The following is a 72,089-nucleotide window of genomic DNA, read 5'->3' on the forward strand; positions in this document are numbered from 1 at the left end:
GAAGGCAGAGGCTTTAACCCACTGAGCCACCAAGGTGCCCCTCTACGAAACATTTAAAGAAGAATTAATCCCTATTCTCCTTAAACTGTTCCAAGGAATAGAAATGGAAGTAAATCTTCCAAACTCATTTTATGAGGCCAGCATCACTTTGATCCCAAAACCAGATAAGGATCCCATCAAAAAAGAGAATTATAGACCAATATCCTTGATGCACACAGATGCGAAAATTTTCACCAAAATACTAGCCAATGGGATTCAACAGTACATTAAAAGGATGATTCACCATGATCAAGTGGGATTTATTCCAGGGCTGCAAGGTTGGTTCAACATTTGCAAATAAATCAATGTGATACAATACATTAATAAAAGAAAGAACAAGAACCACATGATACTCTTTTTTTATTTTTTATTTTTTATTTTTTATTTTTTTATTTTTTTTTTAAAGATTTTATTTATTTATTTGACAGAGAGAGATCACAAGTAGACAGAGAGGCAGGCAGAGAGAGAGAGAGGGAAGCAGGCTCCCTGCTGAGCAGAGATCCCGATGCGGGGCTCGATCCCAGGAACCTGGGATCATGACCTGAGCCGAAGGCAGCGGCTTAACCCACTGAGCCACCCAGGCGCCCCGATACTCTTTTTTTAAATTTATTTTTATTTGTTTATTTATAGCATAACAGTGTTCATTGTTTTGGCATCACACCCAGTGCTCCATGCAGTACGTGCCCTCCCTATTACCCACCACCTGGTTCCTCAACCTCCCACCCCACCCCACCCCCCCACCACCCCTTCATAACCCTCTGGTTGTTTTTCAGAGTCCATAGTATCTCATGGTACTCTTAATATGAAAAAGCATTTGACAAAGTACAGCATTCTTTCTTGATCAAAACTCTTCAAATTGTAGGGATAGAGTGTACATACCTCAATATCATCAAAGCCATTTATGAAAATCCCATAGCAAATATCATTCTCAATGGATAAAAACTGAGAGCTTCTCCACTAAGGTCAGGAACACAGCAGGAATGTACATTATCACCACTGCTATTCAACATAGTACTAGAAGTCCTCCAGCAATCAAACAACAAAAAGAAATTGAAGGCATCCGACTTGGCAAAGAAGAAGTCAAACTATCACTCTTTGCAGATGATATGATACTTTATGTGGAAAACCCAAAAGACTCCACTCCAAATCTGCTAGAACTTGTACAGGAATTCAGTAAAGTGTGAGGATATGAAATCAATGCACAGAAATCAGTTGCATTTCTCTACACCAACAACAAGACAGAAGAAAGAGAAATTAAGGAGTCAATCCCATTTATAATTGCACCCAAAACCATAAGATATCTAGGAATAAACCTAACCAAAGAGGCTAAGAATCTGTACTCAGAAAACTATAAAGTACTCATGAAAGAAATTGAGGAAGACACAAAGAAATGGAAAAATGTTCCCTGCTCCTGGATTGGAAGAATACATATTGTGAAAATGTCTATGTTACCTAAAGCAATCTACACATTCAATGCAATCCCTATCAAAATCTCATCCATTCTTTTCAAATAAATGGAATGAATAATCCTAAAATTTATATGGAACCAGAAAAGACCTCGAATAGCCAAAGGAATATTGAAAAAGGAAGTCAAAGTTGTGGCATCATAATTCTGAACTTCAAGCTCTATTTCAAAGCTGTCATCATCAAGACAGTATGGTACTGGCACAAAAACAGACACATAGCTCAATGGAACACAATAGAAATCCAGGAAAGAGACCCTCAAATCTTTGGTCAACTAATCTTCAACAAAGCAGGAAAGAATGTTCAATGGAAAAAAAGACAGTCTTTTCAATAAATGTAGTTGGGAATATTGGACAGCCACATGCAGACAAATGAAACTGTATCATTTCCTTGCACTACACACAAGGACAGACTCAAAATGGATGAAGGACCTCAATGTGAGAAAGGAATCCATCAAAATCCTTGAGAAGAACACAAATGGCAACCTGTTGGACCTCAGTCACAGAATTTCTTCCTAGGAACATTGCCAAAGGCAAGGGAAGCAAGGGCAAAATGAGCTATTGGGACTTCATCAAGATCAAAAGCTTTTGCACAGCAAAAGAAACAGTTCACAAAACTAAGACATCTGACAGAATGGGAGAAAATATTTGCAAATGACATATCAGATAAAGGGCTAGTATCCAAAATCTGTAAAGAACGTATGAAACTCAACACCCAAAGAACAAATAATCCAACCAAGAAATGGGCAGAGAATATGAACAGATGCTTCTGCAAAGAAGACATCCAGATGGTCAACAGACACATGAAAAAGTGCTCCACATCACTCAGCATCAGGGAAATGCAAATCAAAACCACAATGAGATACCACCTCACACCAATCAGAATGGCTACAATTAACAAGTCAGGGAATGACAGATGCTGTCAAGGCTGGGGAGAAAGGGGAACCCTCCTACACTGTTGGTGGGAATGCAAGCTGGTGCAACCACTCTAGAAAACAGCATGGAGGTTCCTCAAAAAGTTGAAAATAGAGCTACCCTATGGCCCAGCACTCCCATTACTGGGTATTTACCCTAAAGATACAAACATAGTGGTCTGAAGGGGCACATGTACCCGAATGTTTATAGCATCAGTGTCCACAATAGCCAAACTATGGAAAGAACTTACTTGTCCATCAACAGATGAATGGATAAAGAATATGCAGTATATATATACAATGGAACACAATGTAGCCATCAAAAATGAAATCTGGCTCTTTGCTAGAATGTGGATGGAACTAGAGGGTATTATGCTTAGAAAAATAAGTCAATCAGAGAAAGACAATTATTATATGATCTCCCTGATATGAGGAAGTGGAGAGGCAACCTGGGGGGTTTAGGGGGTAGGAAAGGAATAAATGAAACAACAGGGGATCAGGTGAGAGCAAACCATAAAAGACTCTTAATCTCACAATACAAACTGAGGGTGGCGGGGGGAGGGGCGTAGGGAGAGGGTGGTTGGGTTATGGACATTGGGGAATATATGTGCTATGGTAAGTGCTATGAAGTGTAAACCTTGCAATTCACAGACATGTATCCCTGGGGCTAATAATTCATTATATGTTAATAAAAAAATTAAAATGGGAAGGAAAACGAAAACATTGCTAAAACCAATATATTAAAGATTTCCTCCAGTATTGTATGAGTTTTAATGTTTCAGCTCTTACATTCAGACCTTTGATTCACTTTGAGTTAAAATGAAAAGTGTATGTTCTTCAACTTTGATTTTAATTTTCAAGATTATTTAGTCTGTTTGGGTTCCCATGAGATTACAAATGAATTTTAAAGTACTTGGAATATCAGTGCTAGAAGAGTCTATGAGTCATTATTCCAGTTATCATATATGCAAAATACAAATGGAGTTAGTTTATGGTAAAAATGCCTTCCTTTTGAAAATTTGCAAAGGAAGAAAGTCATATGTTAAACAAATGGCACTTGAACACATTTCCAGGGTTCCTGATAGTGGTCTGTAAGTGATAACTACAGATAATTTTCCAGAACTGGTTAAAGACAGCAATATGAAAGACCTACTAACTCCTTGGCAGAAAAACAAAACAAAACAAAACAAAAAACAAAACAAAACAAAAAACCAGAAGTAGATCTCACAGTGAAATTGCAGAAGAGTAAAGATAAACAAAAAATTACAAAATGAGCTACAGAGAAAGAGGTTACTTGAAGTAATGGCAGCTAAATTAACAGCTGGCTTCTCAACAGCAAACAAGGACATTGAAAGTAGAGAAAAGCTACTTTTAGTATGAAGTCCTGATATTTGTGGTGTTGTATATGACAGTGCTTAGTGTAAGCAGTGGTGTACTATTCTTACTGTTTATGGAAGCATAACAATATATTGAGGACTAGAATACAAAAACATTGTTAATTTTCCTTGAGATACTTAAACATAATATGAATTGAATTAAAAATAAAATTGGTTAATTGAGACATTGATTAGATATAGATAAAGAGATTGATAGAGTTAGATACATAGAAGTAGAGGAAGAAATAAAGACAGAAATAAAAGTATAGATTAATTTCAGTCTCAATAAATATTAAATATATTTTTAAGTTGAAAAACTATTCTTTTAAAAATTAAAGGATCAACAACAGCCAAGACAATGTTAAATAAGAACTCTGTCTTACCAGACATTGTCATACCAGAAATCCAGATTTATTTTAAAACTATATGATCAAAACAGTGTGAAATGGATATGTTGTGAGACAAATAGATCACAGAGAAAGAAGAAACAATTCAGAAACAGGTCCAGGGAGGCCTGACTGACTCAGTGTTTAGGCATCTGCCTTCAACTCATGTCATGATTCCAGCATCATGGGATCGAGCCCAATATTGAGCCCCATATCAGGTTCCCTCTTCAGCAGGGAATCTGCTTCTTCCTCTCCATCTCCCCCATGCTTTGCTCCCTCTCTCTCTCTCTGTCATAAATAATTAAAATCTTAAAAAAAAAGAAATGGATCCATACATATGTGGCCATTTTGTGAGGCATTAATTTATATGATAAATATTTACTGAATTTCTACTGTGCACAGTAATTTCTGGAGGTTATTGAGATATATTAGTGTGCAAAAGAGGCAAAGGACTCTGTTCCAGAAAGGCAAACATTAGAATTGACTAGCATAGCAAAGTTGACCAGATAATCCTGTAAACACAGTCAAATTTTAAAGAAAAAGAGGAAAAGAGAGTAGAGTAAAGATAGGAATTGATTTGGATGAGGTAGTGTTTGTTACTTTTTGCAGTATCATTAATATCACAGATCATTTGGGAAGGATAATGTGAGCAAATTCTTAAAGAGATAAAGAAGTTAGCATGAAGATAGCTGGGAAAAGGGAATCCCAAGAAGGAAAAAAAAAATCCAGTGTAGTTGTTGTTAGGTGTGTAAGTTTTAAAACTTCCAGTTCCTTTACCAGGAAAAAACAGGTTTATTTGTGAATAACAGAGAATTGCTATTTGGGATGTGTGAGCCAAGAGAAAACCATGGCATGAGTAGAGAACAAGAGAGAAAAGCTAACTTTTATAGGAAAATGAAGAGTTGGCAGAAGCTTTTATAAACAAAAAGCCATGGTGCCTGGGTGGCTCAGTCAGTTAAGCATCTACCTTTGTCTCAGTTCATGATCTCAGGGTCCTGAGATCAGCCCTGCATTGGGCCCTGTGCTCCATAGGGAACCTTCTTCACCTTCTCTTTCTGCCTGCAACTACCCCTGCTGTTTTTTTTTTTTTCTCTCTCTCAAATAGATAAATAAAATCTTTTTAAAAAGTCTGGTGGTGGGTATTATGGAGGGCATGTATTGCATGGAACACTGGGTGTGGTACATAAACAATGAATTCTGGTACACTGAAATGAAATTTAAAAAAATGAATATATACGTAAAAAAAAGTCTATTGGAATAAACTAGAAATGTGAAGTATAGTGGGTTTTCATTGACTGAGTTGTAAATGTTTTTCATGGGCTGGGCTGTTGCAAGGGGACAAGAAAAGTTTTCCACCTTGTGCTAGAGTACTAAAGTAGTATTTACTTGCAAGTTGGGTCTGCAATTGAAAACAAATTGTAGAGCATAAGAGGTCCTGCTTTTGTCTTCTCAGCCCATTTTAATTTTAATTTTTAATCCATTTTAATTTTAAAAAAATTTATGGAAGTGAATTTATCAGTGTTATGTTATATATAATGGTGTACAATATAATGCTTCAACAAATCTATATATTTCTCAGTGTTTATTGAATAAAGGTACTCTTAATCCACTTTATTTTTTTTTTACCTGGTCTTCCACCTGTATTCCACCAGCAACCACCAGTTTGTTTTCTGTATTTAAGATTCTTTCCTTTTTTTTAAAATTGTTGTTCATGACTCTTCTTTCCTTTGATTATTTGTTTGTTTCTGAATACCACATAAGTGAAATCATATAGTATTTGTCTTTTTTGGACATTTAAATTAGCATTATCCTCTCTCTCTCTCTCTCTCTCTCTCTCTCTATATATATATATATATATATATATATATATAGTAAATGCAAGTTTACATTCATTTATGGCTGAATAATATTCCATACTATATATGTACCACATCTTCTTTTCCACTTATCTATGGATGGACACTTGGATTGTTCCTTATTTGGATGTTGTAAATAATGCTTCAGTGAACGGGGTGGATATATATTTTTGAATTACTGTTTTTATTTTCTTTTGGTTAATACCCTGTAGTGTAACAACTAGATCATATAGTGACTGTATTTTTAATTTTTTAAGGTTATCCAGGCTGTGAATAACGTGTGTCCACAGTCGCTGCACAAATTTGCATTCCCACCAGCAGTGCACAAGGGTTTCTTTTTCATCACATGTTCACCAAGAGTTGTTATTTCCTTTGTGTTTTTTATTTAGCCATAGTGACAAGTGTAAAGTGATATCTCACTATGGTCTTAACTTACATTTCTCTGATTCTAAGTGATGTGAAGTATCTTTCAATGTGTTTATAAAACATCTGTATGTTCTCTGTCAATTTTTAAATCAGATTATTTGTGTGTTTGATATTGCCTTGTATAAGTTCTCTATATATTTTGATACGTTTTCTTCTAGGAATTTGTTTCAGATATTGCACTTAGGTCTTTAATCTAATGTAAGTTTATTTTTATGTGTGGCTTAAGTAAGTGGCCTAGTTTCATTCTTTTGCATGTAGTTATTCAGTTTTCCCATCATTATTTGTTGAAGAGATTGTCTTTTCTTCCACTGTAAACTTTTGGTTCTTTTGTCATAGATTAATTGACCATAAAAGTGTGGATTTAATTCTGGACCACGAATTCTTTTCCATTGATCTATGTGTTTCTTTTTTACTTTGTACCATACTGTTTTATTACAGCTTTGTAGTCTATCTTGAAATCTAAGGTTGTAACACCTTCAGATTTGTTCTTCCTCTTCAAGATCACCTTGGCTCTTCAGGGCATTTTGTAGTTCCAATAAAATTCTAAGACTATTTGTTCTAGTTATGTGGAAAATATTGGAATTTTGAGAGGGATTTTATTAAATATGTAGACTGCTTGGAAAGTAAAGGCATCTTAACAATGTTAGTTCTTCCGATCTATAAGCATAAAATATCTTTCCATTTGTTTATGTCTTCTTCAATTATTTCATCAATGTTTTATAGTTTTTGGAGTGTAGATCTTTTAGCTTTTTTTTAAGTTTATTCTTAGGTAATTTATTATTATTATTATTTGGTACAACTGTAAAAGTGATTTTCTTAACTCTTTTTTTGCTACTTTATTATTAGTGTATAGAAATGCAATAGATTTCTATATATTAGTTTGTATCGTCTGACTTTACCAAATTCATTTATCAAGCTTGGTAATGTTTGATGGAGTATTTAGGGTTTTCTAAAGTTAATATAATGTGTAAAACATGTGACTGTTTTACTTCTTGCTTATGAATTTGGATGCCTTTTATATCTTTTTCTTCTTTGACTGGTGTGGCCAGGACTTCCAAAACTATGTTGAATAAAAGTGGTGAGTGGACATTCTCATTAGCATTTTTCTTCCATTGCCATTCTTTGGAACACTTTGAGAAGAGTGGGTATTAATTTTTCTTTAAATGTTTGGTATAATTCCCCTGGGAAGCCATCTGACCCAGAAATTATTTTTGTTGAGAGATTGATCAGTGACTCAATTTCTTTGCTCTTTATGGGTGTGTTCAAATTTTCTATATCTTCCTGTTTGGTTTTGTTACTTTGTATGTTTCTAGGAATTTTTCCATTTCTTTGACACTGTGCTGTTGGTTGGCATATAATTTTTCATAGTATTGTTATAATTATTTTTATTCTGTGGTGTCGGTTGTGATATTTCCTCTTTAATTCAATGGTTGTTTTTTTTTGTGTGTTTTGTTTTGTTTTGTTTTTTTGTTTTTGTTTTTCATATCCAGGTCCTTACTCCTTTCTTTTTGATACATCTGGATAGGGGGTTATCAATTTTATTAATTCCATGGAAGAATCAGCTCTTAGTTTTATTAATTTGTTCTATTGTTTCATTTCTATATCATTCATTTCTTCTCTAACCTTTATTATTTCCATTCTCCTGTGACTTTAGGCTTTATGGTATGTTTCTTTTCTAGACCTTTTAGGTGTAAATTTAGTTTATATATTTGAGACTTTCCTTGCCTCTTGAGATAAGCTTTATTTTTATTGTATTTTATTTATTTTATTCCAAGATAAATTCCAAGATTCCAGCAGTATTCCAAGATTCATTGTTTATGCACCACACTCGTTGCTCCATGCAATACATTCCATCTTTAATACCTGACACCAGGTTCATCTAAATCCCCATCCCGTCCCCTCCAAAACCCTCAGTTTGTTACTCAGATTCCACAGTCTCTCATGGTTCATCTCTCCCTATGATTTCCCCCAATTCCCTTTTCCTTTCCTTCTCCTAATGTCCTCTATGCTATTCCCCATGCTCCACAAGTAAGTGAAACCGTATGATAACTGGCTTTCTCTGCTTGACTTCTTTCACTCAGCATAATCCCCTCCAGTCCAGTCCATGCTAATACAAAAGTTGGATATTCACCTTTTCAGATGGAAGCATAATATTCCATTGTTTATATGGACCATATCTTCTTTATCCATTTGGCTGTTGAAGGGTATCTTGGCTCCCTCCATCGGTACCCCAATGTTCATAGCAGCAATGGCCACAGTTGCCAAACTGCGGAAAGAGATAAGCCTTATTGCAATATACTTCCAAAGGACTGCCTTTGTACATCTGAAATTCTGTCGTGTTTTCATTTTCATTTGCTTCCATGTATCCTTTTTAATTTTATTTTTATTTCTTTTTCATTTTTTTAATTTATCTTCAGTGTAACAGTATTCACTGCTTTTGCACCACACACAGTGCTCCATGCAATATGTGCCCTCCCCAATACCCACCAACTGGTCCCCCATCCTCCCACCCCCCACCCCTTCAAAACACTCAGGTTGTTTTTCAGTTTCCATAGTCTCTCATGGTTCACCTCCCCTTCAAATTTCCCTCAATTCCCTTCTCCTATCCTTCTCCCTATGTCCTCCATGCTATTTGTTATGCTCCACAAATAAGTGAAGCCATATGATAATTGGCCTCTCTGCTTCACTTATTTCACTCAGCATAATCTCTTCCAGTCATGTTCACGTTGCTACAAAAGTTGGGTATTCATCCTTCTAGTGGAGGCATAGTACTCCATAGTGTATATGGAACACATCTTCCTTATCTATTCATCCCTTGAAGGGCATCTATGTTCTTCCACAGTTTGGTGACCGTGTCCATTGATGCTATGAACATTGGGGTACAGGTGGCTCTTCTTTTCACTACATCTGTATCTTTGGGTTAAATACCCAGTAGTGCAATTGCAAAGTCATAGGGAAGCTCTATTCTTAATTTCTTGAGGAATCTCCACACTGTTCTCCAAAGTGACTGCACCAACTTGCATTCCCACCAACAGTGGAAGAGGGTTCCCCTTTCTCCACAACCTCTTCAACACACGTTGTTTCCTGTCTTGCTAATTTTGGCCATTCTAACTGGTGTCAGGTGGTATCTCAAGGTGGTTTTAATTTGAATCGCCCTGATGGCTAGTGATGATGAACATTTTTTCATGTGTCTGATAGCCATTTATATGTCTTCATTGGAGAAGTGTCTGTTCATATCTTCTGCCCATTTTTGATATGATTATCTGTTTTGTGTGTGTTGAGTTTGAGGAGATCTTTCTAGATCCTGGATATCAACCTTTTGTCTGTACTGTCATTTGCAAATATCTTCTCCCATTCCGTGGGTTGCCTTTTTGTTTTGTTGACTGTTTCCTTTGCTGTGCAGAAGCTTTTGATCTTGACAAAGTCCCAAAAGTTCATGCTCACTTTTGTTTCCTTTGCCTTTGGAGACATATCTTGAAAGAAGTTGCTGAGGCAGATATCGAAGAGGTTACTGCCTATGTTCTCCTCTAGGATTCTGATGGATTCCTGTCTCATGTTGAGGTCTTTTATCCATTTAGAATTTATCTTTGTGTACCGTGTAAGAGAATGTTTGAGCTCCATTCTTCTACATATAGCTTTCCCAGCACCATGTATTGAAGAGACTGTATATTTTTTCCTGCTTTGTCAAAGATTATTTGACCGTAGAGTTGACGGTCCATATCTGGGCTGTCTACTCTATTCCGCTGGTGTATGTGTCAGTTTTTATGACAATACCATGCTGTCTTGGTGATCACAGCTTTTTAGTAAAACTTGAAATCAGGTAATGTGATGCTGTCAGTTTTATTTTTGTTTTTCAACATTTCCTTAGCAATTTGGGGTCTATTCTGATTCCATACAAATTTTAGAATTATTTGCTCCAGCTCTTTGTAAAATACCCTATGACCCTACAATTGCACTACTGGGTGTTTACCCCCAAAGACACAGATGTAGTGAAAAGAAGGGCCATCTGTTCCCCAATGATTATAGCAGCAATGTCTACAGTATACAAACTGTGGAAAGAACCAAGATGCCTTTCAGCGAATGAATGGATAAGGAAGATGTGGTCCATATACATGATGGAATATTATGCCTCCATCAGAAAGGATGAATACCCAACTTTTGGAGCAACATGGACGGGACTGGAAGAGATTATGCTCAGTGAAATAAGTCAAGCAGAGAGAGTCAAGTATCATATGGTTTCACTTATTTGTGGAGCATAACAAATAACATAGAAGACATAGGGATATGAAGAGGAGATGGGAGTTAGGGAAATTGGAAGAGGAACTGATCCATGAGAGACTATGGACCCTGAAAAACAATCTGAGGGTTGGGAAAGGGTGGGGTGTGGGAGGTTGGGGGAGCCAGGTGGTAGGTACTAAAGAGGGCACATATTGCATGGAGCACTGGGTGTGGTGCAAAAACAATGAATTCTGTTATGCTGAAAAGAAATTTTTAAAAAAGAACCCCAAGTATAAGATTTATATACTATCAGGACAAACAGAAATACACAGAAGCACTGGTGGAAGAGAAAAATGGAGAGTGGTTATAAATTCTCAGTGTGGACAACGAAGGTTATTTTGATTCTTCCTAGACATATCTTGATATCTTTGTTAAAGGACTCAAATTTCCTAAGATAAAGGGGGATTAAAAATTGGTTTACCTATAGGGGTAGCCTTGATTGGGGAAAGGGGATTACCTTGAAGTTTAACTCTATATGAATATTAAAAAAATACGAATAAAAAAGAATAAACTAAACTAAAATTAAAAAAATAAAAATAGAAAAGCAAATGAAACACATGGGTGCATGTATCCAGAAGTTCAGGTTAGAAGGTTATTATGGAATTTGATGTACTGGACATCTCACTGTGATGGCAAATAGGTTAAAAAATTATCTATATATAATAAAAAAATGAACCATAATAGTGGGAATGAATTAAAAATAAAGTATCTATGAAGTAGTGGTGGTTGTTCTTTTGTTGTCTTTTTTTTCCCACCTGTTTGGTTTTCTGGGGGAAGGGCCTGCCACCTGTGTTTTCATGCAATGTTCCCTGAGTTATCTCCTCCCACCCCCCTCAAGCAGGTGGGCTCTGAGGAAACCGGTTTTACAGGCTTTTGTTCTCTGGAGGTTTTTATGTTTGTTTGTTCTTTTTTTTTTTTTGTCTTTTTTTTTCTCTAGCCTTGACAGCTTTTGATGGTTTTTGGAGGTTTAGAGGAATGCAAATTGCACCCCTACCTCCCTCTCAGAGAGAAGTCTCAGTATGTTCCCCTCTGGGTCTCCAGAGCACATAAGTTCCCCCTTGGCCACTGGCAGAGCACGTTCTGAGTCACGGTCCCTGGGGACATAGGAACTCCTGCTTGTACCCAAAACCATGACAGCGGTAGCTCTCTGGGCAGCTCTGGACCGACAGAGAGGTTCCAAGCAGTGATTGCACACTGAGATTTTCCCACTGGCCTAGGCTGGGAGTGTCTGGTCTTTCTGGGTCTGAGCACACTGGGCTGGCGTCTGCATGCACCTCTCTCAGGGGAGGGTGTGGGCACACATGTCTCAGGCTCTGATAGAACAGCATGGCACTTGCATGGAGAGTGCAAAAAGGCTGTGCTTCTGCAGGCTGGTGAGGTTCCTAGCCCCTCATGGGTCCGCATGTGCTCTCAGGCTTGCTGGCAGCTCAGGGACCAAGACCTGGTTTTTCCGCTGCACTCTGGCTCAGCACCAGGCATGGCTGTCCTGGGTCTGGAGACTTAAGCCCCTGTCCCTAACCATCCCAATTCCCACAATTTCCCCTGCAATCCTTTTTTTTTTTTTTTTTTTTTTTGAGTGCTTTCAACCAGACTCCAAGTTAATTCTGGTCCCAAGATACAGTGCACTCTCATATTGGTGTATTATTTTTCAATGGGTCACCTCTAGTGGTTCCCTCCCCCTTTTGTTTATCTTCCCATATCAGTCTGATGTGCCCACTCCACTTTACCTGCCCACAGGCATCTTCTGCCCCCATAGAGATTCAGACGTGTATAATTCTGATCTCAGGCTGATTTCATGGGTGATCAGAATTCTTTAGTAGGTAATCAGTTCACTTTAGGGTACAGGTTGAAATGGCCCCTTCTCCTACTTCACCGCCATCTTCCCCATTCATTCTTTAATAGGATGTTATTTAACATTGATGTATTTGTGGTCCTTCCAAATTTTTTCTTGTGTTTGACTTCAAGTTTTTAGTGTTGTGGTCTGGAAATATGCATGGTATGATCTAGTTATTTTAGTACTTGTTGAGGTATAATTTGTCACCTAGTATGTTATCTATTCTAGATACTGTTCCATATGCACTCATAAAGAATATATTTTTTTCTGCTTTAGGTTGGAATGTTCTGAATATATCTCTTCATAATATATCTCAGTCCATCTGGACCAGTGCCATTATTTCTTTATTGATTTTCTGCTTATATGATATGTCCATTGATGGTATGTGGGTATTAAAGTCCCCTACTATTTTGGTATTGTTATCACTGAGTTACATTATGTTTGTTATTGATTTATATATTTGAGTTCTCCTAAGTTGGGGGCATAAATATTTACAATTGTTAGATCTTCTTGATGGATAGACTCCTTAATTCTGATGCAATGCCCTTTTTCATCTCTTGTTACAGTCCTTGATTTAAAATCTAGTTTGTCTGATATACATATGTATATCTACCCCAATTTTATTTTAACATCCATGAACATGACAGATGGTTCTCCATTCCCTCACTTTCAATCTGCAAGTGAATTTAGGTCTAAAATATTTTATGCAGCCTATGGATAGATCTTTCCTTTTTTCCATTCTGATACCCTGTTTTGTTTTGTTTTTTAATTGGGGCATTTTATCCATTTATATTCATTTTTTCCATTTATTTATCCATTTATATTCAGAAGTGATTATTGAAAGGTATGAATTTAGTACCATTTCATTATCTGTAGAGTTGGTGTTTCTGCTGATGCTCTCTGGTCCTTTCTGATCTTTGTTGCTCTTGGTCATTTTTTCTCCAAGAAGTCCCCCTTAAAATTTATCTCTGGGCTGGCTTGAACTCTTTTAGTTTCCTTTAGTAGTCACGAACTCTTTTAGTTTCTGTTTATCTGGGAAATTCTTTATCTTACCTTCTATTCTAAATGGTATCCTTACTCAATAGAGTGTTCTTGGCTTTGGCTGTGGATTTTTCCCATTCATCATTCTGAAAGTATCCTGTCGCCCCTTCTGACTTACCAATATTCTGTTGAGATACCTCCAGCTAGTCTTATGGGTTTTTTTCCATGAACGTTAAGATATCCTTTATTTTAGTATTTTTAAGATTTTTTTTCTTTATCACTATATATTGCACATTTAATTATAAAATGTTTTGGTGTTACATGCTTTTTGATTTTGATGGAAGTTCTCTGTGACTCATGGATCTGGATTTTTTTTTTCATTTTCCAAATTAGGGTCATTTTAGCTATTAATTATTTTTAAAAATTATGCAGCTTTTCTCTTATCTTTCTGGGATATCTATGTTATGATATTTTTAAGTTTGATGAAAATATTGAATTTCCTAAGTCTATTTTCCTGTTTCATGGTTCTTTCTCTTTTGTTCCTCTTCTTTGCTTCTATTACTTTGTCTTTCAGATCATTCATTCTTCTGCTTCTTCCAGCAGAAGAATTACATCACATGTGTTTCTGCTCTTGTTTCCTCTGCTGTTTATCTTTGAATCTTCTTTTAAAAAATTTATCTTTGTGGTAATGGTAAGACTGATGGCTTCCATTCTTTCCATACTTTTCTCAAGCCCAGTAAATACCCTTATCGTTGTTGTTCTATATTTTCCATCAGGCATGTTAACCAAATCTGTTTTTGCTTAGATCTCTGGCAGTGGTCTTATCTTTCATCTGGGATAAATACTGTCTTCTCATTTTGTCTATTCTCTGCCTTCTTCTTCTGCCTGATAGAAAATCCAGTTATGTTTTTTGCTCATGAAAGTAGTCACTTTATGAAGAAGACATCATGTCATGCCCAGGGCCCAGAGCTTAAGAGAGTGCTTCCATTGTGTTGTATGTGCTCTGTTGTTGTGTTCTGCCTACACTATTCTCAAGTCAGTCATACTCAAAGGTTCCCCTTACATGAAGTGGTCAGTGTTTTATCTCTGGCTTGAATGTGACAACTTTTGCCCAGGGTGTTCTTTTGTATTCTTGTGAAATGTGTCGTGTCACCACCTCCACCACTACTGAGGCCCTGAAAAAGTAGGAGATATTTTGTGGGTAGGCGTATTTTCTGGTCTTTTGGATGAGTGTTCTGCCTCACAGGGACTGTGGCAAGATTGAGTGAGGTGTGATGTTTGGTGTAAGCAAGTTAAGCATCCAGGATATCCACTTCACTGTTTCCCACAGGTAGCTCTGTGTTTATGCTGAGGGTGTTGAGGGTTGGGAGTGGAAAATTGTGCTAACCAGCTCCTCTTTCCCCAGAAAGACACCACTGTCTCTCAGGCAGGTATTTCAAGAAGAGTAAATAATCTCCCTCCTGTATGTCCCAGATTTGTTTGTTTGTTTGCTTTTCAGATTTCTCTTTCCGCAATGTCAGCCTCCAGGTTGTTTGCCTATCTTCTTACCAGGAGCAGCACAGAGTCCTCTGGACTTTATCCTAACCAAGCCTACTAAGTTTTAAAACTCCAGGCTTTAGGATCATGGTGTGGGCAGGGGCCTGCTCTAGTTTTCTGTGAAGGGGGCTCACTGTGCAGGGAATGAGATGAGTTTCACCGAAAAGGCAGTCATGTCAGAAATCAATGTTTTGGGACATGGTATCATTGGTTTAGGCAGCCAGTGTTGGAAATGAGCTGATTTATGTGGGTTTCCCTGTGTATATGATGAGAGATTAGGGGGTGGGACTGGTGTCTGCTGGTTCTTCCTTTGTCCCCTTAGATGTTTCTCCCTGAATCTTGCCTCTCAATGACATGTTGTAAGAAGAGCAAATAAACTCTGCCCTGTTGCCCTAAATATTCTTCAGATCACTGTTTCTACACTGTTTTCACAGGATTGTTTGCCTGCCTTCCCTACCAGAGTGAGGCAACCCCCTCAGGGCTCTATCCCAGCCAAGCCAGGGAACTCTTAAAACTCCAGTCTTTAAGACCCACTGTTTTCTAGAAATGAAAATCAGTCCCTATTATTTCCCACCAATGGCTTTGGGGAAATATTCTTTTTTTTTTTTTTAGATTTTTAAAAAATTTTTTTGACAGAGATCACAAGTAGGCAGAGAGGCAGGCAGAGAGTGGGGGTGCGGGGGGGAGCAGGATCCCTGCTGAGCAGAGAGCCCGATGTGAGGCTCAATCCCAGGACCTGAGACCATTACCTGAGCCAAAGGCAGAGGCTTAACCCACTGAGCCACCCAGGCGCCCCAGGGAAATATTCTTGTGTGTTTTCCTGTATGCTCTTCTGTCTTGCCTTCTTCTGCAACTATGGCTTCCTCCCCTCCACAGCAACTGTGATCTGCTTCTCCCCCAAACCCTGTCTCTGTACTCCCTACCTTCTTCAATGTGTTTTTTTTTTCCTTCTCTCCCTTAAGTTGTGGAGTTTGTTATGTCATATTCAGGTTGATTTCTAGGGTATTAAGGATGACTTGATAATTATCTAGTTATGTTCCGGGAATGACACAATCCTAAGTCCTTCTACTTAGCCACCATCTTAGTTCATTGAAATCTCTCTGTCAAGGATATAAAAAGATAATTAGTTTCCTTACTTAGATGATCAAATTTTTGTTTCAAATTTACTCAAGTTATATCTAATATTTCTCATTGTAGACTCCTCCTTTCTATTAGAAAGACATCTTTTCTATGTTTCTGTCATACCACACTGCCTGGGTATTTGCCATCTTTTCTATCTCTTTATTGTCAATTACTTCTTTCATGGCTTGGCATTTATACATTGAAATATTTTGACCTATTCTTCAGTTTTTTCTTCTTTATATATGCAGCCCCTCAACTACAGTTGATCTAATGTAATCTCCTGTAGTTACATACAATATGTTTATCAAAGACTCCTAAAATCTCTCTGCACACTTAACAATTCAAATGATATATGAACTGAAATATCTAACTTCTTATCTGACATTTCAACATATATTCAATATACATGTCAAATTTAACATTTCAATGTCCCTGTCCCATTTCAGAACATTGACACTTGCTATTCTTTCTAACTGGAAACCTCTCTACCTGGATTTTCCCATGCATGGCTCCTTTATTGCCCAACTAGGGCCTCTTCAGAAAATCTTTCTTTGAACATGGTAGCTTGAGTAACCCTTCACTGATCTCCATTATTTCACTGTGTTAATGTATTTCTTGTATACACCTCATTATATCACAAGTTATATTTTCCCAGTTTTAAGATAAAATTGACATACAACATTGCATTAGGTTTTTTTTTAATTTTAATTTTTAAAAATTTCTTTTCAGTGTTCCAGAATTCATTGTATATGCACTATATCCAGTGCTCCATGCAATATGTGCCCACCACAATACCCACCACCAGCATTAGTTTAAAGTGATTCCTCAAAATATTAAAAATAGAGCTACCCTATGACCCTTCAATTATACTACTGGGTATTTACCCCAAAGATAACTAAAAAGATTTAGTGAAAAGAAGGGTCATCTGTACCCCAATGTTCATAGCAGCAATGGCCAGAGTCACCAAGTTGTGGAAAGATACAAGATGCCCTTCTACAGAGGAATGGATAAAGATATGTTTAATATATCCAATGAAATATTACACAGCCATTAGAAAGGATGAATACCCAACTTTTGTATCAACATGGATGGGACTAGAAGAGATTATGCTGAGTGAAAGAAGTCAAGCAGAGAAAGTCAATTATCATGTGGTTTCACTTACTTGTGGAATATAAGGAATAATATGGAGGACATTAGGATAAGGAAAGGAAAAGTGAATTGGGGGAAATCAGCAGGGCAGATGAACCATGAAAGACTGTGGACTCTGAGAAACAAACTGAGGGTTTTGGGGGGATGAGGGGTTAGGTGAGCCTAGTGTGGTTAAGGAGGGCATGAATTGCATGGAGCACTGGGTGTGGTGCATAAACAATGAATCTTGGAACACTGAAAAAAATAAAATAAAATTAAGATGTTAAAAAAATGAAACAAAGTAATAATGTACTAGAAAGAAAAAAATGTGTACAATACAATGAAGCAGAAATTTACACCTGTTAGAATGACTTTCATCAAAAATATAGGAAAAAACAAGTGTTGTCAAGGGAACACTTGTGCACTGTTTGTGATAATGTAAATTAGAGCAGCCATTGTGGACACAGTATGAAAGTTCCTCCAAAAATAAAAACAATAGTCCTACCATAAAATTTAGCAACTCTACTTCTGGAAATATATCTGAAGGAAACAAAATCACTATGAAGAGGGATACCCGTGTACTCGTTTTATTGCAAAATTGGTCACAATAGCCAAGACATGGAAGCATTTTAAACAACCACTGAGGGATGAATGGATAAATAAAATGTGATATATAACTAATATGAGTTATATTTTAACTTTTTATTGAAGCAAAATAAACATACAAAAATATTAAACATAAAAAAGTTGGAACTTTAGGGGCAACAGGGTGGCTCAGTGGGTTAATCCTCTGTCTTCAGCAGAGATGATCACCAGGCTCTCTGCTCCGCAGAAAGTCTGCTTCCCCCTCTCACTCTGCCTTCCTACTTGTGATCTCTCTCTTTCTCTCTCTCTTTCAAATAAATAAATAAAATATTATAAAACAAGTATGAACTTGGTAAATTTTCTTAAAATGAACACTGGGTGTGTAATCAGCATCTACACAAAGAAACAGGAAACCACTAACACCCCAGAACCTACCCACAAAACCTTTCAACCACTAATCTTCCAAGCATAGGGTAGTTTTGATGAATCTGTACTTTATATAAATGTAATCTTTTCTAAATTTCTTCTTCAGTTCATCATGTTTCTGAGATTAATGTATAGCATTGAAAGTAATGTTAGTAGAATGTTTATTCTTCTTCTTTTTTATTATTAATTTTTTATTTTTTTATAAACAAATAATGTATTTTTATCCCCAGGGGTACAGGTCTGTGAATCACTAGGTTTACACACTTCACAGCACTTACCATAGCACTTACCCTCCCCAATGTCCATAACCCCACTCCCCCTCTCTCAACCCCCCTTCCACCCAGCAACCCTCAGTTTATTTTGTGAGATTAAGAGTCACTCATGGTTTGTCTCCCTCCCAATCCCATCTCATTTCATTTATTCTTCTCCTACCTCTCTAACCCCCCACGTTGCATCTCCACTTCTTCATATCAGGGAGATCATATGATAGTTGTCTTTCTCCGATTGACTTATTTCACTAAACATGATACCCTCAAGTTCAATCCATGACATTACAAATGGCAAGATTTCATTTCTTTTGATGGCTGCATAGTTTTCCATTGTGTATATATACCACCTCTTCTTTATCCATTCATCTCTTGATGAACATTTAGGTTCTTTCCATAGTTTGGCTATTGTAGACATTGCTGCTATAAACATTCAGGTACACATGCCCCTTCAGATCACTATGTTTGTATCTTTAGGGTAAATACCCAGTAGTGCAATTGCTGGGTCATAGGGTAGTTCTATTTTCAACATTTTGAGGAACCTCCATGCAGGTTTCAAGAGTGGTTACACCAGCTTGCAATCCCAACAAAAGTATAGGAGGATTCCCCTTTCTCTGCATCCCTGCCAGCATGTGTCATTTCCTGACTTATTAATTTTAGCCATTTTGACTGGTGTGAGGTGATATGTCATTTTAGTTTTGATCTGTATTTCCCTGATGGCGAGTGATGTGGAGCACAGTTTCATGTGTCTGTTGGCCATCTGGATGTCTTCTTTTCAACAATGTTCATGTCTTCTGCCCATTTTTTGATTGGATTATATGTTCTATGGGTGTTCAGTTTGCTAAGTTCCTTATAGATTTTGGACACTAGCCCTTTATCTGATATGTCGTTTGCAAATATCTTCTCCCATTCTGTCAGTGGTCTTTTGGTTTTGTTAACTGTTTCCTTTGCTGTGCAAACGCTTTTGATCTTGATGAAATCCCAATAGTTCACTTTTGCACTTGCTTCCCTTGACTTTGGTGATGTTCCTAAGAAGATGTTACTGTGGCTGAGGTCTAAGAGATTGCTGCCTGTGTTCTCCTCAAGGATTTGGATGGATTCCATTCTCACATTGAGGATTGAGGTCTTTCATCCATTTTGAGTCTATTTTCGTGTGTGGTGTAATGAAGTGGTTCAATTTCATTTTTCTGCATGTGGCTGTCCAATTTTCCCATCACCATTTATTGAAGAGGCTGTCTTTTTTCCATTGGACATTCTTTCCTGCTTTGTCACAGATTAGTTGACCATAGAGTTGAGGGTCTATTTCTGGGCTCTCTATTCTGTTCCATTGATCTATGTGTCTGTTTTTGTGCCAGTACCATGCTGTCTTGATGATGACAGCTTTGTAATAGAGCTTGAAGTCCGGAATTGTGATGCCACCAACTTTGGCTTTCTTTTCCAATATTCCTTTGGCTATTCGAGGTCCTTTCTGGTTCCATATAAATTTGAGGATTATTTGTTCCATTTCTCTGAAAAAAATGGATGGTATTTTGATAGGGATTGCATTAAATGTGTAGATTGCTTTAGGTAGCATAGACATTTTCACAATATTTATTCTTCCAATCCAGGAGCATGGTACATTTTTCCATTTCTTTGTGTCTTCCTCAATTTCTTTCATGAGTACTTTGTAGTTTTCTGCATATAGATTCTTAGTATCTTTGGTTAGGTTTATTCTAGATATCTTAGAATTTTGGGTGCAATTGTAAATGGGATTGACTCCTTAATGTCTTATTTCCATCTTGTTGTTGGTGTAGAGAAATGCAACTGATTTCTGTCCATTGATTCTATATCCTGACACTTTACTGAATTCCTGTACAAGTTCTAGCAGTTTTGGAGTGGAGTCTTTTGGGTTTTCCACATATAGTATCATATCATCTGCGAAGAGTGATAGTTTGACTTCTTCTTTGCCGATTTCGATGCCTTTAATTTCCTTTTGTTGTCAGATTTCTGAGGCTAGGACTTCTAGTACTATGTTGAATAGCAGTGGTGATAATAGACATCGCTGCCATGTTCCTGACCTTAGCGGAAAATCTTTCGGTTTTTCTCCATTGAGAATGATATTTGCGGTGGGGTTTTCATAGATGGGTTTGATAATATTGAGGTATGTGCCCTCTATCCCTACATTTTGAAGAGTTTTGATCAGGAAGGGAGGCTGTATTTTGTCAAATGCTTTTTTAGAAACTATTGAGAGTACCATATGGTTCTTGTTCTTTCTTTTATTAATGTGTTATATCACATTAATTGTGGATGTTGAACCAACCTTGCAGCCCTGGAATAAATCTCACTTGGTCGTGGTGAATAATCCTTTTAATGTACTGTTGAATCCTATTGGCTAGTATTTGGTAAGAATTTTTGCATCTGTGTTCATCAAGGTTATTGGTGTATAGTTCTCTTTTTTGATGGGATCCTTGTCTGGTTTTGGGATCAAGGTGATGCTGGCCTCATAAAATGAGTTTGGAAGTTTTCCTTCCATTTCTATTTTTTGGAACAGTTTCAGGAGAATAGGAATTAGTTCTTCTTCAAATGTTTGGTAGAATTCCCCTGGGAAGCCGTCTGGCCCTGGGCTTTCGTTTGTTTGGAGATTTTTGATGACTGTTTCAATCTCCTTACTGGTTATGGGCCTGTTCAGGTTTTCTATTTCTTCCTGGTTCAGTTGTGGTAGTTTATATGTCTCTAGGAATGCACCCATTTCCTCGAGATTGTCAAATTTGTTGGCGTAGAGTCGCTCACAGTATGTTCTTATAATTGTCTGTATTTCTTCAGTGTTAGTTGTGATCTCTCCTCTTTCCTTCATGATTTTATCTATGTGGGTCCTTTTTCTTTTCTTTTGATAAGTCTGGAAGGGTCTTCTCAATCTTATTAATTATATCAAGAACCAGCTCCTAGTTTCATTGATTGTTTCTATTGCTTTTTATTTTGGTTTCTATTTCATTGATTTCCTCTCTGATATTTATGATTTCTCTTCTCCTGCTGGGTTTAGGGTTCTTTCTTGTTCTTTCTCCAGCTCCTTTAGATGTAGGGTTAGGTTGTGTACTTGAGACCTTTCTCGTGTCTTCAGAAAGACTTGTACCACTATATATTTTCCTCTCAGTACAGCCTTTGCTGTGTTCCACAGATTTTGAACCGTTGTGTTTTCATTATCATTTGTTTCCATGAATTTTTTCAATTCTTCTTTGATTTCCTGGTTAACCCATTCATTCTTTCGAAGAATGCTGTTTAGTCTCCATGTATTTGGGTTCGTTCCACATTTCCTCTTGTGATTGAGTTCTAGCTTCAGAGCATTGTGGTCTGAAAAAATGCAGGGAATGATCCCAATCTTTTGATACTGGTTGAGACCTGATTTAGTACCCAGGATGTGATCTATTCTGGAGAATGTTCCATGTGCACTAGAGAAGAATGTGTATTTTGTTGCTTTGTGATGAAATGTTCTGAATATATCTGTGATGTCCATCTGGTCCAGTGTGTCATTTAAGGCCTTTATTTCCTTGTTGATCTTTTGCTTGGATGATCTGTCCATTTCAGTGAGAGAAGTGTTAAATTCCCTACTATTATTGTATTATTATCGATTTGTTTCTTTGATTTTGTTATTAATTCATTTATATACTTGGATGCTCCTGCATTAGGGGCATAGATATTTATGATTGTTAGATCTTTTTGTTGGACAGACTCTTTGAATATGATATAGTGTCCTTCATCATCTCTTATTATAATATTTGGTTTAAATTTAATTGATCTGATATAAGGATTGCCACCCCAGCTTTCTTCTGATGTCCATTAGCATGGTAAATTATTTTCCTCCCCCTCACGTTAAATCTAGAGGTATCCTTGGGTGTGAGTTATTTGTAGGCAACATCTAGATGGGTTTTGGTTTTTTATCCATTCTGATAACCTTTGTCTTTTGATTGGGGCATTTAGCCATTAACATTCAGGTTTACTATGAGAGATATGAATTTAGTGCCATTGTATTGCCTGTAAGGTGACTATTACTGACTATTGTCTCTGTTCCTTTCTGATCTGCTACTTTTAGGCTCTCTCTTTGCTTAGAGGACCCCTTTCAATATTTCCTGTAGAGCTGGTTTGGTGTTTGCAAATTATTTCAGTTTTTATTTGTCCTGGAAGGTTTTATCTCTCCTTCTATTTTCAATGATAACCTAGCTGGATAGAGTATTCTTGGCTGCATGCTTTTCTCGTTGAGTGCTCTGAATATATCATGCCAGCTCTTTCTGGCCTGCCAGGTCTCTGTGGATAAGTCTGCTGCCAATCTAATATTTTTACCATTATATGTCACAGACTTCTTTCTCGGGTTGCTTTCAGGATTTTCTCTTTGTCACTAAGACTTGTAAATTTTACTATTAGGTGACGGGGTGTGGACCTATTCTTGTTGACTTTGAGGGGGGTTCTCTGCACCTCCTGGATTTTGATGCTTGTTCCCTTTGCCATATTAGGGAAATTCTCACCAATAATTCTCTCCAATAGACCTTCTGCTCCCCTCTCTCTTTCTTCTTCTTCTGGAATCCCAATTATTCTAATGTTGTTTTGTCTTATGGTGTCGCTTATCTCTCAAATTCTCCCCTCGTGGTCCAGTAGCTGTTTGTCCCTTGTTTGCTCAGCTTCTTTATTCTCTGTCATTTGGTCTTCTATATCACTAATTCTTTCTTCTGCCTCATTGATCCTAGCAGTGAGAGCCTCCATTTTTTATTGCACCTCATTAATAGCTTTTTTGATTTCAACTTGATTGGATTTTAGTTCTTTAATTCCTCCAGAAAGGGCTTTTATATCTCCAGAGAGGGTTTCTCTAATATCTTCCATGCCTTTTTTGAGCCCGGCTAGAACCTTTAAAATCGTCATTCTGAACTCTTGATCTGACATATTACCAATGTCTGTATTGACTATGTGCCTAGCCTTCGGTACTGTCTCTTGTTCTTTTTTTTGTGTTGAATTTTTCCACCTTGTCATTTTGTCCAGATAAGAGTATATGAAGGAGCAAATAAACTACTAAGAGGCTGGCAAAGACCCCAGAAAAATGAGCTTTAACCAAATCAGAAGAGACCCCAAATCATGGCGGGGGGGAAAGGGGATAAAAGGAATTTCAGAAAAAAAAAGAAAATATTTAAAAAAGGAAACAAATAAAGAAAAATTATAAAAAGGTAAGAAAATATATATATATATATATATATATATATATATATATATTAGATAAATTACTTAAAAAACGTTAAAAATGAAAAGGATAAATGTTTAAATAATTTAGCAGGAGAAGCAAAAAAATTGAAAAAAATAATTAACCCCTAGACTAAAGAATCAAGGGGAGAAAGCCATGAGTTCCGTGGTTTTCTTTTTCCTCCTCTGGAATTCCGCTGCTGTCCTTGTTATTGAACCTGCTTTCCTTGGTAGATGAACTTCATCCTGGTTGCACTTTTTGTTAATCTTCTGGGGTAGGGGCCTGTTGTAGTGACTCTCAAGTGTCTTTGCCCGAGGTGGAATTGCTCCACCCTTACCAGACTAAGTCATCCTCTGGGGTTAGCTTTCGGGATCTTTTGTTCCCTGAACGCTTTCCGTAGAGTTCTGGAGGACGGGAATGAAAATGGCTGCCTTCCAGTCTGCGGCCCAGAGGATCTGAGAGCCCAGGGCCCCACTCCGCAGTTTGCCCCCAGAGAACAGCGCCCAATCACTCCCGTATCTCTGGCCTCTGGCTGTGCTCCAACCTCACCCACCCTGTGTCCAGTTCAAGGTAACCCAGAGCTGAGAGCTCAGTCCTCAGCTCTGTCTCTGTAGCCAGCTTCCTTGTTTTAATACCTGCGAGCTCTGTGACATTCCGACAGCCCCGAAACTTCTGTGACCCTGCGGGTCCTGGGGCCACACTGACCCCACATGGGCTTCACCCCGGTTTAGCCTCTGGAGCAATGTCCCTCAGTGGAACAGACTTTTAAAGGTCCTGATTTTGTGCTCCATTGCTCCGCAAATTGCCAGGAGCCATCCCCTCCTCCTGCAGCCTATCTTCCCATCGCTTTGGATTCACTTCCTCCGCCAGTCCTACCTTTCAGAAAGTGGTTGATTTCCTGTTTCTAGAATTGCTGTTCTTCTTCTCTTCGATCTCCCTTTGGATTTGTAAGTGTTTGCAATGTTTAGATAAACTATCTAGCTGATCTCATGCTACCTGAGGTAGTCTCAGCCTGCTACTTCTCCGCCATCTTGAATCCTCCTCCAGAATGTCTATTCTTATTGTTTGACAATATCACAATTGATTTATCATGTCACCACCAGTGAGCTTTTGGGCAGCTTCTCTCTCTCTCTCTCTCTCTTTCTCATCTGCTACTACATATCTTTTGGTGAAGATTATGCATATATATTTGTTAGAAATTCACCTGAGTGTGTTTCTTCTGGGCCACAGAGGACATATATGTTCAACTTTGGTCACTGTTGCTACATACAATGTTTTGGGATCATAAATTGTTTTCTTGACAGCTATTTTTTTTTTTCCTTTTCATTTCCTTTTCCCCATTAGAATGTAAACTTTTAAACTGTAGGTGTTTTTCTTATCTTGCTCAAAGCTATGAATATTAAATGAATACATGGATGTATGATTGAGGAAGCTGTATCTGAAAGATACAGTCTTCAATCAACCACATTCCTTGAAATTTTGCAGCTTAATATACTAATTTAAAATATTACCCTACAGAAGTCCCTTACTTCCTTGATCCCCACTGTTTTCATTTGAAATTAAAGCTATTAATATGTAGCTTATTTGTTATGAAATTGTAGGAGGGTGACGAAACTTACAGAGTATGTGTATTATTAAGTTTTAGACAGATGGCTAATATGATTGATTATGAGTATTAATAATTTAATAAAGTGACCCCTATGATACCTGAGTAAACTCCTTATATAATCAAATGGAACATTGAACATGATTTTCCACATTCTATTGTCCTCCATTTCTGGATCAGTGGGGAATATGAATATGGAATATGAGCAAATTGCTATTATCTGACTGGCTTATGATTAATCCTGATGACCCTGTGACATATTTGAAAAATCATTTTAGAATCCTCTCAGCCCATATCCCTGTGTGTTTCTCTGACATTTAGTAAACCTTTAAGTATATGATACCCTCACATTGTCTTTTCTGGAAAATATTCTTTGTTCTCATCCATTAATTGTAACTTACCTGAAAAATAATTTTCACTTATGTGTTACAAACAGAAGGTAAATACTACATTGCTACTTAAAGTTAAACACACTTAATTATTGTGGGGATCACAATGACTATTTAAGAAAATTATTCTGCCTCTTCTGACAAACTGACAAATTGGAACATACAGGTAGCTACAGAACTGTCTTCCTAAAGGGCTGGGTCAGGTATCAGTCCCCAAAATAGAGAAGATAATATTTTTATTATTTTTAGAGGGTACATATACTCATACAGTAGTATCATATATACCAAAAGTGTCACCTTCCCTGTTGCACTCCTCAACATAGTTCATGCCATTTAAGATTGCATGCAATTTATGTTGTTTCCAAAAGGTGAATCTGAAGAGCAAGAAATTTTATTTTCAATTCTTGAAAAATACTAGACATTTATTTTGAATTCATGTGAACAGGATTAAAATAAAGGGAAGATACAAGAAAGAAGTCTAGATAAAAAAATGAAGATCAAGAGGATGCATTTTTATATTTATCCTTTTCCCTTTTTTCCTGCACAATTGAGCCTACGTTCCAGTTTAATCCCTCATTGAGAACATGGTCACAGTGTCCACAAAGGCTCCCATTTACTATTGATATGAGAAGAAGCCACTATCAAAACATTTCTCCTGACACTCTTTGTGTACCCTTGAATCTGCCTAGTGCCCTCTTCAGAGCTCCAGTCACATCCTTGTTGCTCAGACTGTAAATGAGCGGATTTAACATTGGTGTAAGGATTATGTAGAACACAGAAAAGACTTTGTCCTGGGATGGACTGTGGTAAGAGTGTGGAATCATGTAAGTGTACATGGCAGCCCCATAGAACAAGGTCACCACTGTCATATGAGATGAGCAGGTGGCAAATGCCTTCTTCCTCCCCTCCACTGAACTCATGTGGTGGACTGTGGTTAAGATTCGGGCATAAGAAGCAATTACCACAGAGAAAGGAATCAGCAGCATAAGAACACAGCACACATACATTACTGTCTCATAGAGGGCTGTGTCTGCACATGCCAAATGCAGGACTGCAGGTGCCTCACAAAAGAAATGGTTAATTTCCCGGGAGTTGCAGAAAGGAAAGTTCATGGTGATGGGAGTTAGAAGGAAGCCATCCAAAGAGCCCCCAAACCAGGAACCTGCTATGATCATCCAACAGACCGGGCGACTCATAAGGACAGGATAGCAAAGGGGTTTGCAGATGGCCACATAGCGGTCATAGGCCATGAGACACAAAAGGAAAAACTCAGCTCCCACAAGGGTGAGGTAGAGGAAATGCTGAGTTGTGCACCCCGTAAAGGAGATGGTTCTTTAACCAAGCAGGTAATCAACCAACATCTTGGGGACAATGGTGGAGATGTACACCATATCAATGAAGGACAGGTGACTAAGCAGGAAGTACATGGGAGTGTGAAGTCGTGAATCTGTGGATTAAGAAGATCATGACTCAGGGAGTCAAGGTGGCGGGGAAGTAGGAGGAGGCACCATTTCAACCTGTACCCTAAAGTGAGCTGATTACCTACCAAAGAACTCCGACCACCCATGAAATCAGCCTGAGATCAGAATTATACACGTCTGGAACTCTACAGGAGCAGAAGAGGCCAGTGGCAGGTAAAGCAGACTGGGAGCGGCGGACTGATATCAGAAGATAAACAAAAGGGGGAGGGAGCCACCAGAGGTGACCGATCAGAAAGTAATACCCCAACACGAGAGTGCTCTGCATCTGGGGACCAGCATTAACTTGGAGTCTGGTTGAAAACACTCAAAAACAAAGAGCAAAGGATCGCGATGAGTAATAGTGGGAACCTGGGCGATTAGGGTCAGGGACCTAAGTCCCCAGACCCAGGACACCTACCTTGGTGCTGAGCCAGAGAGAGCGTGGCAGAGAAATCAGGTCTCCGTCTCTGAGCCGCCAGTACGCCTGAACACCAGCGTGCCTGAGAACTAGTGGGGTCTGGCTCCTGTGAGGGGCTGGGAGCCTGGCCAGATGGCAATCCTGAAACGCGTGCGTCCCACACCCTCCCATGGGATAGGTGCTCACAGGCGCTAGCTTGGAGCTCTGGCATCCGGAAAAACCAGACATTCCCAGACCAGGACAGCGGGAAAATCTCAGTGTGCGATCTCTGCTCAGAGCCTCTCTGGCGGTCTGGAGATGCCTAGAGAGCCACCGCTGTCCTGGTTTTGGGTACAACGAAGAGCTCCTGCATCCCCAGGGACAGTGACTCAGAACCTACTCTGCCAGCAGGTTTGAAAAACATTCTGAAGCTTCTCTCTGAATGGGAGGTCGAGGTGCAGTTTGCTCTCCTCTAAACCTCCCCAAACCATCAAAAGCTGTCAAGGCGAGAGAAAGCAGATGAAAGAACATAAAAACCCCCAGAGAACAAAAGCCTGAAAAAAACAGTTTCCTCAGAGCCCACCCCCTTGAGGGGAGCGGGAGGACCTAACACAGGGAACATCATTGTCTAAAAACCCACGTGGCTGGCCCCTCCCCCAGAAAACCAACCAGGAAGGAAGAAAAAAAAAAAAGACTACAAGAGAACAACCACCACTACTTCATAAATACAACTTTTATTTTTAAGTCTTTACCAATATTCTGTGTTTTTTTTAAGATTTTATTTATTTATTTGACAGAGAGAGATCACAAGTAGATAGAGAGGCAGGCAGAGAGAGAGAGGGAAGCAGGCTCCCTGCTGATCAGAGAGCCCGATGTGGGACTCGATCCCAGGACCCTGAGATCAAGACCTGAGCCAAAGGCAGCGGCTTAACCCACTGAGCCACCCAGGTGCCCTGGTTCTTTTTTTATGTACATACAGATAATTTTTTAACCTATTTACCATCACACTGAGATGTCCAGTATATCAAATTCTTTAATAACCTTCTAACCTGAACTTTTTGATACATACACCCATGTTTTTCTTTTGCTTTTCTATTTTTTAATTCTTTTTAAATTTTAACTTAGTTTAGTCTAGTTTATTCTTTTTTAATTTTTATTTACTGCTATACATATAGCGTTAAACTTCAAGTTAATCCCCTTTCCCCAATCAATGCTACCCCTATAGGCAAACCAGTTTCTAATCCCCCTGTAACTTAGGAAAGTTGACTCCCTTAACAAAAACATCACGATACCTTCAGGAAGAATCAAAATAAACTTCCTCACCCACACTGAGAATTTATAACGACTCTCCCAATTTTTCCTTCTGTCAGTGTTTCTGTGAATTTGTGTTTGCCCTGATAATATATAAATCTTATACTTGGGGTTCTTTCTGATGAGGTTCTTCCCTTTTTTTTTTTTTGCTTATATATACATATTTTTTCTCTTGTAATATACTTTTATCAGTCTTTCAGTTTGTCTGTTTTTGTTTGTATACTTCACAAATCTTACCTTGTGGCCCATTTGGGCTGAGCCTTTTCTTTTATCTTCCCTTTTTTTCCGATCTCTCTCTCTCTCTTTTTTTTTTCCTATTTTCTTTCCCCCTTTTTCTTTCTTCTTCTCTATTTCTTTTTCTTTTCTTTTTTCTCTCATTTGGGTGGGGAATCCTGATTGCATGGAAGCGTTCCAGGGTGCACATTGACTGCACCACAATCGATAAGTCCAGCTGCATCTGTTCAGTCATCTCTTACCAAAATGACTAGGAGGAGGAATACCCAACAGAAGAAAAATACAGAGGATGGGCCTTCTGCAACTGAGCTAATGCCTATCGACATAGACAATATGTCAGAAAAGGAATTCAGACTAACAATTATCCAGGCAATAGCTAGGTTGGAGAAAGCCATGGATGACCAAACAGAATTGATTAGGGCAGAACTTAAAGCCACCAGGGATGATGTTCACAATGTTAGGGCAGAACTGAAAGCCACCAGGGATGATGTTCAAAATGCTCTCAATGAGTTCCAATCTAATCTAAATTCTCTAAAAGCTAGGGTAACTGAGACAGAAGATAGAATTAGTGATCTGGAGGACAAACAGATAGAGAGAAAGGTTCAGGAGGAAGCCGGGAACAAACAGCTCAGAAGCCACGAAAACAGAATCAGGGAAATAAATGATGCCATGAAAGGTTCCAACGTCAGAATTATTGGAATCCCTGAAGGGGAGGAAAAAGAAAGAAGTCTAGAAGATATAGTCGTAGAAGTTGTCTATGAAAATTTTCCCAATCTCACGAATGGAAACAACGTTCATGTACTAGAGGCAGAGAGATCTCCAACCAAGATTTTAAATTCTTGAAAGTCCTCAGGACACCTAATAGTTAGAATGAGGAATTATGTTTCAAGAGAGGCCCTCTTAAAAGCAGCTAGGACAAAGAGGCTCCTTACATACAGAGGAAAACCCATTAGAATAACGTCAGACATTTCCACAGAGACCTGGCAAGCCAGGAAGGGCTGGCAAAACATATTCAGAGTACTAAATGAGAAGAACATACAACCAAAATACTCTATCCAGCAAGACTGACATTTAAAATGGATGGAGAGATAAAGAGTTTCCAAGACCGGCAAGGCTTAAAAGACTATGCAACCACCAAGCCGACACTGCAGGAAATATTAAGGGGGGGTCCTATAAAAGAGAAAAAATCTTAAGAATATCATTGAACAGAAATATAGAAACAATCTACAGACAGAAAGACTTCAAAGGCAACATGATGTCAATAAAAACCTATCTCTGAATAATCACTCTCAATGTGAATGGCCTAAATGCGCCCATAAAATGACACAGGGTTGCAGATTGGATAAAACGACAGGACCCATCCATATGTTGTCTACAAGAGACCCATTTTGAACCTAAGGATACACCCAGACTGAAAGGGAAGGGATGGAGAAGCATCTTTCATGCCAATGGGCCTCAGAAGAAGGTCAGGGTAGCGATTCTCATATCAGATAAATTAGATTTTAAACTAAAGACTGTAGTCATAGATACAGAAGGATACTACATAACTCTTAAAGGACTATCCGCCAAGATGATCTAACAATTGTGAATATCTATGCCCCCAATATGGGAGCACCAAATTACATAAGAAAACTATTAATCAAGATAAGGAGTCATATTGATATGAATACAATAATAGTAGGAGATCTTAATACGCCTCTCTCAGAAATAGACAGATCATCGAAGCAGAAAATTAATAAAGAAATAAGAGCATTGAATGAAACTTTGGACCAGATGGACCTCATCGATGTATACAGAACATTCCACCCTAAAACAACAGAATACGCATTCTTCTCAAGTGCACATGGAACCTTCTCCAGAATAGACGACATACTGGGTCACATAGAAGGACTCAACCGATACCAAAAGACTGACATTATTCCCTGCATATTCTCCGATCACAATGCTTTGAAACTGGAGCTCAATCACAAGGAAAAGTTCCGAAGGAACTCAAACACCTGGAAGCTAAAGACCACCTTGCTTCAGAATGCTTGGATCAACCAGGAGATCAAAGATGAACTTAAACAATTCATGGAAACCAATGAGAATGAAGACACTTCGGTCCAAAACCTATGGGATACAGCAAAGGCGGTTCTAAGGGGGAAATACATAGCCATCCAAGCCTCCCTCAAAAACATTGAAAAATCCAGAATACACCAGCTGTCTCTACACCTTAAAGAACTGGAGAATCAACAACAAATCAAACCAACTCCACACGCAAGAAGGGAAATAATCAAGATTAGAGGAGAGATCAATGAGGTAGAAACCAGAGATACAGTAGAATGTATCAATGAAACTAGAAGCTGGTTTTTTGAAAGAATCAATAAGATAGATAAACCATTGGCCACACTAATCCAAAAGAAAAGAGAGAAAGCCCAAATTAATAACATTATGAATGAAAAGGGAGAGATCACAACGAACACCAAGGAAATAGAAACAATCATCAGAAATTATTACAACAGTTATATGCCAATAAGCTAAGCAACCTAGATGAAATGGATGCATTCCTGGAAAGCTACAAACTCCCAAAATTGAACCAGGAAGAAATGGACAACCTGAATAGACCGATATCTTGTAATGAGATTGAAGCAGTGATCAAATACCTCCAAAAAACAAGAGCCCAGGACCTGATGGATTCCCTGGGGAATTCTACCAAACTTTCAAAGAAGAAATAACACCAATTTTCCTGACGTTGTTCCAAAAAATTGAAGCAGAAGGAAAACTTCCAGACTCTTTTTAGGAAGCCAGCATTACCCTGATCCCCAAACCAGGCAAAGACCCTATCAAAAAGGAGAATTATAGACCAATAACACTGATGAATATGGATGCAAAGATTCTCAACAAGATCCTAGCAAACAAGATCCAACAGCACATTAAAATGATTATCCACCATGACCAGGTGGGATTCAACCCCAGGTTGCTAGGTTGGTTCAACATTCGCAAATCAATCAATGTGATAGAACACATCAATAAGAGAAGAGAGAAGAACCCCAAGGTCCTCTCAATTGATGCAGAAAAAGCATTTGACAAAATCCAGCATCCGTTCCTGATGAAAACGCTTCAAAGTATAGGGATAGAGGGAACATTCCTGAACTTCATAAAATCTATCTATGACAGACCCACAGCAAATATTATCCTCAATGGGAAAAAGCTTGCAGCCTTCCCATTGAGATCAGGAACACGACAAGGATGCCCACTCTCACCACTCTTGTTCAACATAGTATTAGAAGTTCTAGCAACGGCAATCAGACAACAACGAGGAATAAAACGTATCCAAATTGGCAAGGAAGAAGTCAAACTCTCTCTCTTCGCAGATGACATGATTCTTTTATATGGAAAACCCCAAAGACTCCACCCCCAAACTACTAGAACTCATACAGCAATTCAGTAACGTGGCAGGATAAAAAGTCAATGTACAGAAATCAGTGGCTTTCTTATACACTAACAATGAAAATACAGAAATGGATATTAGAGAATCGATTCCATTTACTATAGCACCAAGAACCATAAGATACCTGGGAATAAACCTAACCAAAGAGGTAAAGGACCTGTACTCGAGGAACTACAGAACACTCATGAAAGAAATTGAAGAAGACAGAAAAAGATGGAAGACTGTTCCATGCTCTTGGATTGGAAGAATAAACATTGTTAAAATGTCTATACTGCCTAGAGCAATCTATACTTTTAAGGCCATTCCGATCAAAATTCCACCGGTATTTTTCAAAGAGTTGGAGCAAATAATCCTGAAATTTGAGTGGAATCAGAAGAGACCCCGAATTGCTAAGGAAATTTTGAAAAACAAAAACAAAACTGGCGGCATCATGTTACCCGATTTCAAGCTTTACTACAAAGCTGTGATCACCAAGACAGCGTGGTACTGGCATAAAAACAGACACATAGACCAGTGGAATAGAGGGGAGAGCCCAGATATGGACCCTCAACTCTATGGTGAAATTATCTTCGACAAAACAGGAAAAAAATTTTCAATGGAAAAAAGACAGTCATACCCAAATTTTTTAGCAACATGGACGGGACTGGAAGAAATTATGCTGAGCGAAATAAGTCAAGCAGAGAGAGTCAAGTATCATAGGGTCTCACTTATTTGTGGAGCATAACATATAACATGGAGGACATGGGGAGTTGGAGAGGAGAGGGAGTTGAGGGAAACCGGAAGGGGAGATGAACCATGAGAGACTATGGACTCTGAAAAACAACCAGAGTGTTTTGAAGGGGTGGGGGGTGGGGTGGGAGGTTGAGGAACCAGGTGGTGGGTAATAGGGAGGGCATGTACTGCATGGAGCACTGGGTGTGATGCCAAAACAATGAACACTGTTATGCTGTAAATAAACAAATAAATGAATAATAAAAAAAAATCACTATGTTTGCATCCTTCAGGTAAATACTTAGCAGTGCCAAAATATGGAAAAAGCCGACATGTCCATCGATAAATTAGTGGATAAATAAGTGGTTATATATATATATATATATATATATGAAATGATGAAATTATATGGGAGAAAATATATATGTGGAATTTAAGAAAGAAAACAGATAAACATTAAGTGAAGGGAAGAAAAAATAATAAGATGAAAATTGAGAGGGAGGCAAACCATAAGAGACTCTTAACTCTAGGAAACAAACTGAAGGTTGCTGGAAAGGAATGAGGAGGTAGGGGATAATTGGGTTATGACATTAAAGAGGGCACCTTATGTATTGAGGACCGGATGTTATTTTCAACTGATGAATCACTGAAGTCTACGTCTGAATCTAAAACAAGAAAACAACAATAACAACAGCAACAACAACAGCAAATATCTAAAATATCTACTTGGTCAAAAGACAAGTCCCATTTGGTTAAATTTATCATCTGCTATCTTACTATGAGAAAGAATAATGAGAAGGATCTGTATTTTTTGAATATATATATATATGAATATATATATATGAATAATATATATATATGAATATATATATGAATATATATATACATATATATGAAAATATATACATGAAAATACATGTATATATATATATTTTCATATGTATTGTATCACATGCAATATAATTATACAATAATTTTACCATACAATTTTATATATATGTGTGTGTTATACACATATATAATATATTATATATATTCATATATATATATATAGTTGAATTTCTGTTGAGCAGAGATTGTTTTGTTTTGTTATGGTTAGCACAAATAAAAATGATCAGAAAATATCACAAAAAGTTATTGTGTAACTTTATATAAGTATTTGCTTCTGAAATGATGTAGTAGACGTAGAGTAAAGCAAAATTTAAAATAAGATGAAGTGAGTTCTTTCCCTGACATTAATGAATTCTGTTGATTTGGCTTCTCTTCCCAAACTCTGAGCTTCAGTTTCCATTTATATTAAATTTAGATAATATAATAGGCATGGTTGCTCTATGGATTAAATGAGAAATTCTTAGGTGAATATATTTTATAAAATGCAAAGCAAAATGCCAATGTTTTACCCATATATGTTAGTTCAAAACTATTGGTAAGTATGTAAGAATCTCCAATTTATTATTTAAGCAATCCATATATTGAACTAAAATGCATGAATTTGAATTGTAAAACACTCCTGAACTTCAATTCAATGGACTCTGGTAACCCTGGCAAAACTAGTTCAGCTGTTAAATTCTATATTTTTTTTCTTTAATTTTCTCTTCTATTATAGGAAGTGGCCATTAGCATAACTTCTCAGAAATATATGCATCACTTTTAAGCCTGAAGAGAATCCAAATATCTATGAGAAGAATATATATGCTTGAACTGGAAATTATAAGAACACAAAAAACTTATTGGATAAAATTTGCATGACTTTATTGGATGAAATTATCTTCAAAATTTACTTAAATTATTAATTTTTAAACTATATCACAAATTGAAAGAAAAGCAATGCGTTCATTCTATCATGACATTTACAAATAAATATTCTCTCTTATTTTGTAAGGGGTACATATTTAGTTGATTACAGATATTTGAAGTTACTTCTCCCACCTAACTGAAGTCAGGATATGATTCATGCTCAGGCCTGGGACGATCACTGGGAGCATCTTTTGAATCAAGTTACAATAGAAACTCTAAGTTGTAAGGTGCAGCATTTTCCTAATTCTGTATGGCCACTTGTAAACTTCCTGCCAAATGAAAGAGCATACTCTATGTTTTGTTTTTTTTGTTTTTGTTTTTTTCCAGTGGAACGGCACCATTGCTAGGAAGCTCTGTGCTCACTTGGATTAAAAATTGCCCCATGGAACCTCCTTATTGCCCTCTAGATCTGCTCAGAAGCAGCTTCTTCCTTTTTTAACTTTAAGCCTTTCATAATGTGAATATGGTTAGGATTTCTTCATGCATCTCTGTGCCAAGTTATGCTTCCTTGTTCTTGTATACATTCATGAAGACCTTGTCAAAATGCTCAGGTTCCAGGTAATAACTTGAGATGATCTTTGGCAATGTCCATGTCAAAATACAATATCTCAATTTCAACAATTACTTCAGGTGAAGTTTATTCAGTGCAGAATACTATAGAAATATTATTTTTTTCTGTTCTTATATAGATACATCACACTTTTGCCACATTCTGTACACCTTTAAATTCTTCTGGTTGAATCCTTACATAAGAATCTCTCAAGCCAGGGCAATTCATAGTTGTGAAGTTTTGAAACTAAATACTTTACATTTATCCCTAAATCTTCTCTGTACTCCTAAATTTGGCATAGTATCTCAAAAAGTTGTAATCATTAATAATAAAATCAAATTGAACTAGGAATCATAGACAATGAAATGTCAATGTAATTAGACAAAATTTCACCATTTGCTTATTTTTTTTTAGAGCATCACTTGAAGGAGTGACTTAGAAGCACATTCCTTTGTCAAACATATCCCCCTCCTGCCCGAACCCCTGAAGAGATCACATTCCTGGATAACCACATCTACAGAGACCCACTGTTTCTGACTGAAGTTCATTTTATGGTATGATTGGCATAAAACAAAAACAAACAAACAAACAAACAAAATAAGAAAACTTGCAAACTTCTTCCAGAGTGGAATTGAGGAATATAGGCACCAGTACAACCTTTAAAGGCATTTATGGAAAAATGATATGTAAAACATTTGCATCCTGACAGCAAGGCAAGAGCTCTTTGCTTGAAGTCAGAGGGCCTATGGGAGTCTGTCTATGTGTTGTTAAGTCAAGCACCTCCACTTACCAAACTTCAGTGTTCTTTTCTGTGACAAGAGGTCAAGGATACAAAGGCAATCATGCCAGTGGTGGTGGTAGTGGAGAACCCCAGCAGGGAAATAGGAAGCATTTTTTCCATTGGTGCCCTATAAACTAAGACTAACTGCAAGTTTTTCATTTAACCTCTCTGTGTATTCCAAGTAATATTGTCCATAACCCATCTAATTCACAGGCCAATTTTCCCCTAAATCTTTAGAAAAAGAAAAAAAAAAAGAGCAGGAAATATTTTGCTAAGATCATATGCGCACAGACATAAAAAGGTATTTTATAGAAAAGAAGATTCTTTGCACTATTCTATTCAATAGCACCATGACAATTGGGTATTTGCAATGCATATTCTGGGTAATTTCCCAGAATAAACGGACAGTCCACATCTCAATGTAGTTGAGTTTGAGATGTCTCAATGTCTCAATGACATTGAGCAGTCATTACCTCACTAAGCTTGACATTAAGCAGTCATTACCTCACTAAGCTTGCACATGAGATTTGAAGCCCATGAGTTTTAGACAACCCTGCCTCTGTTTCCTTAGGTTTAACTTACATAAGTTTTATTTACATCATATAAAGAGAGTTGATTCATTTAGAACCCTAGGAAATACTGAGGAAGTTCAGTAATTTCCTTATTCTTCAGATATTTAAAGTCTCCTTTGAAGAGCTAGGCTAAGTGATCATCAGGATTTGAATTGTCTGTGATTTTCTTGAAAATTTCAACAGATCTGGATTCTCATTAAGGTAATAGGAAATGAGGAATAAACAGAGTTGCTATAGATGATCTAAAAGCTTAGCTGATTCACTGAATTGCTTAAATTTGAACAAGAATTTTGCATTGTTTAGAAAAACTTCAAACTATTAAATCCAGTAATTTGATTTACAGAAACTTTCAGAATGATTTATTCATTTCCCCAATATCATGTTTAGCCTCATCACCCCACATTCTTCAATACTTTTCTCAGCCATGCAATCTGAATGCTATGTATTAAAAAGAGCTGCTAGACACATTTCTTGGTATGCATAAATTTGGAAGGTAAGGCACATAATCTATATAAAGAAAATCACCCTATTTCTAATTTTATTTATTTTATTTTTTAAGATTTTATTTTTTTTGCTTGACAGAGATCACAAGTAAGCAGAGAAGCAGGAACCCTGCTGAGCAGAGAGCCTGATGTGGGACTCGATCCCAGCACCCTGGGATCATGACCTGAGCTGAATGCAGAGGCTTAACCCTCTGAGACACCAAGACGCCCCACCCTATGCCTAATTTTATACTAAACTTAGGTCCGACTAAAGAAAGATCAGCTTGTCACTTACTCAGAGTGGAATCCTCTCCAGTTAGCCATTCAGAGTAGGGTGCGTTGTTCAAAGGTAGAGATGGTCATATAAAATTTAGTAAATAACAACAACAACAATAACAACAACAAAACAATAACAACTCACCAGGAAACTATAAAAACTTTCTATAACTAAGAAAGGAATGAGGAATGAACAAAGGCTTTCTAAAATAAAGGTCATCTGTTACTGGAAGATAAATAAATTATAAAGATTAGTAGATTTAATTTATCCTCTAGTTTGCATTGACAAAGGAAAACACAAGGTTATTTTTAGTCAGGGGTATGTACAAGGGGAAAAGTTTCAAGATCTGGCCAATCTGTATGTCTAGGTGTCCTCTGCATGAAAGTCTAGCACACACAGGTTTTGAATTTGGATTTATGAACTTGAATTTCCTGAACTATAGACTAGAAGTATCCTTAGCAATGGATGTTGGAATTAGCACAAAGAGAGATGTGTAATTTATTAAGAGCTCTTTTGCAATATAACTCTACAGAAGAAAATATCATTAAAATAATGTCATCCTAAAATCCCTGAAATACTTTGCATTGCCAGGACAAATCATACAAATGTCAAGCCTTCTACAAAAGTATGTTAATTCTTGCTTCCTATCTTTACAAGAAAATACCCAGAAACCAAAGAAAGACAATTATGAAAAAGTAAGAAGGCAGGAAAAAAGCTGCAGACCATTAAAGAATGCTGAATCCTCTCTGGGTGTTCTGTGTTGTGGCATTCCTGGGTGCCAAGGGGAGGCCCATGGTGAGAAGAAGCAGGAGCTTAAATAGTTTTGTGAGAAGGCAATGAAATGAAGTGCTCTTGGAAAGAGCAGGTCTCTTCCCTATGGATTGCAGCAGACATTAATGAGACAGATATGTCACAGCTAATTAGAAGTGTTTCATGGGGTAGAAGAGAGTGAGCCCTGGAGTCATAGGGGCTTTGAGAAAAGTGTTTCAATCACTGGACTCAAAAATACAACTCCCTGATTTTCTTAGCATTTCATCAGAAATTTTCTCCAGCAGGTTTTCCTCCTACAGAAATGTAGGGGACTAATGTGAAAAGACAATAAAAAACATGAAAAATAGCCCAATTCGTGTTATTTATTTTAGCATTTTATTGGCAGCCTAATAATAGTTATTATATTTGTGTATAAAGGCGATGCATACACTAGGAAAAATAAGAAAATGTTTAAAAATTTAAAAGATTCCCCCAAAATTTACAAGCTTTCTTTATATCCAGAAATAGTTGCCAAAAACATATATAGAAAGTCATCTTTACAAAATTGCATTTCCAACATGTGTATGCATACATACATAAATATAATATATACATACAACATTTATACACCAACACATATATATGCAAGGGTATGTGTATGTATCTCATATAATTTGACAATTTATATTATTCATAAACTACTTTATATGAAGTGTCTCTGATGTGAAATATTCTTCCAAAGGTAGAATTCAGTGTTCACAGGGTATTCTACACTACAGCTATGCTCCCTTATATTTAACCTATGCTTCATTTTTGATACATATATTCCTTTAATTGTGGCACTGATAAATTGTGTAATGGTAAATATCCTTATACTTAATTTTGAGTGTAGATTTTTGATTTTTTTTCACATTCTCTTCATTCAGAATTATTTAGTCTATTTGTGTAAATATATTTCAAGTTTTTTTTATTGTGTTGTTAGTCACCACAAAATATATCATTAGATTTTTTAATTTTACTTTTTTCAGTGGCCCAAGATTCATTGTTTATGCACCACACCCAGTGCTCCATGCAATACATGCCCTCCTTAATACCCACCACCAGGCTCACCCATTCCCTCACTCCCCTCCCCTCCAAAAGCCACAGTTTGTTTCACAGAGTCCACAGTCTCTCATGCTCTCTCCCCCTCAAATTCCCCCCAACTCACTTTTCCTTTCCTTCTCCTAACATCCTCCATGTTATTCCTTATGCTCCACAAGTAAGTGAAACCATATGGTAATTTACTCTTTCTGCTTGACTTATTTCACTTAGCATATTCTCCTTCAGTTTGGTCCATGATGATACGAACACTGGGTATTCATCCTTTCTGATGTAGGCATTCCACTCCATTGTATATATGGACCATACCTTCTTTATCTATTTGTCTGTTGAAGGGCATCTTGTCTCTTTTTACAGTTTGGCGACTGTGGCCATTGCTGCTATGAACAAATGGGGTACAGATGTCCCTTCTTTTCACTACTTCTGTATCTTTGGGGTAAATACCCAGTAGTGCAATTGCAGGATCATAGGGCATCTCTATTTTTCATTTCTTAAGGAATCTCCACACTGTTTTCCAAAGTGACTGCAACAACTTGCCTCCCCGCCAACAGCATAAAAGGGCTCCCCTTTCTCCACATATTATCCAACACTTGTTGTTTCCTGCCCTGTTAATTTTCTCCATTCTAACTGGTGTAAGTTGGTATCTCAGTGTTGTTTTGATTTAAAACTCCCTGATGGCTAATGATTATGAACATATTTTCATGTGTTTATTAGCCATTTGTTCCATTCCACTTCTCAATGGAGAAGTGTTTGTTCATGCTTTCTGCCCATTTTTTCACATTATTATCTGTTTTCACAGGTGTTGAGTTTGAGGAGTTCTTTATAGATCTTGGGTATCAGACCTTTGTCCATAGTGTCAATTGTGAATATCTTCTCCCATTCCATGGACTGTGTCTTTGTTTTGTTGACTGTTTACTTTGCTGTGTAGAAGCTTTGGATCTTGATAAAGTCCCAACAGTTCATTTTTGCTTTTTTTCCCCCTTTGTGTTTGGAGACATGTCTTGAAAGAAGCTTCTGTGGCCAATGTTGAAGAGGTTACTGCCTATGTTCTTCTCTAGGATTTTGATAGAGTCATGCCTCATATTGAGGTCTTTCATCCATTTCAAGTTTATCCTTGTGTGGTGTAAGAAAATGGTCAAGTCACATCATTAATTTTTTATTTCATTTTTAAGTCGCATTTTGCAACATTATCAGTTTACTTTCCTATTGGTTAATAGTTCCTGTCACAATAGTCTCTTAAGAGAAGTAAGTAGGCCCACACAGGTTTACATTTCTGGTAACAACGGCCTAAGATCACTGAATATAATTATTATTTTAAAAAACTTAGGATGGTACTTCTTTTTATTTATTTATTTATTTATTTTTATTTGCTTATTTACAGCATAACAGTGTTCATTATTTTGGCATCACACCCAGTGCTCCATGCAGTACGTGCCCTCCCCACTACCCACCACCTGGTTCCTCAACCTCCCACCCCACCCCACCCCACCCCACCCCCCTGCCGCCCCTTCATAACCCTCTGGTTGTTTTTCAGAGTCCATAGTCTCTCATGGTTCATCTCCCCTTCCAGTTTCACTCAACTCCCTCTCCTCTCCATCTCCCCATGTCCTCCATGTTATTTCTTATGCTCCACAAATAAGTGAGACCCTATGATACTTGACTCTCTCTGCTTGACTTATTTCGCTCAGCATAATTTCTTCCAGTCCTGTCCATGTTGCTACAAAAGTTGGGTATTCGTCCTTTCTGATGGAGGCATAATACTCCATCGTGTATATGGACCACATCTTCCTTATCCATTCATCCATTGAAGGGCATCTTGGTTCTTTCCACATTTTGGCGACCGTAGCCATTGCTGCAATAAACATTGGGGTACAAATGGCCCTTCCTTTCACTACATCTGTATCTTTGAGGTAAATACCAGCAGTGCAATTGCAGGGTCATAGGGAAGCTCTATTTTTAATTTCTTCAGGAATCTCCACACTGTTCTCCAAAGTGGCTGCACCAATTTGCATTCCCACCAACAGTGTAAGAGGGTTCCCCTTTCTCCACATCCTCTCCAGCACACGTTGTTTCCTGTCTTGCTAATTTTGGCCATTCTAACTGGTGTTAGGTGGTATCTCAATGTTGTTTTAATTTGAATCTCCCTGATGGCTAGTGATGATGAATATTTTTTCATGTGTCTGATAGCCATTTGTTTGTCTTCGTTGGAGAAGTGTCTGTTCATATCTTCTGCCCATTTTTTGATATGATTATCTGTTTTGTGTGTGTTGAGTTTGAGAAGTTCTTTGTAGATCCTGGATATCAACCTTTGTCTGTACTGTCATTTACAAATATCTTCTCCCATTCCGTGGGTTGCCTCTTTGTTTTGTTGACTGTTTCCTTTGCTGTGCAGAAGCTTTAGATCTTGATGAAGTCCCAAAGTTCATTTTTGCTTTTGTTTCCTTGGCCTTTGGAGACATATCTTGAAAGAAGTTGCTGTGGCTAATATCGAAGAGGTTACTGCCTATGTTCTCCTCTGGGATTCTGATAGATTCCTGTCTCATGTTGAGGTCTTTTATCCATTTTGAGTTTATCTTTGTGAACGGTGTAAGAGAATGGTCGAGTTTCATTCTTCTACATATCGCTGTCCAGGTTTCCCAGCACCATTTATTGAAGAGACTGTCTTTTTTCCATTGAATATTTTTTCCTGTTTTATCAAAGATTATTTGACCATAGAGTTGAGGGTCCATATCTGGGCTCTCCACTCTGTTCCACTGGTCTATGTGTCTGTTTTTATGCCAGTACCATGCTGTCTTGTTGATCACAGCTTTGTAGTAAAGCTTGAAATCGGGTAACGTGATGCCGCCAGTTTTCGTTTTGTTTTTTAACATTTCCTTAGCAATTCGGGGTCTCTTCTGACTCCATACAAATTTTAGGATTATTTGCTCCAGCTCTTTGAAAAATATTGGTGGAATTTTGATCGGAATGGCATTAAAAGTATAGATTGCTCTAGGCAGTATAGACATTTTAACAATGTTTATTCTTCCAATCCAAGAGCATGGAACAGTCTTCCATCTTTTTGTGTCTTCTTCAATTTCTTTCATGAGTGTTCTGTAGTTCCTCGAGTACAGGTCCTTTACCTCTTTGGTTAGGTTTATTCCCAGATATCTTATGGTTCTTGGTGCTATAGTAAATGGAATCGATTCTCTAATTTCCCTTTCTGTATTTTCATTGTTAGTGTATAAGAAAGCCACTGATTTCTGTACATTGACTTTGTATCCTGCCACATTACTGAATTGCTGTATGAGTTCTAGTAGTTTGGGGGTGGAGTCTTTGGGGTTTTCCATATAAAGAATCATGTCATCTGAGAAGAGAGAGAGTTTGACATCTTCCTTGCCAATTTGGATACCTTTTTTTTTCCCTTTGTTGTCTGATTGCCGTTGCTAGAACTTCTAATACTATGTTGAACAAGAGTGGTGAGAGTGGGCATCCTTGTCGTGTTCCTGATCTCAACGGGAAGGCTGCACGCTTTTTCCCATTGAGGATGATATTTGCTGTGGGTCTTTCATAGATAGATTTTATGAAGTTCAGGAATGTTCCCTCTATCCCTATACTTTGTAGCGTTTTCATCAGGAACGGATGCTGGATTTTGTCAAATGCTTTTTCTGCATCAATTGAGAGGACCATGTGGTTCTTCTCTCTTCTCTTATTGATTTGTTCTATCACACTGATTGATTTGCAAATGTTGAACCAACCTTGCAACCCAGGGATGAATCCCACCTGGTCATGGTGGATAATCTTTTTAATGTGCTGCTGGATCCTGTTTGCTAGGATCTTGTTGAGAATCTTTGCATCCATATTCATCAGTGATATTGGTCTGAAATTCTCCTTTTTGGTAGGGTCTTTGCCTGGTTTGGGGATCATGGTAATGCTGGCTTCCTAAAAAGAGTCTGGAAGTTTTCCTTCTGCTTCAATTTTTTGGAAGAGCTTCAGGAGAATTGGTGTTATTTCTTCTTTGAAAGTTTGGTAGAATTCCCCAGGGAATCCGTCAGGTCCTGGGCTCTTGTATTTTGGGAGGTTTTTGATCACTGCTTCAATCTCATTACTAGATATTGGTCTATTCAGGTTGTCCATTTCTTCCTGGTTCAATTTTGGGAGTTTGTAGCTTTCCAGGAATGCATCCATTTCATCTAGGTTGCTTAGCTTATTGGCATATAACTGTTGTAATAATTTCTGATGATTGTTTCTATTTCCTTGGTGTTCGTTGTGATCTTTCCCTTTTCATTCATAATTTTATTAATTTGGGCTTTCTCTCTTTTCTTTTGGATTAGTGTGGCCAGTGGTTTATCGATCTTATTGATTCTTTCAAAAAACCAGCTTCTAGTTTCATTGATACGTTCTACTGTATCTCTCATTTCTACCTCATTTGTCTTTGCTCTAATCTTGATTATGTCCCTTCTTGCGTGTGGAGTTGGTTTGATTTGTTGTTGATTCTCCAGTTCTTTAAGGTGTAGAGACAACTGGTGTATTCTGGATTTTTCAATGTTTTTGAGGGAGGCTTGGATGGCTATGTATTTCCCCCTTAGAACCGCCTTTGTTGTATCCCATAGGTTTTGGACCGAGGTGTCTTCATTCTCATTGGTTTCCATGATTTGTTTAAGTTCGTCTTTGATCTCCTGGTTGATCAAAGCATTCTGAAGCAAGGTGGTCTTTAGCTTCCAGGTGTTTGAGTTCCTTCGGAACTTTTCCTTGTGATTGAGCTCCAGTTTCAAAGCATTGTGATCGGAGAATATGCAGGGAATAATGTCAGTCTTTTGGTATCGGTTGAGTCCTGCTTTGTGACCCAGTATGTGGTCTATTCTGGAGAAGGTTCCATGTGCACTTGAGAAGAATGAGTATTCTGTTGTTTTAGGGTGGAATGTTCTGTATACGTCGATGAGGTCCATCAGGTCCAATGTTTCATTCAAAGCTCTTATTTCTTTATTAATTTTCTGCTTCGATGATCTGTCTATTTCTGAGAGAGGCATATTAAGATCTCCTACTATTATTGTATTCATATCAATATGACTCCTTATCTTGATTAATTGTTTTCTTATGTAATTGGGTGCTCCCATATTGGGGGCATAGATATTCAAAATTGTTAGATCGTCTTGGCGGATAGTACCTTTAAGAATTAAGTAGTGTCCTTCTGTATCTCTGACTACAGTCTTTAGTTTAAAATCTAATTTATCTGATATGAAAATCGCTACTCCGGCCTTCTTTTGAGGCCCATTGACATGAAAGATGCTTCTCCATCCCTTCCCTTTCAGTCTGGGTGTGTCCTTAGGTTCAAAATGGGTCTCTTGTAGACAACATATGGATGGGTCCTGTCGTTTTATCCAATCTGCAACCCTGTGTCGTTTTATGGGCGCATTTAGGCCATTCACATTGAGAGTGATTATTCAGAGATAGGTTTTTATTGACATCGTGTTGCCTTTGAAGTCTTTCTGTCTGTAGATTGTTTCTATCTTTCTGTTCAATGATATTCTTAGGATTTTTTCTCTTTTATAGGACCCCCCTTAATATTTCCTGCAGTGTCGGCTAGGTGGTTGCATAGTCTTTTAAGCCTTGCCGGTCTTGGAAACTCTTTATCTCTCCTTCCATTTTAAATGTCAGTCTTGCTGGATAGAGTATTCTTGGTTGCATGTTCTTCTCATTTAGTACTCTGGATATATTTTGCCAGCCCTTCCTGGCTTTCCAGGTCTCTGTGGAAAGGTCTGATGTTATTCTAATGGGCTTTCTTCTGTATGTAAGAAGCTTCTTTGTCCTGGCTGCTTTTAAGAGGATCTCTCTTGAAACATAATTCCCCATTTTAACTATAAGGTGCTGTGAGGACTTTCGAGAATCTAAAATCTTGGGGGGAAATCTTTCTGCCTCTAGTACGTGAACATTGTTTCCATTCGTGAGATTGGGAAAATTTTCATACACAACTTCTTCCACTATATCTTGTAGACTTCTTTCTTTTTCCTCCCCTTCAGGGATTCCAATAATTCTGACGTTGGAACGTTTCATGGCATCGTTTATTTCCCTGATTCTGTTTTCGTGGCTTCTGAGCTGTTTGTTCCAGGCTTTCTCCTGATCCTTTCTCTCTATCTGTTTGTCCTCCAGATCACTAATTCTATCTTCTGTCTCAGTTACCCTAGCTTTTAGAGAATTTAGATTGGATTGGAACTCATTGAGAGCATTTTGAACATCATCCCTGGTGGCTTTCAGTTCTGCCCTAACATTGTGAACATCATCCCTGGTGGCTTTCAGTTCTGCCCTAATCAATTCTGTTTGGTCTTCCATGGCTTTCTCCAACCTACCTATTGCCTGGATAATTGTTAGTCTGAATTCCTTTTCTGACATATTGTCTATGTCGATAGCCATTAGTTCTGTTGCAGAAGGCCCATCCTCTGTATTTTTCTTCTGTTGGGTATTCCTCCTCCTAGTCATTTTGGTAAGAGATGACTAAACAGATGCAGCTGGACTTATCAATTGTGGTGCGGTTAATGTGCACCCTGGAACGCTTCTGTGCAATCAGGATTCCCCACCCAAATGAGAGAAAAAAGAAAAGAAAAAGAAATAGAGAAGAAGAAAGAAAAAAAGGGGGGAAAGAAAAAAGGAAAAAAAAAGAGAGAGAGAGATCGGAAAAAAAGGGAAGATACAAGAGAAGGCTCAGCCCAAATGGGCCACAAGGTAAGATTTGTGGAGTATACAAACAAAAACAGAGAGACAAAAAGAGTGATAAAAGTATATGACAAGAGAAAAAAATATGTATATATAAGCAAAAAAAAAGGGAAAAACCTCCTCAGAAAGAACCCCAAGTATAAGATTTATATATTATCAGGACAGACACAAATTCACAGAAACACTGACAGAAGGAAAAATTGGGAGAATGGTTATAGATTCTCAGTGTGGGTGAGGAAGGTTATTTTGATTCTTCCTGAAGGTATCTTGATGTTTTTGTTAAGGGACTCAACTTTCCTAAGTCACAGGGGGATTAGAAACTGGTTTGCCTATAGGGGTAGCATTGATTGGGGAAAGGGGATTACCTTGAAGTTTAACTCTATATGTATAGTAGAAAATAAAAATTAAAAAAAGAATAAACTAGACTAAACTAAGTTAAAATTAAAAAAGAATTAAAAAAATAGAAAAACAAAAGAAAAACACGGGTGTATGTATCAAAAAGTTCAGGTTAGAAGGTTATTAAAGAATTTGATGTACTGGACATCTCAGTGTGATGGTAAATAGGTTAAAAAATTATCTGTATGTATATAAAAAAAAAGAACCAGAATATTGGTAAAGAGTTAAAAATAAAGTTGTATTTATGAAGTAGTGGTGGTTGTTCTCTTGTAGTCTTTTTTTTTTCTTCCTTCCTGGTTGGTTTTCTGGGGGAGGGGCCTGCCACGTGGGTTTTCAGACAATGATGTTCCCTGAGTTAGGTCCTCCCACTCCCCTCAAGGGGGTGAGCTCTTTTTTTTTTTTTCAGGAAACTGTTTTTTTTCCAGCCTTTTGTTCTCTGGGGGTTTTTATGTTCTTTCATCTGCTTTCTCTCGCCTTGACAGCTTTTGATGGTTTTTGGAGGTTTAGAGGAGAGCAAACAGCACCCCAACCTCCCTCTCAAAGAGAAGCCTCAGACTGTTTTGCAAAAGCTGCTGGCAGAGTTGGTTCTGAGTCACTGTCCCTGGGGATGCAGGAGCTCCTCGTTGTGCCCTAAACCAGGGCAGCAGTGGCTGTCTAGGCAGCTCCAGACCGCCAGAGAGGTTCTGAGCAGAGATCGCACACTGAGATTTTCCCGCTGTCCCGGCCTGGAATGTCTGGTTTTTCCTGCTGCCAGAGCTCCAGGCTAGCGCCTATGAGCACCTATCCCAAGGGAGGGTGTGGGACGTGCGCATTTCAGGATTGCCATCTGGCCAGGCTCCCAGCCCCTCACGGGAGACAGACCCCACTCGTTCTCGGGCGCACTGGCATTCAGGCGTACTGGCGGCTCAGGGACGGAGACCTGATTTCTCTGCAGCACTCTTTCTGGCTCTGCGCCAGGGGAGGCTGTCCTGGGTCCGGGGACTTAGGTCCCTGACCCTAACCGCCCAGGTTCCCACTATTACCCCCCCCACCACGATGCTTTGCTGTTTGTTTTTTGAGTGCTTTCAACCAGACTCCAAGTTAATGCTGGTCCCCAGACGCAGAGCACTCTCGTGTTGGAGTGTTACTTTCCAATGGGTCACCTCTGGTGGCTCCCTACCTCTTTTGTTTATCTTCCGATATCAGTCCGATGCTCCCAGTCTGCTTTATCTGCCACTGGCGTCTTCTGCTCCAGTAGAAATCCAGACTTGTATAATTCTGATCTCAGGCTGATTTCATGGGTGGTCAGAGTTCCTTGGTAGGTAATCAGCTCACTTTAGGGTACAGGTTGAAATGGTGCCTCCTCCTACTTCCCCACCATCTTGACTCTAGCCTAGGATGGTACTTCTTGAATGTGTTAATATTTATTATTTTAAAAATTATCTGCCAATATTATTTTTATTTATTAGAAATGTTATTTTTAATTCTCATTTAACCTTCTCTTTTTTTTTCTTCCATTTTATTTATTTTTTCAGTGTAACAGTATTCATTCTTTTTGCACAACACCCAGTGCTCCATGCAAAACGTGCCCCCATTACCCACCACCTGTTCCCCCAACCTCCCACCCCTGACCCTTCAAAACCCTCAGGTTGCCCCAACCTCCCACCCCTGACCCTTTAAAACCCTCAGGTTGTTTTTCAGAGTACATAGTCTCTTATGGTTCCGAAGGGGCACGTGTACCCGAATGTTTATAGCAGCAATGTTTACAATAGCCAGACTATGGAAAGAACCTAGATGCCCATCAACAGATGAATGGATAAAGAAGATGTGGTATATATACACAATGGAATACTATGCAGCCATCAAAAGAAATGAAATCATGCCATTTGCGATGACGTGGATGGAACTAGAGCATATCATGCTTAGTGAAATAAGTCAATCAGAGAAAGACAACTATCATATGATCTCCCTGATATGAGGACATGGAGAAGCAACATGGGGGGGTAGGGGGATAGGAGAAGAGTAAATGAAACAAGATGGGATTGGGAGGGAGACAAACCATAAATGACTCTTAATCTCACATAACCTTCTCTTTATATATTTAAGTATGAATATGTGTCTGCCAATATGTTTCAAATACTGTTTACATTTTCTTGTTTTTTATTCTATTTTTTTTATTGTTCATGGCTTTTTTGTTAAACAAGAATTTTTTAAATTATGAAGTAAAAATCATCAACATTACTTCCATAGTTTCTTTTACAAATTCTATGATTAGAAAATGCCTAAATAGCTTAAACTTGAGAAATATTTTGTAACTTTTATTAATTATCATTTGTGTGTGTGTGTGTGTGTGTGTGTGTGTGTGTGTGTTTACACTTAACTCTTTGAAGTCTGGAATTTTGGGATATGATTATGAAGCCGATATTTACTGTATTCTCTCTGAAAAACTATATTTATCCTAAAATCAATTTTTGAGAAACTATTCCTTTAAATGGTGAGTTTCCACATCAATTTTTTATATACTAAATTTTTACATTTTTCAGGGACTAACTTCTAACTCTTCAAACTGTACCTCACCATTTCGATTATTTTAAGGTGTTACTTGTCTTCTGCAGCACATATATTAAATATAATGGTCTTTTTTCTTCCTTTTCCAAACAATTTTATAAATATTTCCCCATTTATTTAAAAAAAGAAAACAACTCTAGAACTTTGCAGTAATGTTTCAAAACAACAGCAACAAAAACCTTTTATAGTTCTTATTGAGATAGCACTAGACTTATCATTCCTTTGAAAAATATTGACATTTTAACAAAGTGACTCCTCTCAACTAGGAGATTACTAGACTCTCCTTTAGTTAGGTATTCAGTTACCTTCCTTTGTGAAGAGTTATAATTTGTATGTGGTATGTAGATATTTGTGTGTTTGTGTTTTATATATTTTTGCATGTTTTAAATTATATTAATTTCTGTATATTTCTAATTAAATTCACTCATAACTAGTTAATTTGTGATTGTCTTTGTAATTTTTTATATTTTCCAAAGTTTATTTCTGGGAAAGTGGGGGACTCCTGGTTTTTAAATATTGATAAATATTTTTTTATTTTTATAACAAGTTTTTTTATTATGTTCAATTAACCAACATACAGTATATCTTTAGTTTTTGATGGTGTTCAACAATTCATTAGTTGCATATAAAATGTAAATTGTGTAATTCAATCACAACTTTACAAATACTTCTAGAAGTTAGTAATTATTGACATTTCAATTGACCCATTTATATCCTTCTCTAAGCTAAAGTTATCATTAATTTTTTTTTCCATTTTTTAATTTATTTTTTATTATGTTCAATTGAAGATACCCCTTTTAGAGATGAAAAATCTGCATCTCACAAGGCCAAATACTCAAATAAGTAGAGCAGATTCGAGTTCTGATTTCACTCTGAAGTCCATTATTTTCCATTATTCATGGCCTCATATCTTATTGTAACATTAATCCCTGAAAAGAAGCACTCACCTTCTTTTACATCATCCTCAAGTTGTTTGATGAATATGTCATGTTTACATGGCAGGTAATTGTGCAGCGCTGCCTATCAGGTAAGAACATGTCTCATGTGAAGGCTGCCTGCATCATGTGTGGGTACCTGAAACTGCTCCCCATTTTCCTCATGGTGATGCCAGGAATGATCAGCCACATCTCATACAAAGGCAAGTCATTGATTCATAAATCCTCTTTCTTTTATGCTTGAACTCTGAGTAGTGGGGTTTAAAATTTATTTATTTATTTTCAGTGTAACAGTACTCATTGTTTCTGCAGTACACCCAGTGCTCCAGGCAATACGTGCCCTCTCTATTACCCTCCACCTGGTTCCCAAACATCCCACCCCCCGTCCCTTCAAAATCCTCAGTTTTTTTTTTTCAGAGTCCATAGTCTCTCATGATTCATCTCCCCTTCCAATGTCCCACAACTCCCTTCTCCTCTCCATCTCCCCATGTCCTCCACGTTCTTTGTTATGCTCCACAAATAAGTGAAACCATATGATACTTGACTCTCTCTGCTTGACTTATTTCCTCAGCATAATCTCTTCCAGTCCCATCCATGTTGCGACAAAAGTTGGTTATTCATCTCTTCTGATGGAGGCATAATACTCCATCGTGTATATGGACCACATCTTCCTTATCCATTCATCCATTGAAGGGCATCTTGGTTCTTTCCACAGTTTGGCGACCATGGCCATTGCTGCTATAAACATTGGGGTACAGATGGCTCTTCTTTTCACTACAGCTGTATCTTTGGGGTAAATACCCAGCAGTGTAATTCCAGAGTCATAGGGAAGTTCTATTTTTAATTTCTTGAGGAATCTCCACACTGTTCTCAAAAGTGGCTGCACCAACTTGCATCCCCACCAACAGTGGAAGAGGGTTCCCCTTTATCCACATCCTCCCCAACACATGTTGTTTCCTGTCTTGCTAAATTTGGCCATTCTAACTTGTGTCAGGTGGTATCTCAATGTGGTTTTAATTTGAATCTCCATGATGGCTAGTGATGATGAACATTTTTTTAATGTGTCTGATAGTCATTTGTATGTCTTCATTGGAGCAGTGTCTGTTCTGCCCACTTTTTGATATGATTATCTGTTTTGTGTGTGTTGAGTTTGAGGAGTTCTTTATAGATCCTTGATATCAACCTTTTGTCTGTACTGTCATTTGCAAATATCTTCTCCCATTCCGTGGGTTGCCTTTTTGTTTTGTTGACTGTTTCCTTTGCTGTGAAGAAGCTTTTGATCTTGATGAAGTCCCAAAAGTTCATTTTCGCTTTTGTTTCCTTTGCCTTTGGAGACATATCTTGAAAGAAGTTGCTGTGGTTGATATCAAAAAGGTTACTGCCTATGTTCTCCTCTAGGATTCTGATGGATTCCTGTCTCACGTTGAGGTCGTTTATCCATTTGGAGTGTATCTTTGTGTACGGTGTAAGAGAATGGTCGAGTTTCATTCTTCTACATACAGCTGTCCCGTTTTCCCAGCACCATTTATTGAAGAGACTGTCTTTTTTCCACTGTATATATTTTTCCTGTTTTGTCGAAGATTATTTGACCATAGAGTTGAGGGTCCATATCTCGGCTGTGTTCCACTGGTCTGTGTGTCTGTTTTTATGCCAGTACCATGCTGTCTTGGTGATTACAGCTTGGTTGTAAAGCTTGCAATCAGGCAATGTGATGCCGCCAGTTTTATATTTGTTTTTCAACATTACCTTAGCAATTCGGGGTGTCTTCTGATTCCATACAAATTTTAATATTGTTTGCTCCAGTTCTTTGAAAAATACTGGTGGAATTTTGTTTGGAATGGCATTAAAAGTATAGATATGGTCTAGCCAGTATAGACATTTTAACAGTGTTTATTCTTCTGATCCAAAGCATGGAATGGTCTTCCATCTTTTTGTGTCTTTTTCAATTTCCTTCATGAGCGTTCTATACTTCCTGAGTAAAGATCCATTACCTCTTTGGTTAGGTTTATTCCCAGGTATCTTATGGTCCTTGGTACTATAATAAAACAATCGATTCTCTAATTTCCCTTTATGTGTTTCCATTGTTAGTGTATAATAAAGCCACTGATTTCTATACATTGACTTCGTATCCTGCCACGTTACTGAATTTCTGTATGCATTCTAGTAGCTTGGGGATGGAGTCTTTTGGGTTTTCCATATAAAGAGTCATGTCATCTGTGAAGTGAGAGAGTTTGACTTCTTAATTGCTAATTTGGATACATTTTATTTCTCTTTGTTGTCTGATTGCTGTTGCTAGGATTTCTAATACTATGTTGAACAAGAGTGGTGAGAGTGGGCATCCTTGTCGTGTTCCTGAACTCAACGGGAAGGCTGTGAGCTTTTCCACATTGAAGATGATATTTGCTGTGGGTCTTTCATAGATAGATTTTATGAAGTTCAGGAATGTTCCCTCTATCCCTATACTTCGAAGTGTTTTAATCAGGAACGGATGCTGGATTTTGTCAAATGCTTTTTCTGCATCAATTGAGAGGACCATGTGTTTCTTCTCTCTCCTCTTATTGATTTGTTCTTTCATATTGATTGATTTGTGAGTTGAGCCATCCTTGCAACCCAGGTATAAATCCCACCTGGCCATGGTGGATAAGCTTTTTAATGTGCTGTTGTATCCTGTTTGCTAGGATCTTGTTGAGAAGCTTAGCATCCATATTCATCAGTTATATTGGTCAGAAATTCTCCTTTTTGGTGAGGTCTTTGCCTGGTTTGGGGATCACGGAAATGCTGGCTTCATAAAAAGAGTCTGGACGTTTTCCTTCTGGTTCAAATTTTTGAAACAGCTTCAGGAAAATTGGTGTTATTTCTTCTTTGAAAGTTTGGTAGAATTCCCCAGGGAATCCATCTGGTCCTGGGCTCCGGTTTTCTGGGTGGCTTTTAATCACAGCTTCAATCTCGTTACTAGATATCGGTCTATTTTGGTTGTGGGAAGCCACAGTGGGGCTCAAGACGAGAGCCAAACCAGGCTCTGACTTGTGCCTCCTCCAGTGTCTCACTGCCTGATTCAAGGCAGAGTATAATGGTGTTGAGTTGCATTTGAGACAGCCTGTGCCATGCGATGCTTGCTTGCCTACGTGACTTCTCACATGCCCTCTAGATATTTGACCTTCAAAACAGCCCAGATGCACTCATTAATCTAGTGGTTCTTGCTGTCCTGAGAGAAGCTATGAGATAATCTTTCAAGTATGTTTCTTTTTTAAAATTTTTATTTATTTATTTTTTCAGCATAACAGTATTCATTGTTTTTGCACAAAACCCAGTGCTCCATGCAATACGTGCCCTCCCTATTACCCACTACCTGGTTCTCCCAACCTCCCAACCCTGCCCCTTCAAAACCCTCAGGTTGTTTTTCAGAGTCCATAGTCTCTTACTGTTCGCCTCCCCTTCCAATTTCCCTCAACTTCCTTCTCCTCTCCATCTCCCAATGTCCTCCATATCATTTGTTATGCTCCACAAATAAGTGAAACCATATGACACTTGACTCTCTCTGCTTGACTCAAGTGTGTTTCTAGTGGATGATGTTTACCATCCACTACCTGGCGCTGGTATGTCTGTGGTGAAAAATATTATGAAGCTGGTGTGTGAACGTTTAATCCTGCAGCAACACTTAGATAAGTCACCCTTTCACTCTAAGACTTCTATATACTCTCTTGTTTTTACTAATAAAGCGGTATTTGGTGGAAATCATCCCCGTTCTCCTCCTGCCCCCATCTCTTTGTCTCTTTGATTTCTTTTCACCATCCTCTTACCCTCGTGTTCCTGGTCGAGTTGTCACGTGGGCCATGACAATAGGTTGTCAATTTATTCCTGGTTCAATTTTGGGATTTTATAGTTTTCCAGGAATGCATCCATTTCATCTAGGTTGCTTAACTTATTCACATATAACTATTGATAACAACTTCTGAGGATTGTTTCTACTTCCTTGGTGTTAGCTGTGATCTCTCCCTTTTCATTCATAATTTTATTATTTTGAGCTTTCTCTCTTTTCTTTTGGGTTAGTGTGGCCAATGGTTAATCAATATTATTGATTCTTTCCGAAAACCAGCTTCTGGTTTCATTGATACATTCTCTTGTATCTCTAGTTTCTACCTCATTGTCCTCTGCTCTAATCTTGATTATTTCCCCTCTTATGTGTGGAGTTGGTTTAATTTGTTGTTGATTCTCCAGTTCCTTAAGGTGTAGAGACAGCTGGTGTATTCCGGATTTTTCAATTTTTTTGAGGGAGGCATGGGTGGCTATGAATTTCCCCCTTAGGACTGCTTTTGTTGTATCGCTTAGATTTTGGACCAAAGTGTCTTCATTCTCATTGGTTTCCATGAATTGATTAAGTTCACCTTTGACTTCCTGGTTGATCCAAGCATTCTTTTTTTTAAAATATTTTATTTATTTGACAGAGAGAAATCACAACTAGGCAGAGAGGCAGGCAGAGAGAGAGGAGGAAGCAGGCTTCCCGTGGAGCAGAGAGCCCGATGTGGGGCTCGATCCCAGGATCCTGGGATCATGACCCGAGCCGAAGGCAGAGGCTTTAACCACTGAGCCACCCAGGCGCCCCTGATCCAAGCATTCTTAAGCAAGGTGGTCTTTATCTTCCAGGTGTTTGAGTTCCTTCCAAACTTTTCCTTGTGATTGAGCTCCAGTCTCAAAGCAATTTGACTGAGAATATGCAGGGAATCATCTCAGTTTTTGGTATCGGTTGAGTCCTGATTTGTGACCCAGTATGTGGTCTATTCTGGAGAAGGATCCATGTGCACTTGAAAAGAATGAGTATTCTGTAGTTTTAGGGTGGAATGTTCTGTATATATCTATGAGGTCCATCTGGTCCAATGTGTCATTCAATGCTCTGGTTGCTTTTTTGATTTTCTGCTTTGATGATCTATTAACTGTGTCAGGTGTGTTAAGATCTTCTACTATTAATGTATTCATAGAAATATGGCTTTTTATCTTGATTAAGAGCTTTGTTATGTAATTGGAGGCACCTTTATTGCGGTTGTAAATATTTATAATTGTTATATCATCTTGCTTGATAGTCCCTTTGGGAATGATATAGTGTCCTTCTGTATCTCTGACTGCAGTCTTTAGTTTAAAATCTAATTTATCTGATATGGGAATCGCTACCCGGCCTTCTTTTGAGGCCCATTGGCATGAAAGATGCTTCTCCATCCCTTTGTTTTCAGTCTGGGTGTATCTTTAGGTTCAAAATGGGTCTCATGTATACAACATATTGATGGGTCCTGTTGTTTTATCCAGCCTGCAACCCTGTGTCATTTTGTGGACGCATTTAGGCCACCACATTGAGAGTGATTATTGATAGATACGTTTTTATTGACATCGTGTTACCTTTGAAGTCTTTCTTTCTTTAGATTGTCTCTGTATTTCTGTTCAATGACATTTTTAGGATTTTTTCTCTTTTATAGCATCCCCCTTAATATTTCCTGCAGTGTCGGCTTAGTGGTTGCATAATCTTTTAATCCTGCTGATCTTGGAAAATTTTTATCTCTCCATCCATTTTGAATGTCAGTCTTGCTGGATTAAGTATTCTCGGCTGCATGTTTTTCTCATTTAGTGCCATGAATATATCTTGCCAGCTCTTTCTGGCTTGCCAGGTCTCTGTGGACAGGTCTGACGTTATTCTGATGGGCTTTCTTCTGTATGCAAGGAGCCTCTTTGTCCTAGCTGCTTTCAAGAGGGTCAGCCTACAATTGTAATTCTTCATTCTAACTATAAGTTGTCGTGAGGACTTTCGAGAATCTAAAATCTTGGCGGGGGGGGGGGGACCTATCTGCCTCTAGTATATGTGCACTCTTTCAATTCGTGAGATTGGGAAAATTTTCATAGACAACTTGTTCCACTATATCTTCTAGATTTTTTATTTCTCCTCCCCTTCAGGGATTTCAATAATTGGGTATTCATCCTTTCTTTTTGTTTTTTTTTTTAATTTTTTAAAATATTTTATTTATTTATTTATTTGACACAGAGATAGTTCACAAATAGGCAGAGAGGCAGGCAGAGACAGAGAGGGAAGCAGGCTCCCTGCTGAGCAGAGAGCCTAATGCAGGGCTCAATCCCAGGACTCTGAGATCATGACCTGAGCCGAAGGTAGCAGCTTAACCCACTGAGCCACCCAGGCACCCCCGGGTATTCATCCTTTTTGATGGAGACACAATACTCCATAGTATATATGGATTATATCTTCTTTATCCTTTCTTCCGTTGAAGGGCATCTTTGTTCTTTCCACAGTTTGGCGACCGTGGCCATCGTTGCTATGAACATTGAGGTACAGATGGCCCTTCTTTTCCTTACATCTGTATCTTTAGGGTAAATACCCAATGATGCAATTGCAGGGTCATAGGGAAGCTCAATTTTTAACTTCTTAAGGTATTTCCACTCTGTTTTGCAAAGTATCTGTGCCAACTTGCATTCCCACCAACAGCGTAAGAGGGCTCCCCTTTCTCTACATCCTCTCCAACACATGTTCTTTACTGTCTTATTTATTTTGGCCATTCGAACTGATGTAAATTGCTATCTCAATGTGGTTTTAATTTGAATTTCAGTGATGGGTAATGAAGATGAACATTTTTTCATGTGTCTGTTAGCCATTGGTATGTCTTCTTTGGAGAAGTGTCTGTTCATGTATTTTGTCCACTTTTTTCATGTGATTAAATGTTTTGTGTGTGTTGATCTTGGATATCAGCCCTTTGTCTGTATTGTAATTTGCAAATATCTTCTCCCATTCCGTAGGTTTCCTCTTTGTTTTATTGACAGTTTCCTTGCTGTGCAGAAGTTTTTGAACGTGATGAAGTCCCAAAAGTTTGTTTTGCTCTGGCCTATGTCAAAGAGATTGCTGCCTATGTTCTCTAGGATTCTGTTGGATTCCTGCCTCTCATTGGGGCCTTCCATCCATTTTGGGTTTATCTTTGTATATGGTATAAGACAATGGTCGAGTTTCATTCTCCTGCACATAGCTGTCCAATTTCCCCAGCACCATTTATTGAAGAGACTGTCTTTTTTTACACTGGATATTTTATTCTGCTTTGTTGAAGATTATTTGGGCATAAAGTTGAGGGTGCATATCTGGGCTCTCTACTCTGTTATACTCTACACTGTTCCACTATGTGTCTGTTTTTGTGCCAGTACAATGCTGTCTTCATTATCACAGCTTTGTCGTAAAGTTTGAAGTCAGGCAATGCTGTGCCCCCAGTTTTGATTTTCTTTTTTTTTTAAGATTTATTTATTTATTTATTTGACAGATATCACAAGTAGATAGAGAGGCAGGCAGAGAGAGAGAGAGAGGGAAGCAGGCTCCCTACCAAGCAGAGAGCCTGATGCGGAACTCGATCCCAGGACCCTGAGATCATGACCTGAGCCAAAGGCAGCGGCTTTAACCCACTGAGCCACCCAGGCGCCCCAGTTTTGATTTTCTATTTCAACATTTCCTTAGCAATTCGGGGTCTGTTCTGGTTCCATGCAAATATTAGGATTGTTTGCTCCAGCTCTTTGAAAAAAATGACGGTGGAATTTTGACCAGAATGGCATTGAAAGTATAGATTGTTCTAGGGAGTATAGACATTTTAACAATGTTTATTCTTCCAATCCAAGAGCATGGAATTGTCTTCCAACTTTTTGTGTCTTCTTCAATTTCTTTCATGAGTGTTTTGTAGTTCCTTGAGTACAGATCCTTTACCTCTTTGGTTAGGTTTATTCCCAGGTATCCTATGGTTCTTGGTGCTCGAGTAAACAGAATAAAATCTCTAATTTCCCTTTCTGTATTTTCATTGTTAGTGTATAAGAAAGCAACTCATTTCTGTACATTGATTTTGTATCCTGCCACATTACTGAATTGCTTTATGAGTTCTAGTAGTTTGGAGGTGGAGTCTTTTGGGTTTTCCAGATAAAGTATCATGTCATCTGAGAAAAGAGAGAGTTTGACTTCTCCATTGCCAGTTTGAATACCTATTTTTTTTATTTTTTGTTGTTGTTGTCAGATTGTTGTTGCTAGGACTTCTAGTACTATGTTTAACAGGAGTGAAGAGAGTGGGCATCCTTGTTGTGTTTCTGATCTCAAGGGAAGCCTGTAAGCATTTCCCCATTGAGGATGATATTTGCTTTGGGTTTCTCATAGATAGATTTCAGGAAGTTGAGAAATGTTCCCTCTATCCCTATACTATGAAGCATTTTTATCAGGAAAGGATGCTGTATCATGTCAGATGCATTTTCTGCATCAATTGAGAGGAGCATGTGGTTCTTCTCTCTCCTCTTATTGATTTGTTCTATCACAATGATTGATTTGCAAATGTTGAACCACCCTTACATCCCATGGATAAATCCTACCTAGTCATGGTGGATAATCTTTTAAAGGTACTATTGGATCCTATTAGCTAGGATCTTGTTGAGGATCTTAGCATCCATATTCATTAGGGATATTGGTCTGAAATTCTCCTTTTTGATGGGGTCTTAGCCTGGTTTGGGGATCAGGGTAATGCTGTCTTCATAAAAAGAGTCTGGACGTTTTCCTTCTCTTTCTATTTTTTGAAACAGCTTCAGAAGAATAGGTATTATTTCTTCTTTGAACGTTTGGTAGAATTCCCAGGGAATCTGTTAGGTCCTGGGCTCTTGTGTATTGGGAGATTTTTGAACACTGCTTCAATCTTGTTGCTAGATATTGGTCTATTCAGGTTGTCAATTTCTTCCTGATAAAGTTTTGGAACGTTATAGGTTTTCAGGAATGCATGTATTTCTTTGAGGTTACTTAACTTATTGGCATATAGTTATTGATAATAATCTCTGATGATTGTTTCTTTCCTTGGTGTAGTCATGATCTCCCCCTTTTCATTCGTAATTTCATTAATTTGGGTCCTCTCTATTTTTTATTTTGGATTAGTTTGGCCAATGTTTATTGTTCTTTGATTCTTTCAAAATTAAGCTTCTAGTTTCATTGATGTGTTCTATCGCATCTCTAGTTTTTATCTCATTCATCTCTGTTCTAAACTTGATTATTTCCCTTATTGTGTGTGGGGTTGGCTTAATTTGTTGCTGATTCTCCAGTTCTTTAAGGTGTAAAGCGAGATGGTGTATTCTGGATTTTTCTTTTCTTTCTTTTTTTTTTTTTTTTTTTGAGGGAGGCGTGGATTGCTACATACTTCCCTCTTAGGACCACCTTTGCCACATGCCATAGGTTTTGGACCAAAGTGTCTTCATTCTCATTGGTTTCCATGACGTGTTTAAGTTCTTCCTTGATTTTCTGGTTGATCCAAACATTCATAAGCAAGGTAGTCTTTAGCTTCCACGTGTTTGAATTCTTACCAAACTTTTTCTTGTGGTTGAGTTCCTATTTCAAAGCACTCTGGTCTGAGAATATGCAGGCAATAATATCAAACTTTTGGTATTGGTTGAGTCCTGATTTGTGACCCAGTATGTGGTCTCTTCTGGAGAAAGTTGCATGTGCACTTGAGAAGAATGAGTATTCTGTTGTTTTACGGTAGAATGTTCTGAATGTATCTATGAGGTTCATCTCGTCCCATACATCATTCAATACTATTGTTTCTTTATTGATTTCTGCTTGGATGATCTGTCTGTTACTGAGAGTGGCTTATTATGATTCCCTAGTATTCATGTATTTATATTAACATGACTCTTTATCTTGATTAACAGTTAATTTATGTAGTGGTTGCTCCTATATTGGGGGCATAAATATTTACAGTTGTTAGATCATCTTGGTGGATAGTCCCTTTAAGAATGATGCAGTGTTCTTCTGTATCTCTGACTACAGTCTTTAGTTTAAAATCTAATTTATCTGATATGAGAATCTTTACTCCAGCCTTCTTTTTAGGCCCATTGTCATGAAAGATGCTTCTTCATACCTTCACTTTCAGTCTGGATGTATCCTTAGGTTCACAATGGGTGTCTTGTGGACAACACATGGGCAGGTCCTGTGGTTTTATCCAATCTGCAATGTTGTGCCATTTTATGGGAGCATTTAGGCTGTTCACGTTGAGAGTGATTATTGAGAGATATGTTTTTATTGACGTCCTGTTGACTGTGAAGTCCTTGTTTCTATAGATTGTCTCTGTAAATTTCTGGTATATGACACTCTTGGGTTTTTCTTATTTTATAGAACCACACCTTACTATTTCCTGTAGGGTCTTCTTGGTGGTCACATGCTCCTTTAAGCCTTGCCAGCCTGAGAAGTTCTTTATCTTTTCATCTGTTCTGAATGTCAGCCTTGCTGGATAAAGTATTCTTGCCTGCATGTTCTTTTCATTTAGTTCCCAGAATACATCTTACCAGCCCTTTCTGGCTTGCCAGGTTTCTGTGGACAGGTCTGCCATTATTCTGATGGGCCTTCCTCTGTGCATAAGGGATCTCTTCCCTTAGCTGGTCTCCAGAGCTCTTGTCTAAAATTATGATTCAACAGTTTCACAATCAGATGTCCGGATATTTTTCTAGATTCCATGATTTTGGGGGCAGACCATTCTGTCTCTACGATATGAACACGGGTTCTATTCCCCAGATTGGGAAAATTTTCATGGAGAGTTTGTTCAACTATAACTACTAGTCTTCTTTCTTTCACGTTGCCCACCCACCACCCCCCCATAGGATCTCAATAATTCAGACATTGAAACATTTCATGGTGTCATTTATTTCCCTAATTCTGTTTTCATGGCTTCTAAGCTGATTGTTCCAGGCCTCCTCCTGATCCTCTTTCTCTATCAGTTTGTCCTCTAGATCACTATTTCTACTTCTGTCCCAGTTACCCTAGCTGTTAGAGAATTTAGATTAGATTGGATCACATTAATAGCATTTGTAACTTCTTCCCAGGTGGCTTTCACTTCTGCCCTAATTGATTCCTTGATTCCATGTTATCATTAATGGTTTTCTCCAACCTAGCCATTGTCTAGATAATTGTTAGCCTGAATTCCCTTTGCTGCATACTGTTTATGTCCATTTCCAATAGCTCTGATGGAGAGGGCACAGTATCTGAATTTTTCCTTTTTACTTTCCTTTTTACTTTCTTTTTGATGGTGACTCCTGATTCTCTGAAACATTCCAAGGTGCACCTTGCCTGAATTGTTGTTGATCAGCTATACATCCCCTTAAGCACCTCCCACCAAAATGACTAGAAGGAGGAAGACCCAACCTGGTAGAATTTAACTACTCTAACAGCTAGGATAACCAAGGTAGAAGATAAAATTAGTGATCTAGAAGAAAAACTGATAGAAAAGAAGGATCAGGAGGAGGCCTGGAACAAACAGCTTGGAAGCCATGAAAACAGAATTAGGGAAATAAATGATGGCATGAAACATTCCAATGTCAGAATTATTGGGATCCTTTAAGGAGGTGGGGAAAAAGAGAAGATTAGAACATATAGTTGAACATATAATAAACACTGTATGAAAATTTCCCTAATCTGGGTAATGGAACAAGTGTTCGTATCCTAGAGGCAGAAAGGACAGCCCCCAAGATCAACGAGTGTAGAAAGATCTCCGGGCAAATAATTGTGAATTTCACCAGTCATAAATTCAGGGAGGATGTCTTAAGAGCAGCTAGGGGAAGAGATTCCTTATGTACAGAGGCAGGACCATCAGAATAACGTCAGACCGGAGGAGTCAAGATGGCGGAGAAGTAGCAGCCTGAGACTACATCAGGTAGCAGGAGATCAGCTTGATAGCTTATCTAAACATTGCAAACACCTACAAATCCAATGGGAGAGCGAAGAGAAGAAGAACAGCACATCTAGAAACAGAAAATCAACCACTTTCTGAAAGGTAGGACTGGCGGAGAAGTGAATCTAAAATGACGGGAAGATAGACCGCGGGGGGAGGGGCCGGCTCCCGGCAAGCGGCGGAGGAACGGAGCACAAAATCAGGACTTTTAAAAGTCTGTTCCACTGAGGGACATTGCTCCAGAGGTTAAACCATGGTGAAGCCCATGCGGGGTCAGCGTGGCCCCAGGTCCCGCAGGGTCACAGAAGGATCAGGGGTGTTGGAGTGTCACAGAGCTCGCAGGTATTAGAACGGAGAAGCCAGCTGCAGAGACAGAGCCGAGGACTGAACTCTCAGCTCGGGGTTACCTTGAACTGGTCGCAGGCTGGGTGAGCTCGGAGCGCGGCTAGAGGCTGGGGATACGGGAGTGATTGGGTGCTGTCCTATGGGGGAGCGCTGAGGAGTGGGGCCCTGGGCTCTCGGCTCCACCGGGCCGGAGACTAGGAGGCTGCCATTTTCATTCCTGTCCTCCAGAACTCTACGGAAAGCATTCAGGGAACAAAAGCTCCCAAAAGCGAACCCGAGCCGATTACTTAGTCTGGCCACCAGTAAGGGCGGTGCAATCCCGCCTCAGGCAAAGACACTTGAGAGTCACTACAACAGGCCCCTCCCCCAGCAGATCAACAAAATATCCAGCCAGGACGAAGTCCATCTATCAAGGAAAGTAGATTCAATTACTAAGACAGCAGAACAATTCCAGAGGAGGAGAAAGCAAAGCACGGAACTCATGGCTTTCTCCCCATGATTCTTTAGTCTTAAGGCTACTTCAATTTTTTTTTTCTTTTTTCAATTTTTTTTTGTTATTCTTTTTTCTTCTGCTAAATTTTTTAAAAGTTTCACCCTTTTCTTTTTTAAAGTTTTTTGACTAGTTTATCTAAATATATATTTTTTTCTTTCTTTTTTATATTTTTTCTTTATTTGTTTTATTTTTAAAATTTTTTTCTTTTTTTTTCAGAACCTGTTTTTATCCCCTTTCTCCCCACCCCCCAATTAGGGGTCTCTTCTGATTTGGTTACAGCGCATTTTTCTGGGGTCTTTGCCACCCTTTTAGTAGTTTATTTGCTCCTTCATATCCTCTTATCTGGACAAAATGACAAGGCAGAAAAAATCACCACAAACAAAAGAACAAGAGACAGTACTGAAGGCTAGGGACCTAATCAAAACAGATATTGGTAATATGTCAGATCAAGAGTTCAGAATGACGATTCTGAACATTCTAGCCGGGCTCGAAAAAGGCATGGAAGATATTAGAGAAACCCTCTCTGGAGATATTAAAGCCCTTTCTGGAGAAATTAAAGAACTAAAATCTAACCAAGTGGAAATCAAAAAAGCTATTAATGAGGTGCAATCAAAAATGGAGGTTCTCACGGCTAGGATAAATGAGGCAGAAGAAAGAATTAGTGATATATAAGACCAAATGACAGAGAATAAAGAAGCTGAACAAAAGAGGGACAAACAGCTACTGGACCATGAGGGGAGAATTCGAGAGATAAGTGACACCATAAGATGAAACAACATTAGAATAATTGGGATTCCAGAAGAAGAAGAAACAGAGAGGGGAGCAGAAGGTCTATTGGAGAGAATCATTGGAGAGAATTTCCCTAATATGGCAAAGGGAACAAGCATCAAAATCCAGGAGATGCAGAGAACCCCCCTCAAAGTCAACAAGAATAGGTCCACACCCCGTCACCTAATAGTAAAATTTACAAGTCTTAGTGACAAAGAGAAAATCCTGAAAGCAGCCCGAGAAAAGAAGTCTGTAACATACCATGGTAAAAATATTAGATTGGCAGCAGAGTTATCCACAGAGACCTGGCAGGCCAGGAAGAGCTGGCATGATATATTCAGAGCACTCAACGAGAAAAACATGCAGCCAAGAATACTCTATCCAGGGGCGCCTGGGTGGCTCAGCGGGTTAAGCCTCTGCCTTCGGCTCAGGTCATGATCCCAGGGTCCTGGGATCGAGCCCCACATCGGGCTCTCTGCTCTTCAGGGAGCCTGCTTCCTCCTCTCTCTCTGTCTGCCTCTCTCTCTGTGATCTCTCTCTGTCAAATAAATAAAATATTAAAAAAAAAAAAAAAAAGAATACTCTATCCAGCTAGGCTATCATTGAAAATAGAAGGAGAGATCAAAAGCTTCCAGGACAAACAAAAACTGAAAGAATTTGCAAACACCAAACAAACTCTACAGGAAATATTGAAAGGGGTCCTCTAAGCAAAGAGAGAGCCTAAAAGTAGCAGATCAGAAAGGTACAGAGACAATATACAGTAACAGTCACCTTACAGGCTAATAATGGCACTAAATTCATATCTCTCAAAGTTACCCTGAATGTTAATGGGCTAAATGCCCCAATCAAAAGACACAGGGTATCAGAATGGATAAAAAAAAACAAAACCCATCAGTATGTTGCCTACAAGAAACTCATTTTAGTCGCAAAGACATCTCCAGATTTAAAGTGAGGGGGTGGAAAACCATGCTAATGGGCATCAGAAGAAAGCTGGGATGGCAATCCTTATATCAGATCAATTAGATTTTAAGCCAAAGACTATAATAAGAGATGAGGAAGGACACTATATCCTACTCAAAGGGTCTGCCCAACAAGAAGATCTAACCATTTTAAATATCTATGCCCCTAATGTGGGAGCAGCCAACTATATCAACCAATTAATAACAAAATCAAAGAAACACATCAATAATAATACAATAATCATAGGGAACTTGAACACCCCCCTCACTGAAATGGACAGATCATCCAAGCAAAAGATCAACAAGGAAATAAAGGCCTTAAATGACACACTGGACCAGATGGACATCACAGATATATTCAGAACATTTCATCCCAAAGCAACAGAATACACATTCTTCTCTAGTGCACATGGAACCTTCTCCAGAATAGATCACATCCTGGGTCACAAATCAGGTCTCAACCGGTATCAAAAGATTAGGATCATTCCCTGCATATTCTCAGACCACAATGCTCTGGAGCTAGAACTAAATCACAAGAGGAAAGCTGGAAAGAACCCAAATACATGGAGAGTAAACAGCATCCTTCTAAAGAATGAATGGGTTAACCAGGAAATTAAAGAAGAATTGAAAAAATTCATGGAAACAAATGATAATGGAAACACAACAGTTCAAAATCTGTGGGACACAGCAAAGGAAGTCCAGACAGGAAAATATATAGCGGTACAAGCCTTTCTCAAGAAACAAGAAAGGTCTCAAGTATACAACCTAACTCTACACGTAAAGGAGCTGGAGAAAGAACAAGAATGAAACCCTAAACCCAGCAGGAGAAGAGAAATCATAAAGATCAGAGCAGAAATCAATGAAATAGAAACCAAAAAAAAAAACAACAGAAAAAATCAATGAAACTAGGAGCTGGTTCTTTGAAAGAATCAATAAGATTGATAAACCCCTGGCCAGACTCATCAAAAAGAAAAGAGAAAGGACTCAAATAAATAAAATCATGAATGAAAGAGGAGAGATCACAACTAACACCAAAGAAATACAGACAATTATAAGAATATACTATGAGCAACTCTACACCAAAAAAAAATGACAATCTGGAAGAAATGGATGCATTCCTAGAGACATATAAACTACCACAACTGAACCAGGAAGAAATAGAAAACCTGAACAGGCCCATAACCAGTAAGGAGATTGAAACAGTCATCAAAAATCTCCAAACAAACAAAAGCCCAGGGCCAGACGGCTTCCCAGGGGAATTCTACCAAACATTTAAAGAAGAACTCATTCCTATTCTCCTGAAACTGTTCCAAAAAATAGAAATGGAAGGAAAACTTCCAAACTCATTTTATGAGGCCAGCATCACCTTGATCCCAAAACCAAACAAGGATCCCATCAAAAAAGGGAACTACAGACCAATAACCTTGATGAACACAGACGCAAAAATTCTCGCCAAAATACTAGCCAATAGGATTCAACAGTACATTAAAAGGATTATTCACCACGATCAAGTGGGATTTATTCCAGGGCTGCAGGGTTGGTTCAACATCTGCAAGTCAATCAATGTGATACAACACATTAATAAAAGAAAGAACAAGAACCATATGATACTCTCAATAGATGCTAAAAAAGCATTGACAAAGTACAGCATCCCTTCCTGATCAAAACTCTTCAAAGTGTAGGGATAGAGGGCACATACTTCAATATTATCAAATCCATCTATGAAAAACCCACCGCAAATATCATTCTCAATGGAGAAAAACTGAAAGCTTTTCCGCTAAGGTCAGGAACACGGCAGGGATGTCCTTTATCACCACTGCTATTCAACATAGTACTAGAACTCCTAGCCTCAGCAATCAGACAAAAATAAGAAATTAAAGGCATCCAAATTGTTAAAGAAGAAGTCAAACTATCACTCTTCGCAGATAATATGATACTATATGTGGAAAACCCAAAAGATTCCACTCTAAAACTGCTAGAACTTCTACAGGAATTCAGTAAAGTGTCAGGATATAAAATCAATGCACAGAAATCAGTTGCATTTCTGTACACCAACAAGAAGACAGAAGAAAGAGAAATTAAGGAGTCAATCCCATTTACAATTGTACCCAAAACTATAAGATACCTAGGAATAAACCTAACCAAAGAGGCTAAGAATCTATACACAGAAAATTATAAAGAACTCATGAAAGAAATTGAGGAGGACACAAAGAAATGGAAAAATGTTCCATGCTCCTGGATTGGAAGAATAAATATTGTGAAAATGTCTATGCTACCTAAAGCAAACTACACATTTAATGCAATCCCTATCAAAATACCATCCATTTTTTTCAAAGAAATGGAACAAATAATCCTAAAATTTATATGGAACCAGAAAAGACCTCAAATAGCCAAAGGAATATTGAAAAAGAAAGCCAAAGTTGGTGGCATCACAATTCCGGACTTCAAGCTCTATTACAAAGCTGTCATCATCAAGACAGCATGGTATTGGCACAAAAACAGACACATAGATCAATGGAACAGAATAGAGAGCCCAGAAATCGACCCTCAACTCTATGGTCAACTAATCTTCGACAAAGCAGGAAAGAATGTCCAATGGAAAAAAGACAGCCTCTTCAATAAATGGTGCTGCGAAAATTAGACAGCCACATGCAGAAAAATGAAATTGGAGCACTTCCTTACACCACACACGAAAATAGACTCCAAATGGATGAAGGACCTCAATGTGACAAAGGAATCCATCAAAATCCTTGAGGAGAATGCAGGCAGCAACCTCTTCGACCTCAGCCACAGCAACATCTTCCTAGGAACAATGGCAAAGGCAAGGGAAGCAAGGGCAAAAATGAACTGTTGGGATTTCATCAAGATCAAAAGGTTTTGCACAGCAAAGGAAACAGTTAACAAAACCAAAAGACAACTGACAGAATGGGAGAAGATATTTGCAAACGACATATCAGATAAAGGGCTAGTGTCCAAAATCTATAAGGAACTTAGCAAACTCAACACCCAAAGAACAAACAATCCAATCAAGAAATGGGCAGAGGACATGAACAGACATTTCTGCAAAGAAGACATCCAGATGGCCAACAGACACATGAAAAATTGCTCCACATCACTCGGCATCAGGGAAATACAAACCAAAACCACAATGAGATATCACCTCACACCAGTCAGAATGGCTAAAATTAATAAGTCAGGAAATGACAGATGCTGGCGAGGATGTGGAGAAAGGGGAACCCTCCTCCACTGTTGGTGGGAATGCAAGCTGGTGCAACCACTCTGGAAAACAGCATGGAGGTTCCTCAAAATGTTGAAAATAGAACTACCCTATGACCCAGCAATTGCTCTACTGGTATTTACCCTAAAGATACAAACATAGTGATCCGAAGGGGCACGTGTACCCAAATGTTTATAGCAGCAATGTCTACTATAGTCAAACTATGGAAAGAACCTAGATGTCCATCAACAGATGAATGGATAAAGAAGAGGTGGTATATATACGCAATGGAATACTATGCAGCCATCAAAAAATGAAATCTTGCCATTTGCGACGACGTGGATGGAACTAGAGGGGATCATGCTTAGTGAAATAAGTCAATCGGAGAAAGACAACTATCATATGATCTCCCTGATATGAGGACATGGAGAAGCAACATGGGGGGTTAGGGGGATAGGAGAAGAATAAATGAAACAAGATGGGATTGGGAGGGAGACAAACCATAAATGACTCTTAATCTCACAAAACAAACTGGGGGTTGCTGGGGGGAGGTGGGATTGGGAAAGGGGGAGGGGGCTATGGACATTGGGGAGGGTATGTGCTATCGTGAGTGCTGTGAAGTGTGTAAACCTGGCGATTCACAGACCTGTACCCCTCGGGATAAAAATACATTATATGTTTATTAAAAAAAATTGGAAGGGGAGGCGAACCATAAGAGACTATGGACTCTGAATAACAACCTGAGGGTTTTGAAGGGTCAGGGGTGGGAGGTTGGGGGAACAGGTGGTGGGTAATAGGGAGGGCATGTTTTGCATGGAGCACTGGGTGTTTTGCAAAAACAATGAATACTGTTACGCTGAAAAAATAAATAAAATGAAAAAAAAAAAAAGAATAACGTCAGACCTGGCCACAGAAACCTGGGAAGCCAGAGAGAGCTGGCAAGACATATCAGGGCAGTAACTTAGATGAACATGCAGCCAAGAACACTTTATCCAGCAAGGATGACATTCAGAACGGAGGGAGAGATAAAGAGCTTCCAAGACTGGCATGATTTAAAGGAGTATGTGACCACCAAGCCAGCACTACAAGAAATATTAAGGGGTGGTTCTATAAAAGAGGAAAGAACCCTAGAGTGTCATAGAACAGAAACATGGAGAGGCAATCTATAGAAACAAGGACTTCACAGGCAATAGGATGTCAATAAAAACTGATCTTTCAATAATCACTCTCAATGTGAACAGCCTAAATTCTCCCATAAAATAGCACAGGGATGCAGACTGGATGAAAAGACAGGACCTGTCCATATGCTGTCTACAAGAGACACATTTGGAACCTAAAGATACATTCAGACTGAAAGTGAAGGGATGGATAAGCATCTTTCATGCCAATGGGCCTCAAAAGAAAGCTGGGGTAGCGATTCTCATATCAGATAAATTAGATTTTAAGCTAAAGACTGTAGTCAGAGATAGAGAATAACACTAATATATTGGGATCTAAATTTAAAAAATGTGAAGATGATCTCAATTTTAGTTTCAATCATAGTACTAATTAATGATATTATCTTTGAAAAATTTATTGAACTATGAATTTCAGATTGTACATCAGTAAAAAGTAAAAAGAAAAAAATATATATTTCAAATATTTACCTTAAACCTAAAATGAGAAAAAAATATATTCCCATCTACATGAAATATGTATTTTGTAAAATGAAAAGGCTACATAAAAAAACTAGCTCATGGGGTACCTGGGTGGCTCAGTGGGTTAAAGCCTCTGCCTTCAGCTCCAGTCATGATCCCAGGGTTCTGGGATGGAGCCCCACATCAGGCTCCCTGCTCAGCAGGGAACCTGTTTCCCTTCCTCTCTCTCTGCCTGCCTCTCTCTCTACTTGTGATCTCTGTCTGTCAAATAAATAATAGATTTTAAAAATCATAAAAAAAAACTAACTCATATATGTCATAGCCAAAAATTCATTAGTAATGCAATGTGTGAATATTGTTAATCCGGTTAAGATTTTGATACATATTGAGATGAACAATAAAAGATTTTTTAAAAGACATCAGCAAAAAGCAGGACAGTGCAATAAGGATAGCTATTAGCTTCTTCAATTCTTATAATTGCATTCTTCTTTATAGTCTCAGAGGGGATTTATTGACAGAAAACATTCATCCACTCCCTTAATGGGCATAGTAAAGCCCTCCTACTTCTCTCTGTACACTTAACCTGGTCACACTCTATTAGCCCATCTGAATGAGAGTGGATTCAACCAGAGAAGCAGACAGAACTGCAAGAAAAAAAAGGGTGATTATTTTCTAACTGTCTTGACTTCTGCTTCTGATATTCTCCATTATAGTTGTTGAAAATATGTCCTTAATTTTCTTTTTACCTATTTGTAAGTGAAAAAAAGAAATTTACTCTTCTCTTGAATCTTTTTGTATAGCACATTAAAAATTGTATTTTTGCTTTCTAATTATGTGCATGCAGAAGAATATGCACATTTCCTATATAATTGGATAATGTATTTGTTTTCCTGAAATTGAAATTTTGCAGATGAGCTATTGATAATTTTTGAGAGTTAGAAATAAATATCTCAATCATATTTATATGATTTATATGAAACTGACAGTGGGTGACCTAATACCCAAATTATCTACTATGTAGCGAAGACCAGGTCCCCCAAAATTCTGAGGCATAGTTACAGCCTGTGGGCTCAACTCAGTGTAGTTGTGTTCTCTTAAGCAGACCATAAGAATCTGAATTCCTTAATGTGTAAAATGAGAAAATAAGATGAATATGTACCTTGTAGAGTCTTGGGAAAGATAAAATAGGATAAAGCATTAGAACAATTCCTAGGATGCTGTCAGCTTCAAATAAAGTTTAACATTAATCCACCACCACTGTCAATGAATTTACATGTTAAATACGCATTAAGTTGTTTATATGAAGCTCAAGGAATTATATTAGAAAAGAGTCACTATGAACAGAAGGGCCAGTCGCCATGCATACAACAGACAGTGTTCCCTTTTGTGTCTGGTATCCCAAGTGGACTGTTCAGCGTGTCTGAATGGCAGGACTCACATTTACAAAAGCACAGCAAAGATTTTCCAGTATCCCCCATGTAACTTTGTGGTCTCCTTTCATTCACTCAGCAAGCGGTTTCAAGGCCTTCACATTTATTACTCACTGTGCTGATCCTTAATTTATTTTGTCCACAAATCCAGACTTTGTCAGCAGATGTGTTTTGCAATTTATCAGGCTATATTTTTATTTTTCACAGGTCTCAAATTTCATCTTTCAGTGAGGGTGGGATGTGATAGAAAGGCTATTGTTGTTGATGTAATTTGACAAAATTTGTTGAATATCTACATTAAGAATTCCAAAATCATTTGCAGTGTTCTCAACTGCCTTATCAACTGAGAATATTAATAATTTGATGTTTTAATTAGTCTTAGATCTATGAAAAAATATAAAAATATTTTTAAAAGTATAAAACATATTTGAAACTAGTAAATTCTTCTGAAAATATCTAGACATGATAACTGCCACTAAGCTCTTCCCAGAAAGAGGAGTCATTATTTGCTTTCTCTTAGTAAGGACTTCTGAATTTTGAGATTTGACATGTCAGAAATTAAAAGGTCGCAAAAGTCTAAACTTCAGAACAGAAAATGTCAAAGGAGGTATTATTCTCTGAAGAAAGGTCAGATGTATTCTGTTAATTGTTTTATTTATTTTTTTAGCTATTTCAGAATTCTGCTTTAAATTGCATTTCTACTTTTGTCTCTGAATAGACTGACTGTGACCTCATTAACTGTAATTAGATTTAATTTGTTTTTGATTCATCTTTAGCATCTGATAGAGAGGCTGGCTGTGAACACCAAGATAAAGTTGTAAACGGTAAATTGGAGTCAAAATATCGTAGTGTTGTTTCAACTTTCCTCTCTGAATCTCAGTTCCATGAGCAATTAATTGCTATGTGCATTAAAACAGATAACATTTGGGGAAACAACTAAAGCCTTCTCTGAGAAATAGCAATGACTGTCTAAATACGACTTCCTGTCCTCTGAAATATAGAGTAGATAGTAAAAATTTTAAGATCAATTTCAACTTGGAGAAACATGTACTGGATACAAATTAGATAGATTTCTCATAAAGTTATGCTTAATCAGGGTTAAAATAAGACTATATATATATACATATATACATATATGTATATGCATATACATATGTACATACACATACACATATGTATATACGTATATGTGTGTATATATATACATATATATGTAATAGCCATCTCTTACATAGATTCTGCATAATTATTACTGTACCTATTAACTATTTAATCATTAGTCATCTGTAACCAGTAATGGTCC

The 72,089-nt window shown here is 38.1% G+C and overlaps 1 protein-coding gene across 1 annotated transcript; it reads right to left on the bottom strand.

Moving 5' to 3' along the window:
* Positions 1-26,452: 26,452 nt before the first annotated feature.
* LOC123938938 (olfactory receptor 2T1-like) lies at positions 26,453-27,278 on the bottom strand. Its single transcript, XM_046000731.1, is given in 2 exon segments — positions 26,453-27,263; positions 27,265-27,278. Coding segments are annotated over 2 exon segments (825 nt in total).
* Positions 27,279-72,089: the final 44,811 nt, after the last annotated feature.

The sequence above is a fragment of the Meles meles genome, chromosome 3 (assembly GCF_922984935.1).
Source record: "Meles meles chromosome 3, mMelMel3.1 paternal haplotype, whole genome shotgun sequence".
NCBI classification, from domain to species: Eukaryota; Metazoa; Chordata; class Mammalia; order Carnivora; family Mustelidae; genus Meles; species Meles meles.